This window comes from Procambarus clarkii, chromosome 51, assembly GCF_040958095.1.
Source record: "Procambarus clarkii isolate CNS0578487 chromosome 51, FALCON_Pclarkii_2.0, whole genome shotgun sequence".
Taxonomy (NCBI): domain Eukaryota; kingdom Metazoa; phylum Arthropoda; class Malacostraca; order Decapoda; family Cambaridae; genus Procambarus; species Procambarus clarkii.
In genome coordinates, this window is record NC_091200.1 from 3,188,869 (window position 1) to 3,256,339 (window position 67,471).

Sequence of the window (67,471 nt, forward strand, 5' to 3'; positions counted from 1 at the left end):
TTAAGTGGTCCTTTTTTCCGCGTTTCATTGTTAACTGCAGCAGCTTTTTAGGGCTGTTCGAAAAGTGTAAATATTAATTTAAAAAAGTGTGAGGAACGTGACAGATTTGACTTAAAGGTTATTATGTAATAGTCGACTTAAACAACATAATATTGCATATCAATTCTTGTTACGTATGATCTAGGACAAAGACTTTATCATTCATGACCAAACAGAATTATATATAATAAACTATTTAATACACACACACACACACACACACACACACACACACACACACACACACACACACACACACACACACAGGGGGCCCTGGTAGCCTGGTGAATAGCGCACAGAACTCGTAATTCTGTGGCGCGGGTTCGACTCCCGCACTAGGCAGAAACAAATGGGCAAAGTTTCTTTCACCCTGAATGCCCCCTGTTACATAGCAGTAAATAGGTACCTTGGAGTCAGTCAGTTGTCGCGGGCTGCTTCCTGGGGTGTGTGTGTGTGTGGTGTGGTGAAAAAAAAAGTAGTTAGTAAAACAGTTAATTGACAGTTGAGAGGCGGGCCGAAAGAGCAAAGCTCAACCCCCGCAAACACAACTAGGTGAATACACACACACGCATTATATATATATATATATATATATATATATATATATATATATATATATATATATATATATATATATGTGTGTAATGTGTGTGTGTGTGTGTGTGTGTGTGTGTGTGTGTGTGTGTGTGTGTGTGTGCATGTAATACACATACATAACGTCATATATGACCAGCTTAGTAATACAATAACATTGTATTGTAACATTAACATTGTATTACTAAACCGTTCTTCAAGAATGTTATTTAATTTTTACTGATTATGTAATGTTTTACTTAATTTATATTATATTTGACTCAAACAAAATTATATATACATTCAACCGTGTTATATATGAAATGAAAGGAGGAAGATAATTGCAGTAACCTCTTTTGCTTCTAAACAATGAAGGTATTTCCGCCGACAAAGAGGAGGAGCAGTTAGAAAATAATTAAGAAGAGCAGGATGAAATAATTAGCGGTATAATGAGACGTACAAGAATAAGGAGAAGAGTTGTGAGAACGAAGAGAAGGAGAAGGTAGAGGAAAATACTGAACAAAAGTATTGGCAAGGTGTCTAACTTTTAACTCCAACACCCGACAGCACTTGTAAATATTTTGGGCACAGATATTTCATCAATTCACTTCAGCATTCACTTGACGCACAAATGATATTCATGCGGCCCCAGCATTTGATGAAATATCTGTGCCCAAAGTAGTCACGAGCGCTGCCGGGTATTGGAGTTAAAAGTAACACGACTTTCCAATACTTCTATACTGTCGGTAGCTATAGAACTGGGTGTGCTAATATTTGAAATATTATTATATTATTTTAAGAAAATTATTGTCTAAGTTATGTTACTTTAGGATAGGTTAAGGTAGGTTAGGTTAGGTTAGGTAGGTAGGATAGGTTAGGTTAGGTAGGTAGGATAGGTTAGGTTAGGTAGGATAGGTTAGGTCACATATCTACGTTAGTTTTAACTCAAATTAAAACAAATTAACTCATACATAATGAAATGGATAGTGATATCATTTCATAAGAAAAAATTACAAAAAATATATAAATTCAGGAAAACTTGGCTAATTAGGCAAATCGTGCCTTGCATATATATATATATATATACAAATATATATATATATATATATATATATATATATATATATATATATATATATATATATATATATATATATATATATAGTAAAATACTAGTTCTAATAATCGTTTAAGATACTATGATGGTGAAGGAATGCACAGGCAGACGGGCTTGGACACTGTGACAACTGTGTATATATCCCCAACACATTACTGCGGTGACAGCGACAACCTTCCCCTCCCCATCACCGCCCTTCCCGGCCTCCCTAACACACTCCAACCATTTGTATGCATAGGCTGGCATGTATTGTTCCCTCTGATTAATTGCTGGCCACCAGTAGCTGTGAGCTGCCAAGTACTGCCTCGGGAAGTCTCCTAAAGCCGCCACCTCTAGTCTTCCCCACTCCTTCCTCTGCTTCCTCCTCCTTCCTTCTCTTTCCCAAGCTGCTGCTTCTTTATGCTTCCCTATTGCCCTTCTCCTTCTCTGCCTTCTCTTCATGGTTCTTCTTGCTATCCTCCCTCTCTCGGCCGCCCTACATGAAGCACGTCATCCTCCTTAGGAGAGGTTTTAATGTTAGTTGCCAGTCGACTGAAAGGTTCATTGAAGCTGCGTTCAACCTACGCTTCAGAAGTTTAAGTACACGTTAATCCTGAATATATTTCAGGTTTAAATAAAATTTAGTGGGTCATATGCAGTGAGGTATACTCCTCTCTGTGTATACTATATACATATCACTCTCATACTGGTCCAAGGTGCGGTTGACTCCATAGACGCAGCCGACAGTTTTACTACACTGTGAAAATATTTTTTAGAATATAAGTTAATATAAACGTATATTGGGACTTGAATAGGACAGGTTAGGTTCGTATTTCAGCCTATTCTCAGGCCGTGCCCTCCCAGGCCGTGCCCTCCCAGGCCGTGCCCGCCAAGGCCGTGCCCTCCCAGGCCGTGCCCACCCAGGCCGTGCCCGCCCAGGCCGTGCCCGCCCAGGCCGTGCCCGCCCAGGCCGTGCCCGCCCAGGCCGTGCCCAACCCCAAGGACATATTCGTCAGTTTTAGTTTAATGTGTAACCAAAAACATTATTTTTTTAATATAAATTAACGATAATGCAACATTACAATTTATGTATAGTTTGGGTTAGGCTGGGTTAGATTATTACTGTATGTGGGTAGGTGGATGAAGCATTTAGAGCGGTGGTGTTAAGACACTGAGAGAGTGATGTTCACTAAAGGTTTCAACATATTCAGCGTTGTAAAGGATTTTCACTCATCAAAGGAACATGTCGGTTGGATTGACAAGCATTTTGCCAGTGTTTATGAGGACGCGATGCACACAGGTGGACTAAACAAGTTTAGAGACCAAGAATTAAAATACAAAATACGGCCGAAGCACAAACTAACGAATACACGCATACAAAAACTTAAAACGCTAATGGTGGTTGAAACATTTAAGACACATTGATTTACAAAAGTGGGCCAAAGGTCATTAAAGTTCATGTTACAGTGTTAAATTAAGCAGACGGAACAAGGGGGATTATCACAGAAGCCGTCTCCTAATCTCGGACTTTTTTACGAATCTTGCAAATCCTGAACTCTTGAAAATCTGTTTTAGATCCGATTTTCAACTAGGCGGTGACTGTCTCTCAGTTACGACTGGCCTTGGTAAATCCCGCTACCTTTAACCACCTCCCCGCACTCCACTTGTCCTGGAGGAAGAGGGGGAAGGTTAGTTCCCCACTCGTCCAGGGGGACGCCGCTCCCGACTCGTCCAGGGGGGCACCGCTCCCCACTCGTCAAGGGAGCGCCGCTCCCCACTCATCCAAGGGGACTCCGCTAACCACTCATCCAGGAGGGCACCGCTCTCCACTCATCCAAAGAGGCTCCGCTCCCCACTCATCCAGGGGGGGCACCACTCCCCACTCGTTCAGGGGGGCGCCGTTCCTGGCAATCATCCTCCGTCACGACTTGATCCCAGCCGCCACCACCTCATCCCAGAAAGTTTTACCGCCACTGTCCTTCACTTGGGTGTATATCTCTCTAAACCTTCGCCGCAGCTAATTTTCCACTCTCTCTCTGTGAAAGAAATTAAAAATATTTGATGTACACACACACACACACACACACACACACACACACACACACACACACACACACACACACACACACACACACACACACACATTGGCAAAAAAGAAACTATGAAAATGTTACTGCCTTCAAAGCAAAGAGACAACCGAAACTAATACATAGGCATATCAGAAATAAAATGACAGTGAATGACCAAGTGAGCAGGATACGAAAAATGGGCGGCCAGTATACAGAAAATGATAAAGATATTTGTGAGGAGTTCAATGCCAGCTTCCATTAATTAAGTGTTCACTATTGACCCAGAACAGCTCCCAGAGCTAGATGAGGAAGTAGCCCGTGATGAGAAAATAGTAAATATTGAAGTATTGTATTAAGTATTAAAATATTGAAAGTATTAATATGAAGTAAATATGAATAAAATATGTAGTATTAAAATATTGAAAGCTAAGGAAATAATACAACTAACATCACTGAATGTATCTAAATCTACTGGGCCAGATAGAGTATCACCATGGATGTTAAAAGAAGTAGCACAGGCCCTCAGCATACCTCTAGCACGAATTGATCTATAATAAGTCACTTACACAGGGGGAATTGCCAAACAGTTGGAAAAAGGCAAATGTGGTACCAAGCTTCAAGAAAGGAGATAGAGTCGAGGCACTTAACTACAGACCAGTGTCGCTCACAAGCATCCAATGCAAAGTACTTGAAGGAAATATAAAGGTAGACTAGTTGCACACCTAGAGAGAATTAAATTTGTAAGTAAACAACAACACGGCTTTAGAGAAGGGAAATCATGCCTAACGAACCTCCTGGAGTTTTATGATAAGGTCACGAAAATAAGGCAAGACAGAGAAGGATGGGCAGATTACATATTTCTGGACTGCCAAAAAGCCTTTGATACAGTACCACACAGAAGGTTATTATACAAACTTGAGAGGCAGGCGGGAGTTCACGGAAACGCACTGTCATGGATAAGGAATTACCTGACAGACAGGTGTCAGAGAGTGACAGTGAGGGGTGCGAGGAGTCGTATTAGCGAATAGTAACAAACTGAGTGCCTCAAGAATCGGTGCTGGGTCCCATACTATTCCTCAGTCATGTCAATGACATGACTGCAGGAGTCGAGTCATTTATATTAATGTTTTCAGATGATGCAAAACACACTTTATGCTCTATTGTTTAAATATGTCACTTCGTACATTTTTATCTTCTAAACTTTAACCTAGACCTCATATGAATGTTTTTAATATACAGAATTAGTTTATGGTTTAGCCTAAACCTCCCCATCCAGGAGACTACTGGAAAACACCATCCAGGTGTTTGCTGGAAAAGGAGAGATTACCTGGCTCACCAAACTGGTGCTTTACCCCCAACGTACCTAAAGATTTACACTAATCTTCAGAGCCAAACAAAAATACGATTATGACCTTAAATCACCTAAAATAATTCAGCTTTAAGGCCGGTGTCAGCTTAACCCTTCAGAGTGCCCCTGAGAGTGCGCAACGCGGCATTCTATTTATTTACGAGGGAAAACTTGGCCAAGTTAATCGCACGTGAGTGTGCATCTTGCTTTGTTTACTTTGACACAGTCTGCCCGAGATAATAAAACAAACATAAATTGCGATATTGTCCCATTGTTTGAGAAGCGCGTTTGCTAGCGAACTCTCAACCGTTTCAGCAGGAGAGGAAGCAGGCCAACCAACTTGCAGCTGATTCAGCAGTAGAGGAAGCAGGCCAACCAACTTGCAGCTGATTCAGCAGTAGAGGAAGCAGGCCAACCAACTTGCAGCAGTTTCAGAAGTAGACGAAGCAGGCCAATCAACTTGAAGCAGTTTCAGCAGTAGACGATGCAGGCCAGCCATCTTGTCGCAGTTTTAGCAGTAGACGAAGCAGACCAGTCAACTTGCAGCAGTTTCAGCAGTAGAGAAAGCATGCCAGTCATCTCGCAGCAGTTTCAGCAGTAGATGAAGCAGGCCAGCCCCACCTAAAGAGGTTTCAGCAGCAAAGGACAGTTACACTGCGTTGTCATCTCGACACAAGTCTTCCTATAAACATCTGTCACGTGTGAACATCTGCAACATTCATCTTCACATTTATTTCAGAACATGACAAATATTTTCTCCCAAACTGCTTATAACATTAAAATTAAGAGAAACTCAAGTGAAAAACATTTAATTTACAAATTGTTGCAAATTGTTAAGTATAATTACTTCGTCGTAAACTAAGTCATAGCAAAAAGTCTTGAACGATGACCAAGAACGTCGTCAGTCTGAGCAACAATTTTGCAACATCCTAACAAAAATTGACACCTGTAAAACACCTGCTAAACACCAGAAAGATGTATACCCCCGGAGATATATTCACATAGCTATGTACTCGAGTTATATATACGCCAAAGATATATATATATATATATATATATATATATATATATATACACACAAAAGATATGTACTAGAGATATATATACTTCAGATATGTATATTTTGAACACCAGAGTTATATGCACCAGGGATATATATACCAGATATATGTATATATATACACAAGACAAATATACACAAAAGGTATATACACCGAGGGCTGTACCCCCATATATATTGGTTTATATACAGTGAGAGCCTAATTCTAGACAATGTTAAGGTTCGGTTAGACGTAATTTAGGTTTAGTTAGATGTTTAGGATCTCTTGGCAATTATCTGTATTTGTAGTACATAGGTGAAACCTTTACAGTGTTACGGTTAAAAAAACGGGTCGTCAGTACGAGAAATTTTCGAACGTCGTAAGTTATGAGTCGTGTATAACCTATCTGTCTTTAGGCCAGGTTCATTAAATCGATAGCCGTTCCCCAAGACGCAATTGTTCATTTTTAACGAACTGCATATTAAAAATAGGTTTGTTCTCATATATAAATCAAAATTGTTGTATATTAATGTTCAATGTATTGTTAGGTTAGGGTTAGGCGTTTAGGTTCTATTGACGATTATTTGTATTTGTAGTACGTTTGCGAAGCATTTGTAGCATTGTGGTTCGAATAAAAGTCGTCAGTGAAGCACTTGTTCGAGAAGTGTTCGAACGTCATCAGTCGTGTATAAATCATTTTTCATTCATAAACCGGGGGTTTGGCAGAGGCATGGAATTGACTTTGTCCTTTGTTTATGAGGAAGGGCTGAGCATCTGCTCTTTGTTGATATAGCCGGCTGGTGTTACAGCTGCACGGATTGAACACTTTGACTTTACTGATGAGGACGGGTTGTCTAGGAGATATAACTCTGTATTCCAGAATAAGTTCAAGCCCCCGAGATATGAAGCATTACAGTTCGAACATTATTGGAATAAATGAGATTGGAAAGCAGAGGAAAGTGTTCATAAGTTTAATATATGAGACAATACTATTGGAATGTGTGCCAATATATATAAAATCAAATTATTGATAATATTGTTGAAATAATTTTCTCAAATGGTTTCTGAAAGAAAAGACAATAATGTTAACCTGTTACTAAAAAGATGAACTGCTGCCTCAAACAAACTTTACGTGTTTTATTAATTTATAAAGTGCAGGAGATAGAAGGCAACAACCAAGCCTAAACTTTTCTAGGCCTATTGTTGTACCGATACATGTACTTCACTAGTCTTAAGCCTAAATTAGGCCTACGAATGGCTATTTAGGCCGACTACATATTGGGATGTAAAGTTACGGTTACATTTTTAAGTCTGTCATTTAGAGTATTCTATTAGAATAAAAAATGAACTTCTCTGTTTGCACCAGTCCATTATTGAGTGCACCAGTCCATTATTGAGTGCACCAGTCCATTATTAAGTGCACCAGTCATTATTGAGTGCACCAGTCATTATTGAGTGCACCAGTCATTATTGAGTGCACCAGTCATTATTGAGTGCACCAGTCATTATTGTGTGCACCAGTCATTATTGAGTGCACCAGTCATTATTGAGTGCACCAGTCCATTATTGAGTGCACCAGTCCATTATTGAGTGCACCAGTCATTATTGAGTGCACCAGTCATTATTGTGTGCACCAGTCATTATTGAGTGCACCAGTCATTATTGAGTGCACCAGTCATTATTGTGTGCACCAGTCATTAGTGTGTGCACCAGTCCATTATTGAGTGCACCAGTCATTATTGAGTGCACCAGTCATTATTGTGTGCACCAGTCATTAGTGTGTGCACCAGTCCATTATTGAGTGCACCAGTCATTATTGAGTGCACCAGTCATTATTGAGTGCACCAGTCCATTATTGAGTGCACCAGTCATTATTGAGTGCACCAGTCATTATTGTGTGCACCAGTCATTATTGTGTGCACCAGTCCATTATTGAGTGCACCAGTCATTATTGAGTGCACCAGTCATTATTGTGTGCACCAGTCATTATTGAGTGCACCAGTCATTATTGAGTGCACCAGTCATTATTGAGTGCACCAGTCATTATTGTGTGCACCAGTCATTATTGTGTGCACCAGTCATTATTGAGTGCACCAGTCATTATTGTGTGCACCAGTCCATTAGTGTGTGCACCAGTCCATTAGTGTGTGCACCAGTCATTATTGTGTGCACCAGTCATTATTGTGTGCACCAGTCATTATTGAGTGCACCAGTCATTATTGTGTGCACCAGTCATTATTGAGTGCACCAGTCATTATTGAGTGCACCAGTCATTATAGAGTGCACCAGTCATTATTGAGTGCACCAGTCATTATTGTGTGCACCAGTCATTATTGAGTGCACCAGTCCATTATTGAGTGCACCAGTCATTATTGAGTGCACCAGTCATTATTGAGTGCACCAGTCATTATTGAGTGCACCAGTCATTATTGAGTGCACCAGTCATTATTGTGTGCACCAGTCATTATTGAGTGCACCAGTCATTATTGAGTGCACCAGTCCATTATTGAGTGCACCAGTCCATTATTGAGTGCACCAGTCATTATTGAGTGCACCAGTCATTATTGTGTGCACCAGTCATTATTGAGTGCACCAGTCATTATTGAGTGCACCAGTCATTATTGAGTGCACCAGTCCATTATTGAGTGCACCAGTCATTATTGAGTGCACCAGTCATTATTGAGTGCACCAGTCATTATTGTGTGCACCAGTCATTATTGAGTGCACCAGTCATTATTGAGTGCACCAGTCATTATTGAGTGCACCAGTCCATTATTGAGTGCACCAGTCCATTATTGAGTGCACCAGTCATTATTGAGTGCACCAGTCATTATTGTGTGCACCAGTCATTATTGAGTGCACCAGTCATTATTGAGTGCACCAGTCATTATTGAGTGCACCAGTCCATTATTGAGTGCACCAGTCATTATTGAGTGCACCAGTCATTATTGTGTGCACCAGTCATTAGTGTGTGCACCAGTCAATTAGTGTGTGCACCAGACCATTAGTGTGTGCACCAGACCATTATTGTGTGCACCAGTCCATTAGTGTGCGTTTCAGCCAGAGTTACCATAAATCCTATGCTGAGTGGAGAATAGGTTGAATAATGCATACCAAGTATTCCCAAAATCTTTAATGGTTACTGCAATTTAAAGATTTACAATTACTTGAGTAAGTAACTTTTTAAAAAGCTTAGTAATAGATGGGAGAGCCATTAAGTGTGGAACAAGTTAAACAAGTATTTCTCAACCAATGGAGATTCCCGTTATCTTTTTCAGAGCTCTTTAATGTTATTTATATATGAAAGTTTGGCCGTCTTCTCAAAATAATGATACTGAAAATATTAGATACTTTAATTGAATGGTAATATTTATGAAGTGATTTGTTTATTAAATATAAAACGTCTGTGAAATAAACATCTTCTTTTCAATTGAAATTTCAGCGATAATGTTATGTCTTTCAAGCTGGATAACACTGTATATATGATCAGAATACGACATCAAACCCTTTCAACACCCACGTGTCTGACCTGTGTATGCCTTTAACCACTATAAAACACAGCATATAAAATCAGCATAGGCCTTACAACCACATATAAATACACATAATCATTCTTCGACTTCCAACTCTATCCACGAAATATTCAATCATGTCCGAGTGGATTGATGGTGATATTTACTTCCCAGGCCAGTGCACTCGACACAATTTACATGTAGAAGCATCTACATGACGGTATAAACACAATGATGATTGTGACAACACGAGGTCGTCAGTCAGCAAAGAATGTACGACCCCCACAATTGGGAAAATAGTGTACTTGGTCAGTAAACACTTGGGGCTAGATTCACGAAAGCACTTACGCAAGCACTTACGAACGTGTACATCTTTCCTCAATCTTTGACGGCTTTGTTTACATTTATTAAACAGTTTACAAGCATGAAAACTTGCCAATCAACTGTTGTTATTGTTATAAACAGCCTCCTGGTGCTTCGGAGCTCATTAACTGTTTAGTAATTGAAAACAAAGCCCCAAAAGATTGAGAAAAGATGTACAGGTTCGTAACCCGCCAAACACACAGCGAAACTTCGACGTTGCTACAACGTTCGAACAAGATATAACACCTCCTAACCAGTTATAAGAACCAATATAACAAGTTGTAACAACGTTCTAATACGTCAAAAACACGTTAAGCCAAGATGTAACAACTTTATTACAAGTTGTAACAAGCGGAAAATAGGGTCATTTACGGTTTGTGTTTCCAGGGAAGTGCTGGCGTAAGTGCTTTCGTGAATCTGGTCCTTGGGGACCAAGTACACAGCAAAACATACTGTCATTATTGGTGAGAAGGATCTTGGTGGAGCTGGTTGAGGGGCTGGTTGCTCGTTGTTATCATAGCTGAGAGGTGCTGGTGGAGATGTGGTCAGCATTGGTGGTAGTCTTGGGTGAGCAGGAGGTGTGCAACTAATGAATATATTAGAGTTGTAAAATCATTATTTATGTATGTATTTAGTAGCGAGAGGGAGATATAATTAACGAGTGAAAATACGAGCAACGTGATAAAAACACCAAAAGGAGGTTTAAGTAACGAGGGGAAGATACAAGCTACGAGGAGAGATGCAGGTAACGAAGGGAGTTGCAGGTAACAAAGGGAGATGCAGGTAACGAAGGGAGATGCAGGTAACGAAGGGAGTTGCAGGTAACAAAGGGAGATGCAGGTAACGAAGGGAGAAGCAGGTAACGAAGATAAAGGCAAGATGCAGGTAACGAAGGGAGATGCAGGTAACGAAGGGAGTTGCAGGTAACAAAGGGAGATGCAAGTAACGAAGGGAGAAGCAGGTAACGAAGATAAAGGCAAGATGCAGGTAACGAAGGGAGATGCAGGTAACGAAGGGAGTTGCAGGTAACAAAGGGAGATGCAAGTAACGAAGAGAGATGCAAGTAACTAGAAAAAAACCCACAAGTCACAGTGTTCCTGTACAGTGACGCGGCTAACGGAGAGCGTAGAGTGAGGCGAGGAACAACACGGGTAAAACAGCACGGACAAACTCTCTCACACAGCCGCGGACTGCGAGAAATAACAGGCGGGAAAGAAAGGAAGATATTTGCATGTAAATGTTCCAAGATGAGCGAGTTTTTTTCCTCCTATCTCTGTTGCAGCTTTATAAGACACTTGGGAGAGTGCAAGTGCTGCTTAGGCACTCTGCTGAGAGGCTGTTCGAGCAGCAATGGGCAGAGGAATGACCTTGAAGGCCGTTTAGATCGTTTTCTTCTCCACATGTGCCTTAATAATGTCTTGAGTAACGAGCAAAATGATTAAGTAAACTTAAGTGTTGTAAAAAAGTTCCTCTTATGCAGATATGTTTTGTTGAGTATGTATCATCATGTGTATCATGCCTGTATCATCGGCCATGACACAGGCAACATAATAGTAATGGCGAGTATTCTTAGATTAATGCAAGAGGATAAGCGGGGCGAGTAAGCGGGGTCTTAGTATGAACTTATCTCCTGAAAATACTTATGGGAATTGGAAAGAGTTTATATCTTAGCAATAGTGAGTCTTGGAGGAGAATATGTCTTATGTTTTCAAGCCAGATAAGAAGTGGAAGCCGGGAATAATGTTACCGTAAGTGAATATTGGTCTCTAGAATGTTTGATTTAAGTTTTCAAATTGCCTTGCTTTACGACTGGCATCAATACTTCAATCTAACCTAACCTAACATAACTTAACCTAACTTTACCTTATCTTACATTACCTTATCTATGGTAATCTAACCAAAGTCTAAACTAACCTAACTTAACATCATCATCAATGACATGAATTAGCTAGTCTAAACGAGATAGAAGACTAATAGGTGATTTAATTACTTTTAATGACACGAACTGGTATCAGAGGCTAGAGGCTCGTAACAAGACGGAGACTTTTACCTCTACAAAAGACAGTGAAACCTAGCGAAGAGCATCGCTTGAACTAGTCCTTAATCAGCAGCAAGCACTCAGTGTCAGGTACTGGCAAGAATATGTCATCAACACACAACAGACGTTAGACTTCAGATCCGTATCAACAAGGACATTCAGTTGAACAGTACCCCCTATGTAACATTGTCACATAGAACACCAATTAGTGAACCCATAGGAACGCCATATTGTTCAATCTGCCTCACGAATTAAACTATTTTACATGAACGTCATTTGTACGGCTCACTTGATAGAGGAAACTGTCTTGAAAGACATTATTCATAGAAACTTGACCTCACTTATCACGGAGCAAAACATAGAGATGAGAGTCTACTACAAGAGCAAGAAGACCCGCACACTTGTTCATGAAAAACTCTCTCGAGACTAGTCGAAACACCTATAAGGAAATGAATGTCATCTGTGCCTTCACATGCCCATTTGGTAACTGTCAGCATCAAATATCTAAATATATGGGCACGACAACAACATCTCTTTCAAGGCACTTGAAAATGCACACACACACACACACACCATGGCTCCATCAAGGAACGTATTATATCTACCTACAACCACAGCATCAACAGAGATATCGTTATCTTCAGGTTATCTTGAGATGATTTCGGGTCTTTTTAGTGTCCCCGCGGCCCGGTCCTCGACCAGGCCTCCACCCCCAAGAAGCAGCCCGTGACAGCTGACTAACACCCAGGTGCCTATTTAACTGCTAGGTAAGAGGGGCATAGGGTGAAAGAAACTCTGCCCATTGTTTCTCGCCGGCGCCTGGGATCGAACCCAGGACCACAGGATCACAAGTCCAACGTGCTGTCCGCTCGGCCGACCGGCTCCCGACAATCGTGTCAACAACACCGAATTAATTCATCGACAAATACAACGACAATAGACTCACCATCTGCGACGCACTGTATATCATACAGTCTCAACCATCTATTGACCACCAGCTCACACACTGGTACATTTGGCCATGCTCAACACCATGGTAGAATATCCAGCACATTGTCTCCCAGCCATCACCAGAACATGGGAAGGACCCTGCAGAAAGCCTATTAGCCTGTGCGACACCTTACTTAACCTGATTGATGGATGAAGATTAAGCCACCCAAGAGGTGGCACGGGCATGAATATAGCCCGTACTTAATCTAATCTTTCTTGGTTATATTCGGTTGTTCAAGATAACGTGTATACACTTCACCTCTGCCTTTGAAAATGATTAAACATTCAGTGAAGCATATCTCTTTGTGTCTGGGCCACGTATCATGAAATAAACTTAATCCTGGAGAGGTAATTTTTCAAATTGTGTTTCATGCAAAAAACATATAAACATTTTTAGTATTATATATATATATATATATATATATATATATATATATATATATATATATATATATATATATATATATATATATATATATATAAAAGGTCCAGTGATTGAGCAGTGTCGGGTCCTAATAGAGTGGGGGCATATTGTACATTAATATTGAACACTAGTGCTATGCAATACCAAGAAAAATCCCAACCTTGCAGGCTGGTTAGTCATCCAGGGTCATCTGACCATTATCCTGCACTAGCAAACATTGGGGGGCATTTACCAGCCAGACATTAAGACAATTCATAAAATCAAAAGGTAAAAAATCATGTAATCTATTTTTGGACAGCCTAAAAGATACCTATTATAATAAGATTTTGCTGTGTATTTTGGCGTGATTAGTCACTATTGTTTATGATACACGAAAAACAAAAAATTCAAGTTGTTTTATTATTACTAATATAAGTCAAATTATGGTATTGAGAGAGATTTCCTGCTAGATGAGGTTGACATAGTATCATAGTAGTTACTATTTATATCATAGTATCATAGTAGTAGTCACTATTGTTTATGATACACGAAAAACAAAAAATTCAAGTTGTCTTATTATTACTAATATAAGTCAAATTATGGTATTGAGAGAGATTTCCTGCTAGATGAGGTTGACATAGTATCATAGTAGTTATCATACATAGTATTGACATTGCTATAGCTACAAGCTCAAGGGTTACCATGAGCCCCCCTCCTCTCCTCCTTCCCCAAGGAATCTTGGGGCAGTTTATTTCACAATCTCATAATGTAGAGGCTTCGCTGTCGGGAAAATGTAAGAGCCTGATATCATGCGAAATGAGGAATTTTAGCTTCAGATAGCATGCTCGTGATGAACTATGTAATCCTTCGTAAATGAGGAATTTTAGCTTCAGATAGCAAGCTCGTGATGAACTATGTAATCCTTCGTATAGTCTAGGAAAGTTGAATAAAATCTGTTGTATCTAAATAATATAATACAAAATAAATAAAGGGAGAGCGGTAGTGATGGAAGGGAAGGTGACTGGCATACGGTATCAGAGACTAACAGACACACATACACTTAGACACACCCACAAATACAGATATTTCAAGACGGACAGATACACAGACAGCGTTATATACATACAAATACGTACAAGCGGACCCAGACACCGACAAACAGCTTACTGCCACAGACACAGACAATAGGTGAGGTGAGCATGTGTCAAGTACAAGTGCTTCTCAGACAAACGAGGCTGGCAGACAAGAGTACAATGCCCTCACAGTGCTGACTGTATTATTACCAACGCCGGCGGGTTATGTGAGAGCTGCGAGAGAAGACAAGAGGCACAGTTCAAGCAGTTATAACCTCAGCACTCGGCATCACCGCTAAGTTGTGGCTCTCATAAGACAAGAGACTGCCACATCTCCACCATATTGCCTTTCTTCTCTCGTCGTGCATAACACTCTCTCAGAAATTATAGGCAGTTGTCAGGATATTAACACATTTTCTTGCATTTTGTGACTCGGATTTTCTACGAATTTTCAAGTCCATTTTTTGGATATTTTATTCGTGCTCTAAAACATGGGGAAAAGTGTGTGTGTACTCGTCTAGTTGAGCTCGCCTAGTTGTGTTTGCGGGGGTTGAGCTTTGTCTCTTTGGACCCGGCTCTCAACTGTCTTATCAACCGGAGTGTAGATTTCTGAGCAATGTGTTTGTGTATTCACCTAGTTGTGCTTGAGGGGGTTGAGCTCTGGCTTTTTCGGCCCATTTCTGAACTGTCAATCAATCAACGGACACAGACACTGACACACACACACACACACACACACACACACACACACACACACACACACACACACACATGGGGGCCTCGTAGCCTGGTGGATAGTGCGCAGGACTCGCAATTCTGTGGCGCTGATTCGATTCCCGCACGAGGCAGAAACAAATGGGCAAAGTTTCTTTCACCCTAAATGCCCCTGTTACCTAGCAGTAAATAGGTACCTGGGAGTTAGTCAGCTGTCACGGGCTGCTTCCTGGGGTGTGTGTGGTGTGGGAAAAAATTAGTTAGTAAACAGTTGATTGACAGTTGAGAGGCGGGCCGAAAGAGCAAAGCTCAACCCCCGCAAACACAACTAGGTGAATACACACACACACACACACACACACAGGAGGCAGTAAACAGGTTCATCCCGGCCCAAAGGGAAAAATCCGAGAAGCAACAAAAGAATCCATGGTATAATAGGGCATGTATGGAAGCGAAGAAACTGAACAAGAAGGCGTGGAGGAACTTCCGGAATAACAGAACACCAGAAAGCAGGGAGAGATACCAGAGAACCAGGAATGAGTACGTCAGGGTGAGAAGAGAAGCAGAGAAAATTTTTGAAAATGATATAGCAAACAAAGCCAAGACCGAACCAAAGCTACTCCACAGTCACATCAGAAGGAAATCAACAGTGAAAGAACAGGTATTGAAACTTAGAACAGGCGAGGACAGGTATACAGAGAATGACAGAGAGGTGTGTGAGGAACTCAACAAGAGGTTCCAGGAGGTCTTCACAATAGAACAGGGTGAGGTCACTGTGCTAGGAGAAAGGGAGGTAAACCAGGCGGCCTTGGAGGAGTTCGAAATTACGAGAGAGGAGGTCAAGAGACACCTGCTGGATCTGGATGTTAGAAAGGCGGTTGGTCCAGATGGGATCTCACCATGGGTACTGAAAGAGTGTGCAGAGGCACTTTGCTTGCCACTCTCCATAGTGTATAGTAAATCACTAGAGACGGGAGACCTACCAGAAATATGGAAGACGGCGAATGTGGTCCCAATATACAAAAAGGGCGACAGACAAGAGGCACTGAACTACAGGCCAGTGTCCTTGACTTGTATACCATGCAAGGTGATGGAGAAGATCGTGAGAAAAAACCTGGTAACACATCTGGAGAGAAGGGACTTCGTGACAAATCGCCAACATGGATTCAGGGAGGGTAAATCTTGCCTTACAGGCTTGATAGAATTCTACGATCAGGTGACACAGATTAAGCAAGAAAGAGAGGGCTGGGCGGACTGCATTTTCTTGGATTGTCGGAAAGCCTTTGACACAGTACCGCATAAGAGGCTGGTACATAAGCTGGAGAGACAGGCAGGTGTAGCTGGTAAGGTGCTCCAGTGGATAAGGGAGTATCTAAGCAATAGGAAGCAGAGAGTTACGGTGAGGGGTGAGACCTCTGATTGGCGTGAAGTCACCAGTGGAGTCCCACAGGGCTCTGTTCTCGGTCCTATCTTGTTTCTGATATATGTAAATGATCTCCCGGAGGGTATCGATTCATTTCTCTCAATGTTTGCGGACGATGCTAAAATTATGAGAAGGATTAAAACAGAAGAGGACTGTTTGAGGCTTCAAGAAGACCTAGACAAGCTGAAGGAATGGTCGAACAAATGGTTGTTAGAGTTTAACCCAACCAAATGTAATGTAATGAAGATAGGTGTAGGGAGCAGGAGGCCAGATACAAGGTATCATCTGGGAGCGGAAATTCTTCAGGAGTCAGAGAAGGAAAAAGACTTGGGGGTTGATATCACGCCAGACCTGTCTCCTGCAGCACATATCAAGCGGATAACATCAGCGGCATATGCCAGGCTGGCCAACATACGAACGGCATTCAGAAACTTGTGTAAAGAATCATTCAGAACTTTGTATACCACATATGTCAGGCCAATCCTGGAGTATGCAGCCCCAGCATGGAGTCCATATCTAGTCAAGGATAAGACTAAACTGGAAAAGGTTCAAAGGTTTGCCACCAGACTAGTACCCGAGCTGAGAGGTATGAGCTACGAGGAGAGACTACGGGAATTAAACCTCACTTCGCTGGAAGACAGAAGAGTTAGGGGGGACATGATCACCACATTCAAGATTCTGAAGGGGATTGATAGGGTAGATAAAGACAGTCTATTTAACACAAGGGGAACACGCACAAGGGGACACAGGTGGAAACTGAGTGCCCAAATGAGCCACAGAGATATTAGAAAGAACTTTTTTAGTGTCAGAGTGGTTGACAAATGGAATGCATTAGGGGGTGATGTGGTGGAGGCTGACTCCATACACAGTTTCAAGTGTAGATATGACAGAGCCCGATAGGCTCAGGAATCTGTACACCTGTTGATTGACGGTTGAGAGGCGGGACCAAAGAGCCAGAGCTCAACCCCCGCAAACACAACTAGGTGAGTACAACTAGGTGAGTACACACACACACACACACACACACACACACACACACACACACACACACACACACACACACACACACACACACACACACACACTCATGCCTACAGGCATGACTTACGAGGAAAGGCTGCGGGAAATGTACCTCACGACACTGGAAGACAGAAGAGTAAGAGGAGACATGAGCACTACCTACAAAATTCTCAGAGAAATTAACAGGGTAGATAAAGATAAACTGTTTAACACGGGTGGTACGCGATCAAGGGGACACAGGTGGAAACTGGGTACCCAAATGAGCCACAGGAACGTTAGAAAGAACTTTTTCAGTGTCAGAGTAGTTAACAGTTCGAATGCATTAGGCAGTGATGTAGTGGAGGCTGACTCCATACACAGTTTCAAATGTAGATATGATAGAGCCCAGTAGGCTCAGGAATCTGTACATGAGTTGATTGACAATCGAGAAGCGGGTTGAAAGAGCCTGAGCTCAACCCTCTTAAACACAACCAGGTGAATACAGTCACATGATACAGCTTCACTGACTCGTACATCAGTCGTGAAGGTTAGGTTAGGTTAGGTTAGGTAATACGCGTCAGGACTGACCAATCCATATAGACGATCAATGGTGGGATGGTCACGGTTCTGTGTACGTTTAGGGGTAATCCTAGACGTCATGGGTTCGAATCCCGATCGGAGGGGAAGGTCATTTTGAATTCTTAGTGATATATTACTCCACAATAATTTCAAAACTATGACTTTACTTTTTCTGGAGACAGAGAAATATATGTAAAAGAGAAAGAGGTGTTTTAAAAAAAAGACAGATGCAGCTTCTAAATTGTGTGATTGGTATTGGGAGCTTCACCCACACACCTGGCCGCACTCCAGGTGTGTGACCAATCATTATATAACTCTTTGCACTCGGGCGCATGATGTGATCGTCTCTAATCAGTCGAGTATTACATGCACTCAGGCGCATGATCCTCATGTGGTCTTCTTTCGTCAGTAAAGAACACTAATAAAAGCCGTTCAGCAACGGGGAACGGAACAGTGTTCTTATTAACAGGAAGGCACCAATATAACAGTAGTTCCACCGACTCTCTAACAGACAAGAACAACTGATGAACGTGATTCAGTAGCAGGGCTCAACAAAGGGCAAGAACAAGTAACAGGGCTCAACAACGCGCAAGATTGTCAAGCAAGGAGGAGCTCAACAACAGTCAAGAACAGGAGGTAACAGGGGGGCTCAGGGATGAACGAGAGCAGCAAGTAACAGAGGGTAAGAACGAGCGAGAGTGACAGGTAACAGGAGCTCAACAATGGGCAAAAACAGGAAGTAACAGGGGGTTCAACAACGGGAGAGAACAAAATGCAACGAAGCTTCAACAACGGGAGAGAACAACATGTAACAAAGCTTCAACAACGTTAGAGAACAACATGTAACGAAGCTTCAACAACGGGAGAGAACAACACGCAACGAAGCTTCAACAACGGGAGAGAACAACATACAACAAAGCCTCAACAACGGGAGAGAACAACATACAACAAAGCTTCAACAACGGAAGAGAACAACATGCAACAAAGCTTCAACAACGGGAGAGAACAACATACAACAAAGCTTCAACAACGGGAGAGAACAACATACAACAAAGCCTCAACAACGAGAGAGAACAACATGTAACAAAGCTTCAACAACGGGAGAGAACAACATACAACAAAGCTTCAACAACGGGAGAGAACAACATACAACAAAGCTTCAACAACGGGAGAGAACAACATACAACAAAGCCTCAACAACGAGAGAGAACAACATGTAACAAAGCTTCAACAACGGGAGAGAACAACATACAACGAAGCCTCAACAACGGGAGAGAACAACATGTAACAAAGCCTCAACAACGGGAGAGAACAACATGTAACAAAGCCTCAACAACGAGAGAGAACAACATGTAACAAAGCTTCAACAACGGGAGAGAACAACATACAACAAAGCTTCAACAACGGGAGAGAACAACATGTAACAAAGCCTCAACAACGGGAGAGAACAACATGTAACAAAGCCTCAACAACGGGAGAGAACAACATGTAACAAAGCTTCAACAACGAGAGAGAACAACATACAACAAAGCCTTAACAACGGGAGAGAACACCAACCAATATCGACGATGCCGACCATGTAACTCCCCAGACGCCAGTTTCAAACGTATAACAACGTTAAATTTCCTCGGGAAGAGATATCTCCGGGAGTATGTAAAAAAATAAAATTGGGAAAAAAAACTGACCGTGTCTGCATTTCTCGCCACGGCCCCAAAATGGGGAAACGGAAAAATAGCGAGGGAAAATGTGATTTAAAATTCTAGGGTCATATTTTCCGGCACTGTCAGTAACGCCAGAGACGAGGTCAGGAACTTTGACCACGCGTATAGGTCAGAAATCTTGACCACTTTATACGCCTTAGTAAAGAATCTCTTCTTGTTTGACCGCGAGAAGGATGTTATCTTGAGGTTATCTTGAGATGATTTCGGGGATTTTTAGTGTCCCCGCGGCCCGGTCCTCGACCAGGCCTCTATTCATAAAATGGGATAACATATTTTTAACTCTCGTATTTATCTATACAGACCTATGGATAAACACGAAAGTAAGGTTATCTTTATACAGTTGCTTTTTAGGATATTGTAAGATTATATTTGTATTTTTTGGTATAGACGATACGAAAAAGAGAGAATTATTTTCAATAAGTTTTGAATGCTTGAAATATTAATTAGAATTACTGGTTCATAACATTTGGTAATGAGGAACGTTATACTTGGAGATACAAATCATAATGCTCATAGGATGGTTCACTAACGATTTTTTTTTTGCACTAATACTTAATCTAAACTAATGGAACCTTACCCAACCTCACTTGATACGTGCTCACCTTAACCCAGCCTCACCTGACACATGCTCACCTTAACCCAGTCTCACCTTACTTTACCCAGTCTCACCTTACTTAACCCAGTCTCACCTTACTTAACCCAGTCTCACCTTACTTAACCCAGTCTCACCTTACTTAACCCAGCCTCACCTGACACATGCTCATCTCACCAAACCCAGCCTCGCCTGACATAACCTCACCAGACACAACCTAACCTCAACAACCCTGCCTAACATAACACAAACTTAACCTCATCTAACTCCACATAACTTGACACGACGAAGCCTCATCTAATCCAGTCTAACCTAACATAACTAATGTAACGATAAGCTACACATGTTTTAACAATTATATAACCCATCATAGAGGCGATCCTCTATATCATATAACAACAGGACGTCATTGTCAGTACTCGGTGCTTCCTCAGGACACTTGGGTACTCATCCCCTGTACTTGTTGACCAGACCACACTAGAAGGTGATGGGACGACGACGTTTCGGTCCGTCCTGGACCATTCTCAAGTCGATTCAGAATGATCGACTTGAGAAAGGTCCAGGACGGACCGAAACGTCGTCGTCCCTTCATTTTCTACACTTTCTAGTGTGTGGTCTGGTCAATATACACTACCCACGTTATTGTGACCCATCGCCTGCATCTACTGTACCTGTCCTGTCAACTATTGTACTGACCTGTCAACTGATGTATTGACCTTTCAACTATAGAGTTCAACCCCTTAACCCGGCACTTTTTTTATTTTTGATCGGTTGTATGCTACTCAGCATCTACTGAACTGGTAAATATTTCAACCCATCTTCCAAAACTGACAGTACATATAGCAACTATATAACTTGAAGGCTCACAAGTGGACTGTTCCACCCGAAAAAAAACACGCTTTATTCCATTAATTTTTTTAATGGGAACAAGAAATAAAGCCAGAAACAAACCTAATCCATCCTAAGTTTAGTAAAACACATATATGTATTAAGTTAGGTCTACTAACTTAGGTTAGGGGAGCCGGTCGGCCGAGCGGGGGAGCCGGTCGGCCGAGCGGACAGCACGCTGGACTTGTGATCCTGTGGTCCTGGGTTCGATCCCAGGCGCCGGCGAGAAACAATGGGCAGAGTTTCTTTCACCCTATGCCCCTGTTACCTAGCAGTAAAATAGGTACCTGGGTGTTAGTCAGCTGTCACGGGCTGCTTCCTGGGGGTGGAGGCCTGGTCGAGGACCGGGCCGCGGGGACACTAAACAGCCCCGAAATCATCTCAAGATAACCTCAAGATAACCTACTATAACACATATCTATATTCATAAACATGAATGTCCAAGGTTGAACGCCTGACGTTTGGGGGTAGCGTCAAACAACATAGCAGAGTGACTGGCAGACTACAGTATGGGTAGCATCATAGGGGGGTTGGGGTAGGCCCCTTGTGCCCCTCCTTAAAGAGGAGTCGGCCCTTATGTATTCTCTTCACGATGTCGGTCGATATGAAATGTTATGCCCCAAATCCATAGATTTTATCGATTGTTAAAAAGTGGGTTTATTCACGTATAGACATGTGAAACTTGTGTTTATATGACAGATTTACATTCTAAGTACAATGTTCTGATTACAGTAATAGAGATAACATATAGTGAAGATCGTTACAGTGATAGAGATAGTGTATAGTGTAGATATAATAATGCAGACTTGTGTTTAAATAATAAGGTTGCAGTGATGAGGGAGACAGGGAGGGGGAGTGAGTAGGAGAGACCTGGATAGGTGTATGTAGGGAGAGATTGGATAGGTGATAAAATGTTTAAAGTGATGAAAATTAGTGTGTATTGAAGCCAACTGGTCCCCAGCAAACACACTTTCTAAACACAACGTAATAACGGGTTTAGAAGGGTTGTGAGGGCGCTGTGTGTGCTTGGGAGGTGATGATGGGGGGAGGGGGCACTGGGGCTGGTCAGAAAGAGAGAAGTTCAGGAGCTCTGAGAGGCAGACAAAATACCGTTTATGTGATGAAGCTCTCGGAGGTTACCTCTCGCATGGGTCGGAGGTTACCTCTCACATGGGTCGGAGGTTACCTCTCACATGGGTCGGAGGTTACCTCTCACATGGGTCGGAGGTTACCTCTTACATGGGTCAGATGTGTCGCAAAGGCCAATCCAGGTAACAAAGGTCAGCCGAGGTCACGGAAGTAAAGCAATTCGTCCTCAAGCATAATTCACTTCAGTTTGGACGCTATAGCATTCAGCGTCCAAACTAAGATGCATTAGTGAAATTAAAACACCTGAATTTGGACGCTTCGTCGGACTTAATATGCGTCGGCCACGATTGGCCTGGTGGGTTGGTCTTAGTTTATATGCTAAGTTCACATAACTCAGTGCAAAAAACACTTAAGATTAGACGTTTGAGAAATCGTTGGAGGACAAGACGGTGTGAAGTACAGCAAGTCAGACGAGCCATCGCAGGTGATTCGGCGCAACACAAGTCAATTTTAACACCGTTGCTCACTTGAGACTACAATGATGAACTAAGGCAAGCTTTGTTGAATATCATATACTGGGATAGGTACCCGGTGGTGCCCGGGATAGTCTGTCTTCTCCCCAACCATAACCCATTCCACTCCTCTTCTTCCCCCCCCCCCTTCACATCCCTCCTCTTCCCCAACACGTCACCATATCTCCCCCTTGACCCCACCCCCCTCGTTCCTGTCCCTTTGGTCCTCATTCTTCATCCATCCCCTCTTCCTTCCCCTCTTCCCCCCTTTGACGCCTGTTTACCCCCCACTCCACCTTCTCTCTCAGAAAATATATTATTATTATCACTAAAATCTCTTGGGAAGTCACACCAAATATTTCACACTCGTGAAAATCGCACGAGGGTCTCTATAATAACTAATCTTAATTCAAGTATTAAACTTAGTCTTACACCGACCAGCCTTTGTCCGTCCCGTACCCAAGGCCATCCCCCATGCAAAACTGGGTGAGACTAGCCCCAAGCATCTGTCCTCCAACTTTGGACAGACAGACAAACAGATATTCTCTCTTATAGCATAGAATTGTTGGACAACACAGGTCCTTTGGACTTGACGGGCCAGCCGGACAATGTAGATCCGCTGGACTAAAAGGATCAGCTGGACAGTACAGCATAAAGAATCCTCAAATTAGTAAGAGTAAATTATAGGAAAGAGTTAGATACTCCTCCTTCGCCTCCTGCTCCTCTGCTTCCTTCTCCTCCTCCTCCTCTGCTTCCTTCTCCTGCTCCTCCTCTGCTTCCTTCTCCTGCTCCTCCTCTGCTTCCTTCTCCTGCTCCTCCTCCGCCTGCCCCTCCGCCTGCCCCTCCTCACACAGAAGGTTACCCAAACATCTCTCCACTACAAGTTTCCTCCCCTTAAGCCAACACAAAAGCTCCGTCTCGCGAACTGAAAACCTTCCATAAAACTCCTAAAGCTTCTTGCGAGAAGTGTTAACCTGGGCTGTCACGCGTCTGTCACGGGTCTGTCCCCCGGGCTTGTCACCCTGGCTTGTCACCGGGGCCTGTCTCACACCTGTCACCCAGGCTTGTCTTGCACCTGTCACCCGAGCCTGTGCTGCTTTTACTAATTTCGTGACTGACAGGATCATTAATATTGGAACCACCTCTAGTTTTTTTTCTTAGGAGCGAGAAGTTGCTGAAATCTAGATAGATAGGCAGAAATAAACCCATCAATCACTGGGGAAGTTATACACACGTCAATCACAGGATAAATTATACACACACATCAATTCCTGGACAAGTATGTACCCATCAATCATTGAACAATTAGACAAATTAGAATATACTTCACTAATTCACTTTAGTGACATCGTTTACGTCACCAATAACTGACGTCTTCAAGTGTGCGCAGATAATATAATTTCCTAAAGTTTGTGAGCACGATTTACCTTCCTCGAATTCATGGTGGTGGTGGTTATCTTGTGGTTATCTTGAGGTTATCTTGAGATGATTTCGGGGCTTTTTAGTGTCCCCGCGGCCCGGTCCTCGACCAGACCTCCACCCCCAGGAAGCAGCCCGTGACAGCTGACTAACACCCAGGTACCTATTTTACTGCTAGGTAACAGGGGCATAGGGTGAAAGAAACTCTGCCCATTGTTTCTCGCCGGCGCCTGGGATCGAACCCAGGACCACAGGATCACAAGTCCAGCGTGCTGTCCGCTCGGCCGACCGGCTCCATCGACTGGTGTTCGATGTTGTCTTCTATCTAGGAGTATAGTCTCTTACGATCATTTCCCTCACCTTGTGTGGTTTGCAAGGTAAGGGTAAAGGACACTCCATTGTAGTAGCTCGGCATCATTAGTAATTTGTGTATATTGGCATTGCATTTGCTGCCTTCCGATTTTCTGGTAGTTCTCTTGTTTCCAGTGTCTTGTTATCATAAGCGGCCAATACAGGGATTCAGTCCACTCTCTCAGTATCCACGGTGATATATTGTCTGGTTCTACAACGTTGTTCTAGCAGGTGTACCCTTACTCCATCTCTCATAGCCTCAAGTCGTCCTGGATTGCTTCTTGGGTTGACACCACTCCTCTCATTACATGCACTTCCTCTTACTCTATTGTGAAGATCTACGGAAATATCCTCTTGAATTCCACCGGACGTTTTCTATCATTCTCTTTAACTGTCTCCTCTTTTATTTTCAGTTGCAGCACGTGCTTCTTTACCGTTATTTTGTCCCTCTGATGTTGCTATGTAGTAGCCTGAGATGGATTTTTTTCTCTACCTGTCATATCATTTTCTAACTTTCTGTCTGCTTCTCTTCACACTCTGTTGTACTTATTTCTGGCTCTATGGGACCTATCTGTGATCACGGGAGCTGCGTTGTTAATGTAGTATTTTATGTCCTAGTGCTTTTATAACTTTGCTTCCTTTCACCTTAGGTTAAACCATGGCTAAACTATGTCATTCAGAATCCTCCCTTTGGAATTGGATAAACTAGCCAACTGCATCCCAACATCCTAGCTTGTGTGGTCTTTTCTGATAAGATAGAATGATTTCTTTGCATCATAATTTCCGCTTCGGTATACAAGCATTCTACTTTTATTCATGAACAGGTTATTCTTTCTTCGACCTGATACTCAAATAATAATAATCAATGATCATGTATTCAAAATACGGCATTGAAAATATATATTCTTTTGTGCAATGCACTCAAAGCTAATGTTAGGTTCAGGCTAGCGAGTTCATTAATACTCATTCTTGTGGGCTGGTAGTTATAGACGGTAGAGCGACGGTCTTGCTTCATGCAGGTCAGCGTTCAATCCCCGACCGTCCAAGAGCTTAGGCACCATTCCTTCCCCCTCGTCCCATTCTTATCCTGATCCCTTCCAAGTGCTATATAGTCGTAATGACTTGGCGCTTTCCCCGTGATAGTTCCCTTCCCTTCTGTTTCCCTCTTTATCACATATTACTGAGTTTTATATATATATATATATATATATATATATATATATATATATATATATATATATATATATATATATATATATATATATATATATATATGTCGTACCTAGTAGCCAGAACGCACTTCTCAGCCTACTATGCAAGGCCCGATTTGCCTAATAAGCCAAGTTTTCATGAATTGTTTTTCGACTACTTAACCTACCTAACCTAACCTAACCTAACCTAACCTAACTTTTTCGGCTACCTAACCTAACCTAACCTATAAAGATAGTTTAGGTTAGGTAGGGTTGGTTAGGTTAGGTCATGTATCTTCGTTAATTTTAACTCCAATAAAAAAACTTTGACCTCATACATAATGAAATGGGTAGCTTTATCATTTCATTGGAAAAAAATTAGAGAAAATATAATATTTCAGGAAAACTTGGCTTATTAGGCAAATCGGGCCTTGCATAGTAGGCCGAGAAGTGCGTTCTGGCTACTAGGTACGACATATATATATATATATATATATATATATATATATATATATATATATATATATATATATATATATATATATATATATATATATATATATGTCGTACCTAGTAGCCAGAACGCACTTCTCGGCCTACTATGCAAGGCCCGATTTGCCTAATAAGCCAAGTTTTCCTGAATTATTATATTTTCTCAATTTTTTTTCTTATGAGATGATAAAGCTACCCATTTCATTATGTATGAGGTCAATATTTTTTTATTGGAGTTAAAATTAACGTAGATATATGACCAAACCTAACCAACCCTACCTAACCTAACCTAACCTATCTTTTTAGGTTAGGTTAGGTTAGGTAGCCAAAACAGTTTGGTTAGGTTTGGTTAGGTAGGTTAGGTAGTCGAAAAACAATTAATTCATGAAAACTTGGCTTATTAGGCAAATCGGGCCTTGCATAGTAGGCAGAGAAGTGCGTTCTGGCTATTAGGTACGACATATATATATATATATATATATATATATATATATAATATATATATATATATATTAGTATATTTTGGTAGCAGTCTTTCCTGTAGACATATATTATTAAATATGACCGAAAAAGTACTTTTTCGGTCATATTTAATAATATATATATATATATATATATATATATATATATATATATATATATATATATATATATATATATATATATATATATATATATGTCGTACCTAGTAGCCAGAACTCACTTCTCAGCCTACTATGCAAGGCCCGATTTGCCTAATAAGCCAAGTTTTCCTGAATTAATATATTTTCTCTAATTTTTTTCTTATGAAATGATAAAGCTACCCATTTCATTATGTATGAGGTAAATTTTTTTTTATTGGATTTAAAATTAACGTAGATATACGATCGAACCTAACCAACCCTACCTAACCTAACCTAACCTATCTTTATAGGTAATGTTAGGTTAGGTAGCCAAAAAAAGCTAGGTTAGGTTAGGTTAGGTAGGTTAGGTAGACGAAAAAACATTAATTCATGAAAACTTGGCTTATTAGTCAAATCGGGCCTTGCATAGTAGGCTGAGAAGTGAGTTCTGGCTACTAGGTACGACATATATATATATATATATATATATATATATATATATATATATATATATATATATATATATATATATATATATATATATATATATATATATATATAATCATTCTTGTGGGTCCTTTGACATTTTAGCTTTGGAAAAGGTGCTATTAATGCTTACAATAGTTTTTCTTGCCATGTATATGTGTGACTTCACGAGGATCTCCATTCGCCCTATCTACTTTTCTACATAGACACATATCTTAAATCTTCCTTAATAAGAAACCGATATTCATTCCTACTAGCAAATGCAACGGTTATTTTTAACAAATTTACAGGTGAACTATTGTTTCTATAGTGCACGTCTCGTGAGCACTACACTGTGACGGGGGCACCAAAACACCACACTTATAAAGTTTGTGTTATGTTATAAAATGCTATTTGGGTATTTCAATTTATTTTTTAAAGACTGTAGACTTAGACATGGATATAGAAATTTCTTGTCTATATTTCTTTAAACTCCATACAAGTGGAGGAGAGAGTGTGGTGGCTGTGGCGGGTTGAGGTGATGCATACTTCCCCAGTATATCCTCCCACCAGATAGTTACTGTCATACTCCATCTCTCGCCGGGCCCCCTGCTCCTCGCCCCCACTCTCTCACCCCTCTCACACCAGCCCACTCATACCAGCCCACTCATACCAGCCCTCTCACCTCAGCCCTCTCACACCAGCCCACTCACCTCAGCCCACTCACCTCAGCCCTCTCACACCAGCCCACTCACCTCAGCCCTCTCACACCAGCCCTCTCACACCAGCCCACTCACCTCAGCCCACTCACCTCAGCCCTCTCACACCAGCCCACTCACACCAGCCCTCTCACCTCAGCCCTCTCACACCAGCCCACTCACACCAGCCCTCTCACCTCAGCCCTCTCACACCAGCCCACTCACACCAGCCCTCTCACCTCAGCCCTCTCACACCAGCCCTCTCACACCAGCCCACTCACACCAGCCCACTCACCTCAGCCTACTCTCACCAGCCCATGTTCCCCACCATCTTCGCTCTCCCTTCATTCCCACCTTTCCCCCTGTTTTCCTTCCTTCCCCTTTCCATTTCTTCCCTCCTATCTCCTCCATTTTCTTCCCTTCTCTCCCCACTCCCCCCATCTTTCTCCTCTCCCTCCTCTCCCCTCCAACCTCGAACAGATAAACATTTCCATTTATATATAAAGTAAAAGCATGAAAATGTGTGAGTAAACGGCGGGAGTAACTTCAGTACTCTATGGACAATACCTCCCCGATTTCATCTTTGAATTCCTGGCAATAACACAGGAGGGTGTTGGATTATTGGCTATATTGCTTAAAGCGACTTACTTAGGCAGACCCTGACTAGCCTATGTCCGTTCCATACCTCAGACTATTTACCCTACAAATTTTAGTGAGGCTAACCTAAAACGTCGAGCTAAAAAGCTTTGGACAGATAGGCAGACAGAGAGACATTCACTTTTATGGGTATAATATACATTTGTAAATGTTCAAACACCCCAAAACCTTTCAGTGTTGCGAACCCTAGTAAAGCTTCAAGCTTAGTCTGTTACCAATTTGAACAAAGTAAAAAAAAATGTGATTTAGGCGAGCTATTCAAAATTTACACTTTAGCGAGAGAGGAATCTGGAACAATAGCCGATAGTGTAACTGAACTGGCTTGCCTGAGCCCCCCCTTTATACTAGACTACTGCTTGATTAAGTCATCAGCGATTATCAGATTGGGGAGCAGTTGCTGGCTTTCTCTCCCTGGCCCACGCCGGCTGCGCTCAACCCAAGCCTTTATTCAATTTGACATTAACAGAAACCCGAATGGAATACGAATGAAGAGTCACAGAAGGGTGGCAACATTCAATTCAAATTCCCTTCAAAGAATTTATTCAGAACCATCATTGTCGTTAGATAAAATTGGATTAAAAATCTAACGAGCATTAGTTTTATTCAGGGTAACGAAGGGTAAGCGCAACACTACAGTAATTTTTGTCGGGGCTCTCCCCCTTCCCCAGAGCGTGCAGACAAGTGAGCAGAGGGACGTGTACGCCGGAGGTGGCCGTACCCAGGACCAGCATACCGGTGCGTGAAGTTGGATCGTTCGTGTGCACGACTTGCCGGAGTAATACGATCATATACCTGTGTTCGAGATAAAACTATACTTTATAACATTATAATGCGGGGTATATTTCGTCTAGGAGTGTCCGGTTATCGCCCCATATTCCATCACAAAAAATGATTATATTTCCACCCTCCCTTCGTCGGTTAACCGGACCCCAGAGACCAATTTGATCCAGAGTTACGAGTGTAGAGTCAGTGATCGGTGCATATAACACAATACGAGCATCGTTTTCCCTGACAGTATATTACGACAAAATTTCTGGCTGTCTGTAATATGACACAGAAACAACACCGAATATATTTTTCTTTACAGCCTGTAATCAAGGGGTTACTGGGACATCTTATCCGAGCCTGGTCGTCAAATCTGCGTAGAGCAGTAATTACGAGAGCTTCAATACGAGTTTAATCTCGTTGATGCGGCGCCAAGCGGAGGGTGAGCAACCTTGGGGGATGGGGGCGGATCCCAAATTGGGATAAATGAACTAACATGGGGCGAGGGGAAATTCTTACTAGGGGAGGCTCTCCTTCTCAGGGGTAGGTTCTCCTCACCAGGGGAAGGTTCTCCTGTCTACGTGTACATGTGTGCACATCATGTGTACGCGTATGTATGTGTCCATGAGGGAGTTCATTGGACTGTTCATTTGTTAGCATTCATGTATTTAGGCTTAAACTGCATGCGTTTGTATGCCGTAAGGTGAACAAACACACACAGTAAATGAAACATTTGTTTGTTTTGCTTCTCCCGTCACTGTTATCAAGATCTCAGGTGGTGTCCGGCGAGCCTCGCGACCCCCGGCCCATACTTGGACATGTCTGGTACCGTGTCCACTCCTCTCATTGACGCCGTCTGTTGGGTGTCCCAATAGTTTGTGCCTTAGTTCTCAGCTTTTCCCAATCCAACTTTGTCGCGCACTCTGTCTCTCGTGGGATGTCTATTCCACCTGTCTACCGCAATGTATCTTCTCTCTCTCTGTTTTCTCTCTCTTTCTTTCACTCTATTATCTCTCTATTATCTCCCTCCCACTCTATTATCTCCCTCCCTCCCTCCCTCCCTCCCTCCTTCCTTCCTCTCTCTCTCTCTCTCTCTCTCTCTCTCTCTCTCTCTCTCTCTCTCTCTCTCTCTCTCTCTCTCTCTCTCTCTCTCTCTCTCTCTCTCTCTCTCTCTTTCGTGAACTCGAAATGCCCTTTTTGCAATATTTTCAAGCAAGAATTTGATATTCATTTCACCCCATTCTTGCCTCTATGCAGTTTTTAATGACTTCCACATACCTGTTTTTTTCATAAATTCTTGCACAAATTCATCTTTTCATCCCGTAGTTTTTAACATGTCTGTAATTTCGCAAATTCAGGGTTGCTCCTCAGCCGCGAGGGGGAGAGAGCAGGAAGCCTCTTGTTCCATTGTGTACATTAAAAAGAATGGTATGTGATGCACAAACACGTTCGCGGACAAACCCACAACGGGCGTGATGAGGGGTTCGAACCGACGCTATTGTGATTTCAATGTGTGTGTGTGTGTGTGTTCGTGTATATATCCTAAGCTATATTTCCCGTGATATTTTCTCGCGCTTCATTAAGTGTTGAAACGGCAGTAGGCTGGGATAGGGAAGGTGTAGTTTGTCTTTGGAACCTACTGCAGGCTAGCTGGGGCGAGGAGGGGGAGGAGAGCCTGTAGTTACAATGCTGCAGGCTTGAACGGATTGAATAAAATGAGTGCCACTGCTCGACCTGCTGCAGGCAGGTAGAGATAGGATGGGGAGCATCACTGGTCGACCAGCTTAATGCAGGTAGAGTTAGGGTGAGGAACATCACTGGTCGACCAGCTTAATGCAGGTAGAGTTAGGGTGAGGAACATCACTGGTCGACAAGCTTAATGCAGGTAGAGTTAGGGTGAGGAACATCACTGGTCGACCAGCTTAATGCAGGTAGAGTTAGGGTGAGGAACATCACTGGTCGACCAGCTTAATGCAGGTAGAGTTAGGGTGAGGAACATCACTGGTCGACCAGCTTAATGCAGGTAGAGATAGGGTGGGGAGCGTCACTGGTCGACCAGCTTAACGCAGGTAGAGTCAGGGTGAGGAACGTCACTGGTCGACCTGCTGCAGGCAGGCAGAGATAGCGTAGGGAGAGCTGGTAATTGGCGAGGCTGTTCACAGTGAAAGACCGGCGTAGTAATGAGCGCGAGAGGGGGACCACCCTCACCATGTTGATGGGGAGAGCAATACTAAAGCCATAAGGTTCGTGTAGCAGGCCACCACTCCAAGAGTTATCTATCAGCCTAACATATGTTTCTTTCCCACACCCTCGAAGGTAACTACGGTCGCATTTTTTTGTGTTAAAATCTGCATTTTTAAAGGGGAGGGCATTGCAGGTGTCGGATGTGTTAATCTAGGGTGACAGGGTTCTCCCTGTCCTTTGATCACCCCGACTCCCTCACCCGTCAACCCTCTACCCATCCCCCTAAACACCCATCCCTAACTTCCACTTTTGGCTTCTTTCCTCAAAGAGTTTGAAGACGGTTCGAAATGGAGAGGATGGAGGAGATCTCTTTTCTGCGTCTTATTGGATATCACGTCTTGGTGGATATAGGCTTCACATCAAAGGAACAGATGATAAAATTGTGAAAAATGTGACTCTCGGTATATATATAAAATTGAATTATATTTTTTCCTCGTGTGATAGGATGAAGACTTCTGGCGACTTTTATATCTAATCTTCACGGGATCTTTACTCACTTTACCTTCACTTAGCAAACATTGCTCACAGGACCTTACCTCACCTTCACGTACTAAACATACCTGACAGGATCTTAACTCACCTCACCTTCCAGTGATCGCCATCCAGATAAACAAAGCCTCACACCAACTCAACCACAGAATACGATCCTTCGTAACCAATCACTTCAGCATTTGCGTACGATACTCTCAGGTGCCTCCCCGATACCTAGTTTCTCTTCTACCTCAGACAGAACAAAGCACCATTAACAAATAACAAACTTTCATAACCCTCGTTCGCTTCCACCCTCGTTCGCTTCCACCCTCGCTGCTTTGATCCGGCAACAGCCCCCACTTCACCTCACTAACAATAGGTTCGCTTTTCCTGATATATTTTCCATTCAGAGAAGCCGCATACTGAAAATTATTGTTTCAACATATCCTCTCTCCGAGAGTGCTGTGGTACACACAAGGCCGGCTGAATGGTAGTAGATAATGGATTGTGATAGATATCGTTAGTGGTGTGTGAGGTTTGTGGGGAGAAATGGTAGTTTTATGGAAGTGAAGAGTCGTAATTATTTTCAATTGTTTGCATCTGATCCTTAATAGTGTGTGTTTACTTGTCTGGTAGCTACGTGCTAGTTTTGAGGAAACCATTGTTGAATATGTTTTGTTTATTAAAGACTGTTATAGCATTGCTTGTTCAGAGGTATGTTATGATACGTCAGTTTAGTGGTGGTAGTTCTATATTGTTTATGTTAAAGAGGTCTTTGTGTCAGACAAGGGAACGAAATTATCAGGGAAAGCGTCAAGTCATTGCGACTTTTTTTTTTGCAGGGATATTCCTGCGCGGGCCCTAAGCCTCTGGCTGGTCCACTAATTACGACTATATAGCACTCGGAAGGGTTCAGGATAAAGATTTGGGATGGGAAGGAGGAAAGGAATGGTGCCCAACCACTTGGACGGTTGAGGAATGAACGCCGACATGCAAGAAGCGAGACCGTCTCTCTACCGTCCACCCCAAGTGTGTCAGACTTGTCTGGCTTGTGTCAAACAAGTCCAGAGGTCAACCGAAACCCTAATCTAACCTAACCCTTCCCAATAATGGGTACCTCCCTATCGGTCTGTGTTACCAACTACTCCAGGTTAAACAACGGGCAGACACGTACGAGTGCTTCGGTCTCTACACTGTGAACGAGACATTTACCTGCGTATAAAGCAAACATTATCTCCATGATAGCAAGGGAGGTGAAAATCCACAGTTGCTTAAAACAGATCAACCGAAGCAGGACAATTATTGGAGATATTACGTATGCGAAGGCATCAAACCCTTAACAAGAACAACACTGAAACAGAAGCGGCTCATTTCAATTCTGGTTGAACATCTGTTGAAAAAAATTGATCTCGTGGGCCACATGGGAACGCTTACTACATTGTTTTTTTTTGCAACCTTTTTTTATTATTTTTTTTTAAATTGAAATTTTCACACGAGGTTCCAGTAATTACTCATGGCGCTATTTTTCTTCAAAACTTCATTCAGGAAACGTTGACTTTTCTTGGTGAAATGTTAAATAGTTGGTTTCGGAATATAGTTTGAAGATAAATTCTGGTTTTATTGTTGTTTCTAAAACTGTGAGTTTCATTATTGACATTTTATGTGGCTTGCTAACAGATGCTAATACATGCACACACACGCACTCTCACACGCGCGCACACGCACACACACAGGGGCTTTGCGGATGGGTGGACAGCGTCGGGGATCGTAGACCTAAGGGCCTGGGTTTGATTCCCGGACGAGGCAGAAACAAATTGACCGTTTCTTTCACCCTGATGCACCTGTTCACCTAGCAGTAAATAGGTACCTGGGAGTTAATAGACAAAATAAATGAAAAATAAATTAGTTAAAAAGGCGGAGTCCAAGAGCTAATAGCTCGATTCTGCAGATACAAATAGTAAATACAAATAGTAAATAAAACACACTCATTAACATTTTATTAGAAGAATTTTTAGAAATGATTTGTTCAGTGTCAGAGTAGTTAAGAAATGAAATGCACTGACAGTGATGTGGTGGAGGCAGACTCCTTACACAGTTTCAAGTGTAGATATGATAGAGCCCAGTAGGCTCAGGAACCTGTACACCAGTTGACTGACAGCCGAGAGGCGGGACAAAAAAGAGCCGAAATTTACCCCCGCAACCACAACTAGGTGAGTACACACACACACACACACACACACACACACACACACACACACACACACACACACACATACACACACACACACACACACACACACACACACATACGTATACACACACATGTTAAATTAATGAAGTTAATAAATGAAACAAATCTATTTTTAAATATTTTATCGCTATCGAGAAGAGAAATAAATAATAAATATTGAATGATGAATACGACATTTGTAATGAACAATACATTGTACTTTGACAGAAATAAAGCAGCAAAAAAAAGGTAAAAAGAGTAAAAGGAGAGCTTCCGTTGGTGGTGAGAATGGTCGCGGCGGAGCAGGAGAGCGGAGGGGGGAGTAATCACCGCTGCTTGTCACACCCAAACTTTTAAACATTATCAAAAGGATCCCAAATTGCGAAATACACTAAATTGGTAAAAGTACACCGGCGCCTCCGGCTTTAGACCAAACTTTCCGGTGAACTGTCACCCAAACCGAAAACATTTCTAGTTTTCCTTCTATCTAATTCTTCGTCTATCTCATGTGAGTAAGTAATTAACAAAAGGAGGCACCAAGCCGTGGAGGTTATGTACCACCATCCAATCTCGTGAATTCTTCTTGAATCTCATATCAGTTGTTCTTTATCGCCAGTCTTTATGTACCTATTATATATAATTTTTGTCTCGATGTATACAGTTGGACATCAGATGACACTGGCTAGCCAACTTAAACACTGCAAAATTAAAGGTGATTTAATGGGGGGGAGTGTGTTATAGGAGAGGAGGTAGAGGCTCCATGCCACCCTTGAAAGGGATCGGCCTTTTATCATTCCCCTTTCATGACGTCGGTAGATGTGAAATGTGAATCCCCGCGTCCGTAGACTGTCATTTATTTGTGTATTTTGACCTTTTAGCATCACCTAGTTAGCTTTTTGGACACACTGTACTCCACTTCATATAGTCTAGGGTAGCTGCACAAATGCAGATGTACCTCATGTATTAATAAAAAAAAAAGACTCTTCACATGACCCTGCATGACTAACCATCCTGAGAGATGGGGGGCATTTTAGTATCACTGCTGCCTTATATTCCCTTTTCTTCATGATGATATCCTCATTATACACCCAGAGTTTGCCAGTGCAGACTACTGATCACATTCCTCTATATGACTAATTTTAGCACCGCGAAGCTTGTTCTTGACATACTCTGTACTCACCTTCATATAGTTTAGGGTAGCTGCACAGATGCAGGTGTACCTAAATGTGTTGATAAACAAAATGTATTTAGAGGCTAACATGCCACCCTCGCATGTGGGTGGCACGATAATTTATAACACGATACGAGAGGTACCAGGCGGTGCCTGGGACAATCTATCTTTTTTCCCCCACACCCAGGGGGAAAATGGCCACACTAGAGGGGCCTCGTAGCCTGGTGGATAGCGCGCAGGACTCGTAATTCTGTGGCGCGGGTTCGATTCCCACACGAGGCAGAAACAAATGGGCAAAGTTTCTTTCACCCTGAATGCCCCTGTTACCTATCAGTAAATAGGTACCTGGGAGTTAGTCAGCTGTCACGGGCTGCTTCCTGGGGGTGGAGGCCTGGTCGAGGACCGGGCCGCGGGGACACTAAAAAAAAGCCCCGAAATCATCTCAAGATAACCTCAAGATAACCCACCATTCCACCCCCTATCCTTTCCTCTTTCACCACATTCCCCTCTTCCCTATCTTTCCTCTTACCCCAATTTTCCCGTCCCTCCTTCCCCCCCCCTCTTCCCTCCAAAATCCCCATCCTCTCCCCTTGAACATCTCATCCCCTCATCCTTCTCTATCCCCCTCGTCCTTCTCTTCTCTCTTATTTACCCCATTCTTCCACTCCTTCCCACCGAAAGTTTGAGAGAATTATTTACCATTGAAAGAGAAGGAGTTAGAGTCAGCAGAGTCTGATGAGTTGGAGTACTTATCAAGCTTGAACTCATCAGAATTTCAGTGGTAACTACTTTTCTCAGACTTTCGGTGTGGCTATGGGTTCACCTTCGCCAGGTAACCCATATAGTATCACAATATAAGATTCTTCGTCAGTCCCATATTGCGTTCAACGAGAAATAAAATATTTATTTCGCTGTTGAAATTTCGGTGTTGACTATATGACAGTGTGTGTTACGTGACTGACACGACGATCTCTGATGCGTGACTGACACGGTGATCTCTGATGCGTGACTGACACGGTGATCTCTGATGCGTGACTGACACGGCGATCTCTGATGCGTGACTGACACGGCGATCTCTGATGCGTGACTGACACGGTGATCTCTGATGCGTGACTGACACGGTGATCTCTGATGCGTGACTGACACGGTGATCTCTGATGCGTGACTGACACGGTGATCTTTGATGCGTGACTGACACAGTGATCTCTGATGCGTGACTGACACGGTGATCTCTGTTGCGTGACTAACACGGTGATCTCTGATGCGTGACTGACACGGCGATCTCTGATGCGTGACTGACACGGAGATCTCTGTTGCGTGACTGACACAGAGATCTATGATACGTGACACAAGCTTTGTGGATGGGGCGAGGAGAGACCACAGGGTCCGAAGCAGGTCCTCAGGAGAGTCCGGGAGCGTACTCGAGGCGCTGCTCAAGATTTCAGATTCGCTCTTTTGGGTTCAGAGTGCGCAACGAACCCAAAACAGTAAACGAGAAGAAGACCAAAGGAGTGCTTAAGAGAGTGCACGAAATGTCTTCTAAGTGAGTGCACGAGACGAGGCCCACGGAGAATATATTCTGTAAACATTAAATCACATGTTTGCAACATTACCGGTTGCTCTCTGATGCCCCCCCCCACCCGCAACAACCCCCCTTCCCCCCCTCCTTCCCCCCCCCTCTCCCCCCCCCCTCTCCCCCCCCCACCCCCCGCCTCTAACAACCCGGAACAAAAGATACTCTGCAACTTAACTTTTCAGGAACTGCGAAATTGTTTCAATTAAATTTTCACGCACATAAAATTCACATCGTTTCTCTCTCTTAGCTTCGTTAAAGAAAGATTTTCACTACTTTTTTTTTTAACCTAGACGAGCAGATTCACAAGTGGGGTCGTTTAGACGATATTGTATTATATGTAATGCAGTTAATGTAAATTAGAAAATATCGTGTATATATATATATATATATATATATATATATATATATATATATATATATATATATATATATATATATATATATATATATATATATATATATAATGGTTTGTGCATGTCTACTGACAAGAGCAGCCCCACTAAGGTTTGAGCCACACTCCTATTGTGCCCTTTGCTCTGCCAGAGAACACTGGATGACTTTTTGCGTTTTAGATAGGGCAGAGTTTTTGCCTTTGCTACTCCATGTTGTCTGTGTGGGGCGGGGCGGGGCGGGTGCTTGCCTCCCTGAGGGACTCCTGGGGCTCCCCAATCATCTGCCTATCGGTGAGTTTATTCGCCTCAAAGCACATTAGTTTCTGCCGATAGGCGACGCTCATTTAGCCATTAGACCGCGGTTAACCCTTCAATTGTGCGCCGGGGGCGCATCCGATCCCTCGACCGTCGTCTAAATCACACAACAAGTAACAGTAGCCGCGCCGTCACACGCTCCGTCGACACAACGCAACACGCCCGCCTAACAACAATGCCGTAAAAGCAACCGTAACTTGTGTGCGCGGCGTTACAAGGGGCCACTTGAGTCGGCCATTATGGCGGCGGAGCAGGTCACTTTATAGGTTTCCTGTAAGTTAGGAGCGGCAACACAGCCACATACACAGCCCCGGGAGAACACCGACATGAAAATGCTCTCACCGCTCCTCCTCCTTCTCTTCGTGCGCCGGGCCTCCGCTTCATGGATGGCTGCTGCTGCCTCAAGGATGGCTGCTGTTGCCTCAAGGATGGCTGCTGTTGCCTCAAGGATGGCTGCTGTTGCCTCAAGGATGGCAGCTGCTGCCTCAAGGATAGCAGCTTAAGTATAGGAGGTTCTTCTGCTATAATTATTGATCTGTCCGGAAGTTCAGCTTCCACGTATTCTGAGTGGGATTGGTGAAAAGAATTTAGGTACGTTTGCTCAGAATGGGATTAGTTAAGATTGGTTTATGTGATTAGGCAGTTTGACTTGTATAACTATACACAACCTGGTGATTAGCGCTTTATTATTGACCTGCATTAAGTAACATACTGATTTCTGTCTACTTATTTAGGTGTTTTTGTGTTGTCCGAAATTGATTGGTACAGACTGTGTTACACCGTTACAGTACGTTATTATGTAATTAAATTTCATAGCGTCTCATGGTTCTGTATTAAACTAACACACCACATCTTGCAGGGGTGAGCACTGACCTTGTATGGCCCCCATCGCCTCTACCATGTCAGCAGCAAAAGAGGAAGAGAAAGGGAGACTGAACGAAAGAGTAGCAGGATAAGGAAATGAATTTCACCATATTTATCCAACCTGTCCTCTTAAAAATAACGTCGCTTTTGGCCGTTTGTCCGTATGGCCGAAAGTGGACGTAATTTGAAAATGAAAAAAAAATTGAAAATAAATTTGGGATTTTTTTTTTCAACAACAGTAAGTTAAGGTTCCTCTTTTAGGTTAGGTGGGCAGGAAATTCTCATAAAGTTTCAAAACGTCATGAAAAACGTTAATTGAAAGTTTCCTCTCCTAACCTTTCCGAGTAGGCCGGAGGACTCAAACAGAAAACGGGGCAGTACGTCACTTTTGTGAGTCGATTTCATTTCAAATTACGTCTACTTTTTGTCTACTTTTTCGCATACGAGCGAAAAACGACGTTATTTTTAAGAGGACGAGTTGATTTATCACGCTTTGAGACAAAATCCAAAATAAATTCATCAGAGGCATTGCTGTTCGACAATTACAGAAAGCACTATGGCAGGAGGGAATAAGTGATTACCGAAAGAGGGCACCAAGCCGGGAAGGCTATGTTGCAGGCAGGAGGGAATGTGTTCACCAGAAGCCACACTGGTTAGGGCGAAGTCATGATGCTGTAAGGCTCGAGCTCGAAGAATAGAAGGTTGTTGCTTTATGGTTGCATGAATAATGACACTTAAATACTTGCAGGAAGGTGAATAAATGCAAACGAGGTTTGTGGGTGCATGGATTCAGGGAGGTGGGTGAATAAATGGATGCAAAGGGATGAGTGAGAGCAAACAATTAAGTAGGCGGTGTGTTCATGGATTCAAATACGAGGGTAGGAGCGTGGATGACTTGAAGTGGCTGGTTGCAAGAAAGTGGTGGATGATCGACTATGACTAAGCCAGAGGATGCAACAAATAGAGTGAATGCTGACATAGAGGACCGGAGATGAGTGGGATCATGCTAGGAGGTGGTGTTGGTGGCCACTCGTCCCTCGCCAGAAGACCTGCACCTTGTGAAGAGTACAGACTCCTTCAGTGAATAGTCGTCATCTACACAATGAGTCTAGCAAACTCGACCCCCTCGTTAAAGACACCAACACCTCAATGAGAACCAACTGCCCTAGTTATCGTCTTGACGGTCACGGGTAATTACCCTCCCCTTTGTCTGTCTCCTCTCCTTCCTCTTGGCTGGTGTTGGAGGAAAAACAAGAGAGGGACGAGCGTGGTGTCGAGGTTCGCGCCCCGTGCCAGACTTCGCCTCTGGACCATTACCCTCTCACTCTTAACCCGGCGCTGACCTAGGGTTAGATTCACGAAGAAGTTACGCAAGCACTTACGAACCTGTACATCTTTGCTCAATCTTTGGCGGCTTTGTTTACAATTATTAAACAGTTAATGAGCTCCCAAGCACCAGGAGGCTGTTTATAACAATGACAACAGTTGATTGGGAAGTTTTCATGCTTGTAAACTGTTTAATAAATGTAACTAAGGCCGTCAAAGATTGAGGAAAGATGTACACGTTCGTAAGTACTTGCGTAACTGCTTCGTGAATCTGGTCCCTGGTGTTTAGTATGGGTGTTTTGGGTGGCTTAGTGGCCGCACCTCTGAGATGGGTTTGTTATTGGTGTTTGGGAGAGTTCACGGCTGAACCTCTGAGACGTTGTATGTGTTAAGGGAGGTGTGGGAACTATCGGGAGAGAGCGCCAGGCCATTACGACTACATAGCACTGGGAAGGGGTCAGGATAAGGATTTGGGATGGGACGGAGGGAAGGAATGGTGTCCAGCCACTTGGACGGTCGGGGATTGAACGCCGACCTGCATGAAGCGAGACCGTCATGTGTTAAGGGAGTGTTAAGGAGCGTGTGCTGGGCATTATAACCATGTTACTTGAACTGTGATGGTTGGTAGTGCACTTTACGCTACTGATGCACTTTAAGATCCGGGATCTGAATAAGTGGAGCGTTTTAAAGGCCCTTCCTAAGACCGTAATTATCCGAATACATTTTTGTAATGGTTTATACGGATATGTCTGTCCTCAAAATATGTTTATCATACACGGAGGCTAAATGAAAGGCATATAAAAATTTATATTGTAATGACATGAATACCAAATGAGTTCGAGATAATTTTAATATTAGAGTCCGCTATTAACCGCCAACAGTACCAAACTTTTTTATGTAAATTTTAGTGCCGTTATATAAACGGAATTTAAATATATTATTAGTAGTATATTCACACACACACACACACACACACACACACACACACACACACACACACACACACACACACACACACACACACACACACACACACACAGAAGAGGACTGTTTGAGGCTTCAAGAAGACCTAGACAAGCTGAAGGAATGGTCGAACAAATGGTTGTTAGAGTTTAACCCAACCAAATGTAATGTAATGAAGATAGGTGTAGGGAGCAGGAGGCCAGATACAAGGTATCATCTGGGAGAGGAAATTCTTCAGGAGTCAGAGAAGGAAAAAGACTTGGGGGTTGATATCACGCCAGACCTGTCTCCTGCAGCACATATCAAGCGGATAACATCAGCGGCATATGCCAGGCTGGCCAACATACGAACGGCATTCAGAAACTTGTGTAAAGAATCATTCAGAACTTTGTATACCACATATGTCAGGCCAATCCTGGAGTATGCAGCCCCAGCATGGAGTCCATATCTAGTCAAGGATAAGACTAAACTGGAAAAGGTTCAAAGGTTTGCCACCAGACTAGTACCCGAGCTGAGAGGTATGAGCTACGAGGAGAGACTACGGGAATTAAACCTCACTTCGCTGGAAGACAGAAGAGTTAGGGGGGACATGATCACCACATTCAAGATTCTGAAGGGGATTGATAGGGTAGATAAAGACAGTCTATTTAACACAAGGGGAACACGCACAAAGGGACACAGGTGGAAACTGAGTGCCCAAATGAGCCACAGAGATATTAGAAAGAACTTTTTTAGTGTCAGAGTGGTTGACAAATGGAATGCACTAGGAAGTGATGTGGTGGAGGCTGACTCCATACACAGTTTCAAATGTAGATATGACAGAGCCCGATAGGCTCATGAATCTGTACACCTGTTGATTGACGGTTGAGAGGCGGGACCAAAGAGCCAGAGCTCAACCCCCGCAAACACAACTAGGTGAGTACAACTAGGTGAGTACACACACACACACACACACACACACACACACACACACACACACACACACACACACACATACACAAATAAACTATTCAACACTGGTGGGACGCGAACAAGGGGACACAGGTGGAAACTGAGTACTCACATGAGCCACAGAGACGTTAGAAGGAACTTTTTTAGTGTCAGAGTAGTTAACGGATGGAATGCATTAGGCAGTGATGTGGTGGAGGCTGACTCCATACACAGTTTTAAATGTAGATATGATAGAGCCCAGTAGGCTCAGGAATCTGTACACCAGTTGATTGACAGTTGAGAGGCGGGACCAAAGAGCCAAAGCTCAACCCCCGCAAGCACAAATAGGTGAGTACAAATAGGTGAGTACACACACACAAACACACACAAAATGTTTGATACTAAATTCACTAAAGTGATACGTTAGCCTAGTTTAGTCAAGTACTTTAGACTAAAGGGGTAATTTTGTGATACTAAGTTGACAAAATTGGAGAAGGTTTAGAGGCATGCCACCAGACTAGTACCCGAGCTGAGGGGGTATGAGCTATGAGGAGAGACTATGGGAATTAAATCTCACGTAGCTGGAAGACAGAAGAGTTAGGGGTGACATGATCACTGCATACATGATTCGCAGAGGAATTGATTAGGTAGATAAAACAGTTTATTTACACACGTGGTACACGCACAAGGGAACACAGGTGGAAACTGAGTACCCAAATGAGCCATAGAGACATTAGAAATAACATTTTTAGTTTCAAAGTAGTTAGCAAATATAATCCACTAGGCAGTGATGTGGTGGCGGTAGACTCCATGCACAGTCTCAAATCTAAATACAACAGAGCCCAATAGCCTCAGTAATCTGTACACCAGTTGATTGACAGTTGAGAGGCGGACCAGAGAGCTCAACCACCGCAAGAGCAACTAGGTGCATACACACACAAACACACATTAAAAATACCAGCGAAACCTCGCATTACACGACAGCTCCGCTACTTAACACTCATATCTGCTCAATTCCTAGGCTGATCCCAGTCACAATTACATAAGTAACAGCTTCGTATATCGGCTCTCTCAGCGGGACTCAATAAACATTAAATTTTACCTTTCGTTCGAATGCTTCATTTACAATCAAATCCTTTGTTATTTCTTTTACATGCAGTTATGAAGTCGTTCACCATAGTAAAGTTACTCATACACAACGGCCGGTCCTAAATAAAAAGTCGTTCACGTGTAGTTATTGGCCATTGTTTTCTACCTCATTTAATCTACTTAATTACCTTCCTAAAAATGGTACTTGGTATTTACACCTCGTGTAAAGTGTGTGTGCTCCTCTTTTTCCCTCCCACACTCTCTTTTCTCTGATTTTTTTTTTTTCCTTTTTTCCTGGCCTTTTCTTGGAAATTTCATATTCATGTTTCACGCGCACCGCTGTTAATTATTATTATTCTAGATCAGCAAGGAATGAAGTATTCGAATCAAAAGTGAATAACAATAAAAAGCAGTTTACTCGCACCACTTTTCCCGAATAATGTGCCTTTTCAGGCCAGTGTGGCGTGCCACACAGCAGCCTAAAACAGCGCCATTGGGTGCTGGCGCACGCAATTAATCGCATTAAGCTGCCATCGCTAATCTCCGTCATCAGATAGTGAACAATCGGCCGTTCGCTTTCTCAAAGTGCCTACGCTTAGTACATCCTCTTAGCGACACTTAGTGCCTTGAAGTACCTCCTATTAGCGCCACTTAGTGCCTTGAAGTACCTCCTCTTAGAGCCACTTAGTGGCTCTAAGCTCTATTCAAAGCCATCTTGCCGAGTCATCAAATTAGCTGGTTTTCCTTACGGGAGAGCCGGTCTGGGATTTCAACCCTCGGAGACACGTCGCCCCTCGCCGTCTCTCTTGGTCTGTGGTGGTCCCCTCGTCATGTCTCTTGTCCCATAGTGGTCCATCGTCGTCCATGTTGTTCCATAACTGTCCCTCGTCGTCTCTTCTGTTCCATGATGGTTCCTCGTCGCCTCTCTTGGTTCATGGTGGTTCAACGTGATCAATAATGGTCTTTTGTGGTCTCCTCAAGTCCCTAGTGGTCTCCTGTGATCTCCGGTCTCCTGAGGTCTCTTGGGGTATCTTTTTTTGTCTCCTGTTAAGTTCCCGTTTATGTTCCCCTGGAGCAAACCATTCCTATCAGTTGCTTCAAGCTCTGAGCATAGGACTGGCTCTTCACCTCGATCTGTCGGGATAGCCAGTGTAGTGAAGACAGCCTGGTGGTCTGAAGAACCAACATATCCCAGAGGTCTGCAGTGACCTATGCTTGTAGGAAGGTTAGTTATGACAGGGTCGAGGGACGAGCTCTCTCTCTCTCTCTCTCTCTCTCTCTCTCTCTCTCTCTCTCTCTCTCTCTCTCTCTCTCTCTCTCTCTCTCTCTCTCTCTCTCTCTCTCTCTATCTCTCTATCTCTCTCTCTCTCTCTCTCGTGAATTTAACCCCCCACTTCAAAAGGGAATGGGGAGCTCCCAATAGATTCTCCCGTCTTCCAAAGGGAAGAAGCCCACAAGGAATTTTCCCACTTTCGTCCCCTTACTCCCTACCTCCCTCTCCTCTCCTCTCCTCTCCTCTCCTCTCCATCTCTAACTTCTTCACTTACTCTTTCCTCGTTAGTTCTTCTCGTATTTTACCATGCCTCTAAACACATTTTTCAGCCCTTAGAAATAGCCATAAAATTGTTCCGTGAAATATTGCCTGCTATTAGGGGTAATATCGCGTTAGCATACATACGAGTGTCTGCTCTCTGGCTGAGAGGGAGGCGAAGGCGTCGTTAAACTGTTACTTAAGTTCCTTACTTTGCGGTGAGGTGACTTACATACTGGTATGCCGCTTCTCTGTGATGACGGTAAACTGGCTAACTAAAGTTTTCCTTTCCTAATGAAAAGTTATCTGGCTTACCCAAGTGGTATGAGGTTTCTTTTATGTAGACTAGCTTACCAAAGTAGTATATTGCTTTTCTAAGAAAAGCAAATTAGTTTACGGCGGTGAGTTGAATCATATAGAAACATGAGAACATAGTAAAGAAAACTGCAGAAGCTAATTGACCCATATGAGGTAGCTCCAATTTATACCTATTAAAACAATTTCATATACATGTCAAATCTTCGCTTGAAACACTCCAGAGATCCCGTGTCTATCATGTTAGCCAATAATACATTCCATAATCCAGCACTCCTATTTTCAAACCAATATTTACCCAAGAATTTTCTGAATATAAATCTACCTTACTTGTATCTCTTATTTCGTTTATATTCCGTTTTGATATATTTAACATGCTATTTGTATCACTTTTATAATACATTTGGTTTTGATATCTCATTATATGACAAGTCTATAATTCCTAGTTTTAACTTTGTAATTTTTTTTCAGTACACGTTCAAGTTAATTCATATCTATTGAGTAGTTCGGCGACCAAAACTGAACTGCATAGTCTTAGGGAGACCTAACAAGCGCAAGATAAAGTTGAAAAATAACCTTAGATGTCCTATTGCTAACACTTATAGATGCGAATCCCAAAATTTGATATTCTAATTATTCCTCATTTGTTGCGTGATTATTTGACACAAGTTCAACATTAAACATGATTCCCAGATCATTTTTATGTTTAGATTTGGCAATTTCAACATTATCTAACTGATGTCTGTAAACTCTTTTATCATTGCCAAACTCACAATTCTTACCAATTACCCACTACGCTTAGTCAGTATATAATAGTTAATATAATAATGATATTATTAATAAAGGAGAAACTACAATGCCTTATTATTTGAATGAAGATGAAAAAAGACCCAATACTTGCATAAGTATGTTATTAAACCGGAATTTTCGGATGAACCAACATCCGTTATTGAGATTTTTTACATCGCCTTGGTGTAAATTTCATAGTCACTGGCTATCAGTGACTATGAAGAAGTGAGTTCTAGCTCTTTGGGCCCCACCCACTAGACTTGTTGTACCCGATGCTTTAAACCTTCATCGTTCGAACGTTCAAAATCTTTGTCAAACCTTAAAGTTGTGCTCTCGGACGCCGGTTCGAATCCTCGTCACGGCCCTTGTGGATTTGTTCTTAAAGATGTGAATGGTTGTGTTCAACTTCTCTTAGTGTATTCTACTCGTTGATCACCCTTACAGGTTAGAGTTATAGGTAGAGGTTGACAGGCAGAGTTATATAAATGTCAGTATATTTATATAACTCTACATTTATATAATTATTGTTTTCCTTCACTATAGTGATATACCTTGATTAACTGGGCACCCATCTTTATTTTATGAGGTTTAATTATTATTATTATTATTATTATTATTATTATTATTATTATTATTATTAAAAGTATTATAATTATCATAATTACTATTATTAAAATTATTGTTATTATTATTAATAATAATAGCAAAATTATTATTTTTATTATTTTTAGTTTTAGTTACTTTCGTCTTATTATTATTATTAACTAAGTTTCTAATAATATTGTTATTATTAAATATAATAATTTGAAAGACAAAATTTAACTGTAAACAAAAATATTATAGAAATGGTTTGAGTTCTAATTGAATGTTGTTGGACTTTTTTTTATTTCTCGTAAGCTGAAGAATTTGTTCTGAAACCAAGAAAACGTGCCATTAATCAGAAGTCTTGAGAAGGATATTTTTACTGCTACAGTTTTGATCTTTATTTTCCCTCGTTCAGATCACCTTTCAGATCGTTCGACATTTTCATTTAACTCTAATTGTTTTAGAATATTTTTTTTAATTTTCAAATATATTTTTTTGGCAGCTGAGAAGTAGCACATATATTTATATTAATAATTATTATATCATTATTGTAAACTATATAAATTATTCTTGACTCTTACATCCTTATTTTTTTTTTAACTAATCAAATTTCCTAAGGCGAGATCTCCCCCCCACCCTAAAAAAAAAGCTATGTATTGGATGATATTTAATGTGTGCAAATACGAACTCAAGGAAATGTGGGAGAATCTATAAACTGTGTCACAACATTCTTAGGAAGGGAAATAAAGAAAATGTTCCAGAGGTAATCCAAAGTGACACTTTAACCCCAGGAAACTACGTCAACGCTGAAGTGTGTGTGTGTGTGTATATATATATATATATATATATATATATATATATATATATATATATATATATATATATATATATATATGTATATATATATATATATATATATATATATATATATATATATATATATATATATATATATATATATAACTGAAAACTCACACCCCAGAAGTTGCATATAGTCCTGGGGACCATTCAGGCTTGTTCGCATACATATATATATATATATATATATATATATATATATATATATATATATATGAATTGAGAAACGTTTAATATGCTCTGTATAACGTATATGAGACCTATAAGTAAATATGTAACTGTGTCATGGCGCCCGTACCTCTATGAATATATTAACAAAATAAAAAATAATAAAAAATGCAATACATAAAACTCGGTACTTTAGACATAAACAACGAGGATAGAACAGACTCCTAACGACACCAAATTACACGATATGATGACCATATGAACTTTTCCAGACATGCCTCATCCCCTCAGCTTGAGTTTGGGGCTTTTAAGTCTGTTTGGCCATGATTGAAGTCTCTCATTACCAGGAATTTTGCTTTCATTCTATGGGCTTCTGTCTACCATCGCATGGAGGATAATTAAGCCTACAGAGAATTAATGTATTCTCCCATCGGCCACCTGTGGTTACCTGGAGAGTTGTAGATTACAGTCACAACTTTTCTTAATCCTTTCTTATCATCCAACGAAAGGATTTCCACAATGCAGCTCATGTTGTTGTTTGCCACCTCCAAGGAAATCCTTTTAAGGATCAAGTTCTTATTTAGCAACAGTGCCATAATTCCTCTTCCTTCTTTCTGAAATCCTTCAGTTCTCATTATCTAGTATTCTCTTAGGAATATCACTTTGCTAATCATACCACTTAGTTTGGTCTCTACTAATGCTATTACATCTGGGTTTGCTTCCTCAGTTCATTCTTTGATTTCGACTGCTATATTTGCCAATCCATCATTAATGTTCTACCAGATTTTCAGTCTTCATTATTGTCCTGACCTCTGAATGGCTAGTTTCCGCCCTAGGTATGGGGTAAAGATTAGATTCGGGATGGATTTGGGATGTGGAATAAAGCAGGGAGTGAATGTATTCAAGGCGTCGACCAGGAGATCTGGTCGACGACCGGGCCGCGGGGACGCCAAGGCCCGAAAACACCTCAAAGTAACCCTCAAGGTAAGGCATTGGGTTGGAGTGGAGTGTGTGATGGAGTGGGTCTTTTGAGACTGTGGGGCTGTGGAGACGTCGTGGTGGAGAGTAGTGGTGGAGTTCCAAGGGGGAAGTGTGGGAGGAAGTATGGCTGGAGATGGAGGCTGGGTTTCTGGCATGTTTGGTCTGGGGGGCGAAGGAGCTGGAAGAACCATCAGGGGAAAGCGCCAGGCCATTAAGACTATATATAGCACTTGGAAGGGGGTCAGGATAAGGATTTGGAATAGGAGTGAAGGAATGGTGCCCAACCACTTGGGGACGGTCGGAGATTGAACGCCGACCTGCATGATGCGAGACCGTCGCTCTACCGTCCAGCCCAAGTGTCAGGCCTGGGAGCCGAATCCTTCTACCGGAGGTTCTAGCTGTTTGTTTGTTATGTTACCATTTATTTGTTCTCGCACTCATTTGTTTCTATGTGGTCATTGGGCTGTTATTTCCCTGACGGAGTGATTGTTTCCTGTCTCAGTACTTCCTCTTCCTGCCTACTGCCCACTCTCCTCCCTTCACTCCTTCTCTCTGCCTCTCTCCCTTCTTTGCTCAGTCTTTGCTTTTATTTCCTCCTTCTTCATGCCGTTTTCCAAGTAAACCCTTTCAAATACCTTTATTGTTCTGGGGTCTCTCTTTCGTTGTGTGTACTCACCTATTTGTGCCTGCAGGATCCAGCATTGACTCTTGGATCCCGCCTTTCGAGCCATCGGTTGTTTACAGCAATGACTCCTGTCCCATTTCCCTATCATATCTAGTTTTAAAATTATGAACAGAGTTTGCTTCCACAACCTGCTCCTTAAGTGCATTCCATTTTTCCACTACTCTCACGCTGAAAGAAAATTTCCTACCATCTCTGTAACTCATCTGAGTTTCCAGCTTCCATCCATGTCCCCTCGTTCTGTTACTATTCTGTGTGAACATTTCATCTATTTCCACTTTGTCAATTCCCCTGAGTATTTTATACGTTCCTATCATATCCCCCCTCTCCCTTCTTTTTTCTAGTGTCGTGAGGTTCAGTTCCTTCAGGCGTTCTTCATATCCCATCCCTCGTAACGCTGGGATGAGTCTAATCGCAAACTTCTGAACCCTCTCCAGTTTCCTTATGTGTCTCTTCAGGTGGGGACTCCATGATGGCGTGGCATACTCAAAGACTGGTCTCACGTAGGCAGTGTAAAGCGCCCTAAAAGCCTCCTCACTTAGGTTTCTGAATGATGTGTGTGTGTGTGTGTGTGTGTGTGTGTGTGTGTGTGTGTGTGTGTGTGTGTGTGTGTGTGTGTGTGCGTGTGCGTGCGTGTTTGTGTGCGTACGTGCGTGCATGTGCGTGCGTGTACGTACGTGCTTCTGTCTGTTTTCGGATCTGACGCGCATTTAATCTCAGCGTGCCCATCCCTTCTCCAGCACCGGCCACACCAATGACTTTTACAGCGTCTTTCAGCTCTCATGTCGGGCATTAGTCAAATTACCCTCGTTAATTTCCTTGGCAAGGATAAGGTTCAATATTTGCCTGAAGTCATGAGGCGTAATTAATCCTGTAAATGGAGAAGACATCTCCGGGTGACTGTACCTGATGCGGTTATAAAAATTATAATTCTCCCTTATCCACGTAATCCTAGGTCTTCGTTTCGTGGGTATTTTTAATGCCTTGGCAAAGTTTCCACAAAATTATAATAAATTCGTTGATTATCATTGAGTTAACAGGTAAAAATGTTCGCTTGCTACCGAAGAAATGGAAACGATGCCGTGGTTACTAGTTCATGAGAGATTAAAGTGCAAATAACATTGTTGAAATATACAGTATATCAGAGCGCGTAGTGGAAGTGGTGCTTGGCACTTAAAGTGGGTGAATAAGTGGGTGAGTAAGCTTCACCTCATTCAGGAATATGCTCCAACGTCGTCATTCTCGAGAGGGGGGGGGGCGGGGGAAGAAGAAGTTACTTGTAAGGAGCACTAACGAGGGCGCCAGGAACGGGGTGTCACGGCCACAGTTCAGTGAGATCTGTGTGTGTGTGTGTGTGTGTGTGTGTGTGTGTGTGTGTGTGTGTGTGTGTGTGTGTGTGTGTGTGTGTGTGTGTGTGTGTGGTGTTACAGCTGTCTGCAGGCAGCGGTTCAAGTCTCATATTGCTTGCTCACCTTAAAAACACAATCATTATTATTACCATAATTTTTTATTTTTATGTATTATTATTATTATTATTATTATTATTATTATTATTATTATTATTATTATTATTATTATTATTGGATAAAAAATCCCACTTGTGTGCAGGCGATGAGTCACAATAACGTGGCTGAAGTATGTTGACCAGACCACACACTAGAAATTGAAGGGACGACGACGTTTCGGTCCGTCCTGGACCATTCTCAAGTCTCACAATCGACTTGAGAATGGTCCAGGACGGATCGAAACGTCGTCGTCCCTTCAATTTCTAGTGTGTGGTCTGGTCAAAATCCCACTTGTGTATTTGTGAAAGTTATGTAAGGTATTTACACCAAGTCTTTCACACTCTCCTGAGTGCTTCGTCAAGGTCTGAGTGTGTGATTAACACGAGACTTACATCTCAACGTCTAATCACACGAGACGTTGAGGTGTCAGTCTCGTCCTAATCACACACTCAGACCTTGATAAGCCACTCAGAAGAGTGTGAAAGACTTGGAGTAAATTCCTTTACATAAATTTGAAAAATACACTAGTGTGGTTTTTTATCCCATGTTATTTTGTCTGTGAAAAGACATTAAATATTATTGTTATTAATATTATTATTATTTTTTATTGAACAAATCTGTATGAGCCGTGGTGAGGGCTCTACGGATTATATTATTGATGCATCACGATAGTGTGATTACTCTCTGTGTATTATTATTAGTAGTAGTAGTAGGAGTCGTAGAAGTAGTCATAAAGTTCACCAGTATGTAGCTATAAATCAACTTTACATGTCAAGCTATTTTGAGGTGCGCGCCTCTACAGTAAAGGAATGGTAATGCAATGGTAATGCAATAGTAGACTCACTTTGATCAATCGAATTTTGCTTTTTAATAGGATAATTCACCGTAAATAAGAATGTTGAAATATAAATAAATATATTAATAGTCCATTATACAATTACAATATACAGGTGTCATACCCCTAACATAACAAATTAATAAATTATTTATATTTTAACATTCTCAAATGCTGTGATTTATTCTAGTTAAAGCAAAATTAGACTGATCGAAAAAAGTCTAGTATACCATAAACATTTCCATGACTCGCAGTAAAGTGTAGAGGAGCGTTGGTCTCAGCTTCACTCAATAAAATACTACGGGAAACGTAGATAAGTTAACGCATCCTAAACCTCCCGGTTTGGTAACGTTCTTCAGTAACATATCCGCTCTGATGAGAGATGGTAATTTAACACCAGGTGTGTGTTACCCCGTCTGGCGTGTTGGAGGCCGTGACGCTCACTGTAGTGGTGTGACACGACCTGTCATTGTCGCTGCTGCTTGTAAACATTGTGGTTGTGGTTGTTGTGGTTGTGAGGATATATTATGCTTTAAATATTATTTTATGGAAACTGTGGAAACACTTTATGTACTGGACTATGACAAGGTTTTATATTCCAGAGTTCCTGTCTACCCTCTCTCTCTCTCTCTCTCTCTCTCTCTCTCTCTCTCTCTCTCGCTCTCTCTCTCTCTCTCTCTCTCTCTCTCTCTCTCTATCTATCTCTCTCTCTCTCTCTCTCTCTTTCCCTCTCTTTCTCTCTCTCTCTCTCTCTTTCCCTCTCTCTCTCTCTCTCTCTCTCTCTCTCTCTCTCTCTCTCTCTCTCTCTCTCTCTCTCTCTCTCTCTCTCTCTCTCTCTTTCCCTCTCTTTCTCTCTCTCTCTCTCTTTCCCTCTCTCTCTCTCTCTCTCTCTCTCTCTCTCTCTCTCTCTCTCTCTCTCTCTCTCTCTCTCTCTCTCTCTCTCTCTCTCTCTCTCTCTCTCCCTCTTTCTCTTTTTCCCCTCTGCCTCCCCCTCTCCCTGTCACAAACAGGCATTATCTTACATGGTCTCCTGACTCTTTCCTAACAAAAGTCAACTAAAGAATCTCGTAGGAACGCGACCATAATTTTGTGGAGAGCGGATAAGTCTTCCGTTAACATTAGGTACAACGTCGTCGAGTTGTTGAAAAAGTCCAAAACTGTCTTGCAAGACACCATTCAATTCCAGGCTTTTATGGGAGGCACAACACAATATCTTAGGAAGAGTAAGACCTCTCTAATATATGCGGGGAATGGGGTAATTGGTGTGCCTTAAACTCGAACACGTGTCTGCCGATTTTAAAAAAAATTCTGTAGTATTGAGAAGACCCTCATAACTCTTAGCCCCTCGACATCCCCGAGGTAAACAACGTTGTCTATATATTCCTCCCCGTCTTTCCTACTTCAATAATTTCCATTACATCCCGGTCTACTTGCCGACATAAAGTCTGGAAAAGAATTCATTGACGGATTAAAAAACACCAAATCCTTCGGAATTCTTACCTATCTTAATCTGGAAATTTACTCAAAGTCCATTTTGAGAGTGAAGTTAATTAATATCATAGATTACGTACATTAACAATGGCAGCATAACATCGTTCTTAAGTACCTTAAACATTTGTTGACGATCTGGTTAGGGTGAGATTTGTAGAGCTCCCCTTAAGGAATTCTGAATGTAAACTCTACTTGTAGGTTAATGGTATGAAAGTGGGGTCCCCCCCACTGGAAGGAGACGTAATTATCAGGGAGAAAGCGCCAGGCCAGTATGGTTATATAGCTCATGGATGGGACACAACCTGTCCAAACTGAACGTCGCTGTTTGACGTATACTCTTTCTAAGGCCAAAAATTGTCGCACTAGAAAATGGTAGCAGATCTCGAAATTGACACACTGTCTCATTTTCTGTTTTGAGTTCTTATTTAAGATGTATATATGATGGTTCACCACCATCTCTGGTAAGTTCACCACCATCTCTGGTAGGGAGCCGGTCGGCCGAGCGGACAGCACACTGGATTTGTGATCCTGTGGTCCCGGGTTCGATCCCGGGCGCCGGCGAGAAACAATGGGCAGAGTTTCTTTCACCCTGATGCCCCTGTTACCTAGCAGTAAAATAGGTACCTGGGTGTTAGTCAGCTGTCACGGGCTGCTTCCTGGGGGTGGAGGCCTGGTCGAGGACCGGGCCGCGGGGACACTAAAAAGCCCCGAAATCATCTCAAGATAACCTCAAGATAACCTCAAGATAACCTCAAGAAGTTAGGATAAGCACACATTATTACGACACTTTATTGACGTTGTGAAACCTTAGGAGAATGGACTGAGGGATATGAGGACGAGGATTTGAGATAGGACGGAGGGAAGGAATGGTGCCCTACCTCATAGACCATAGGAGATCGAACCCATACCAAGAAGAAAAGAGGTGGTGGGTCTACACCTGGACACTGCTGTACTTGTGATGCAAGAACTGTAACCTAGCATACAAGAGCGAAGGCTTTATATCCTCCCACAGTAAGCTCTCACGAGTCCCAGGCTTCTGGTCGGCAGATGAGAGGAGTGAGGCTGGCAACATTCCTCTCTTTGTGTCTCCTGGCGGATGCTCCATCTGGTGGAATTTCTATACTGTATCCCAGAATCCTTCTGATGTGGATAAGTGTATGAATGTTACAGGAAAATCCCTAGTCATATGATGTGTGTTTGTGGATAACGTCAGCCACGGCAGCAGCTACTGCAGCACAGGAGGGAAGCACAAGAATCATCAACAGCTACAGCAACACCAGCAGCAAAATCATCAGCAACATCATCAACCCCAGCAGCACCAATAGTCTGGTCACCCGTCCAACCGGTGGAAAGGCAGCAGGAAGAGCATGTTGAGGGAGGACTTGCTGCTGCGAGTGGACGCTGATATTAAAGTTGTTTTGTGTTCCGTCGGCCGCTCTCTTACAAATTGCTGGTAATTGTTATCGTCGTGCTAGAGGATACGGCGCTTCGTTACCCCGATCCAGAGCCTGGCGGCGTGTGACGGCAGCGAGTGGCGCTCTGCCTACCGCTGCCGTCTGGTGAACAATCTAGGACTGTGGTAGACAATATGGGGTGTTGTATGCTCTGGAGCCTCGTCCAAGGCTCTGGAGCCTCGTCCAAGTCTCTGGAGTCTCGTCCAAGTCTCTGGGGCGTCGTCCAAGTCTCCGGAGTCTCGTCCAAGTCTCTGGGGCGTCGTCCAAGTCTCTGGAGCCTCGTCCAAGTCTCTGGAGCCTCGTCCAAGTCTCTGGAGCCTCGTCTAAGTCTGTGGAACCTCGTCCAAGTCTCTAGAGCAGCGTCCAAGTCTCTAGAACCTCGTCTAAGTCTCTAGAGCCTCGTCCAACTCTCTGGATCCTCGTCCAAGACTCTGGAGCCTCTTCCAAGTCTCTAGAGCATCACGACAAAGAGAAAAGCGTGCGTGACCATTATACAGCCCGAACTCCTAAAATGAAAGTACTTACAATAACTATTTGGTGGAAAGTACCAATAAGTAGAGATTGCCCACCGTAATGTTGACTGTTGTATTACTGAATTTGAACAAATCGGAAGCTTTTTTTAACCGGAACATAAGTGAGCCCCCTAACCTAAGCTCATTATATGTCGTTGTGACGGACTCAACCACTGTGTGAAGACAGAAGCAGACATACACAAGTTGTCAGTCGTGCTTATAAACACACAAGTATTCACTCTTGGTCGGTTTTGGTGTTTGTGTAAATAAGCAGAAAATGTACTATTTTTTACATTTTCTAATGAAAATGTAAGTACTATTATTTACATCGCGAATATTCTGGTATGCCTGAAAAACCTTACGTGGAAAAGGGTCTTGAGTAAATAAAAAACAAAATTTAGAACACTGATAAAAATGTAATATACTTGAGCGAGCCATTTTTTCTCCTGTGATGAAGGTACTTCCTGAATAAACTGGCCTCGATGGAAGTCTTTCCTCACGGTGCCTGGAGCACAAAGGCCCAGGCTGGCCCGGGGCCGCACATCCCTCGCAGGCAGTAATGCCATTAGCAGGCTGCAGCCGTGACCAGGCGCCTCTAATGTGGGTGTTGTTACAGCAGGTGAGAAGACTGAGGCTCTTCCCTCCTCTCGTGTTGCTGGTTGTGTTGCAGTTGTTGTACGGGAGGAAAGAATCAGGAGAAGATATGTCTTCGTCTTCACGTTAAATAATGATGTCATTTTAATTTTTAATAATATATAATAAGGGTAATAATGGTTTCAATAATGGGTTTTGTGGTGCTGTCTTGTCTCGTGTTGGAGTGTGGAGGGTTGTGGACGGGGCTTATGGCCTCCAGGGGCACCTCCAGGGTGTGGTCCATGTTGTTATTCCACAATGTTCACCATCCTGCCACAGTGTTCACCATCCTGCCACAGTGTTCACCATCCTGCCACAGTGTTCACCACCATCCTGCCACAGTGTTCACCACCATCCTGCCACAGTCTTCACCATCCTGCCACAGTGTTCACCACCATCCTGCCACAGTGTTCACCACCTTCCTGCCACAGTGTTGACCACCATCCTGCCACAGTCTTCACCATCATCCTGCCACAGTGTTCACCACCATCCTGCCACAGTGTTCACCATCCTGCCACAGTGTTCACCACCATCCTGCCACAGTGTTCACCACCATCCTGCCACAGTCTTCACCATCCTGCCACAGTGTTCACCACCATCCTGCCACAGTGTTCACCATCCTGCCACAGTGTTCACCACCATCCTGCCACAGTGTTCACCATCATCCTGCCACAGTCTTCACCATCCTGCCACAGTGTTCACCATCATCCTGCCACAGTGTTGACCACCATCCTGCCACAGTGTTCACCATCATCCTGCCACAGTCTTCACCATCCTGCCACAGTGTTCACCACCATCCTGCCACAGTCTTCACCATCCTGCCACAGTGTTCACCACCATCCTGCCACAGTCTTCACCATCCTGCCACAGTGTTCACCACCATCCTGCCACAGTGTTCACCATCCTGCCACAGTGTTCACCATCATCCTGCCACAGTGTTCACCATCCTGCCACAGTGTTCACCATCATCCTGCCACAGTCTTCACCATCCTGCCACAGTGTTCACCATCATCCTGCCACAGTGTTCACCACCATCCTGCCACAGTCTTCACCATCATCCTGCCACAGTGTTCACCATCCTGCCACAGTATTCACCACCATCCTGCCACAGTGTTCACCATCATCCTGCCACAGTGTTCACCATCCTGCCACAGTATTCACCACCATCCTGCCACAGTGTTCACCACCATCCTGCCACAGTATCCACCACCATCCTGCCACGGGGGCAATAAAAACAACTTGAGTGCTTCGGTTACTAAAGTAGTTTTCATGGAATAGCATAAAATGTTTATGTTCTCCAGTCTTTTAGTCTTGCACACCAGACCATTGAGCCGGATACATGACCCCAGCAGTATCCAAGGTAATAACATTGTTGCATTCAGCGATCAGATGTAGCAACTGGCCCGATGGGCTGTCATTATTTCTGCAACTAAATTGATTGTTTCTTAGTAGTCAATTTTCTTAGTAGTACTTGAGAAAGTACTTTGCTTTACAGCTTTCTGATGATATCTTGCTTTTCCTTACGTGGACCGTTACAACTCTTGGCCGTCTTCACGGGAAGCTGCTAAGATTGTTAATCAATGCAGGCGCGGAGTGGGACTGCAGGGAGGACGTGATGATCAATGCAGACGCGGAGTGGGACTGCAGGGAGGACGTGATGATCAATGCAGACGTGGAGAGGGGATGCAGGGAGGATGTGATGATCAATGCAGACGTGGAGAGGGGCTGCAGAGGGACGTGATCAATGTATATGTGGAAAAAGGACTGCATAGGATCGTGATCAATGCAGGTGTGGAGAGAGGTTGTAGGGAGACGGTCAATGCAGGTGTGGAGAAGGGATGCAGTGACGTGATCAGTGCAGGTGTGGAGAGAGGTTGTAGGGAGACGGTCAATGCAGGTGTGGAGAAGGGATGCAGTGACGTGATCAATGCAGGTGTGGAGAGAGATTGTAGGGAGACAGTCACTGCAGGTGTGGAGAAGGGTTGCAGTGACGTGATCAATGCAGGTGTGGAGAGAGGTTGTAGGTAGACGGTCAATGCAGGTGTGGAGAGAGGTTGTAGGTAGACGGTCAATGCAGGTGTGGAGAAGGGTTGCAGTGACGTAATCAATGCAGGTGTTCAGGGGGTTGTAGGGGAACGCGAAGCCAGCACCACGTGACAGTCCGACGTGTAACTCATTCGAAGATGTCTCCGAATTCGTAAATAACATGATTAATAATTTAACGTGGTGAACCCGACTAGTAATTTATTATCAGCATGAATACTGATTTAGCGTGATAATCATATTAACTTGTTTAGCATGAGGAACATGATCCCTCTCGAACTGACTTATCTGCAGCCTCTATGAAGGTCATCACGGTTTTAGGACACAAGGGTTTTTATTTGAAGTAGCTGACATTTTCTTCAAAACTTCCCCACCAACGTACTCTCTACACAAGCTAACAGCTCCTGGAAAACTTCCCCACCAACGTACTCTCTACACAAGCTAACAGCTCCTGGAAAACTTCCCCACCAACGTACTCTCTACACAAGCTAACAGCTCCTGGAAAACTTCCCCACCAACGTACTCTACACAAGCTAACAGCTCCTGGAAAACTTCCCCACCAACGTACTCTCTACACAAGCTAACAGCTCCTGGAAAACTTCCCCACCAACGTACTCTCTACACAAGCTAACAGTTCCTGTAGAATTTCCCCACCAATCTTGCATTGCCTGCCACAACGCTCTTATGGAATCTTTGCTTCACCCGCAGGAGAGTTAACGAGCCAGTTGGACAGTTAAGGCAATACTGTTAGCGAGGGCGGGGCGGACACTCACGCCACACACGGCAGACAAACATCAAACTGGCTCTCTAGAAATAAAAACACATTCCATTCCTCGTTACATGGAATATATATAATTTTCCTCGTAAAACAATTTCATTGTTACAATTAATAACATTGGTATTATTATTAGTATTATTGTTACTGTCATTATTGTTGTTATTTAAGATGTTAATCACACGGATATAGAAGTTAACAACCCAAAATACACCCAGACTGCAGGCACGGGTTCTTCCATGGTTTAAGACTGAGACACAAGACAAGTCTTCACTGGTTGTTGATTCATCTCCATCTCGGCTCCTCACATTGTCAGACGCTCTTCTCGTCTCGCTAAGAATTCTTTTGTGGCAACATGCTGTCTTTAGAGCATTAATGCTCTTGGTCCGTGGTGTCAGCTCTCCTCAAGATTTCAAAGGACTGTCTCATTATCTCTCTCTCTCTCTCTCTCTCTCTCTCTCTCTCTCTCTCTCTCTCTCTCTCTCTCTCTCTCTCTCTCTCTCTCTCTCTCTCCCTCTCTCTCTCTCTCTCTCTCTCTCTCTCTCTCTCTCTCTCTCTCTCTCTCTCTCTCTCTCTCTCTCTCTCTCTCTCTCTCTCTCTCTCTCTCTCTCTCTCTCTCTCTCTCTCTCTCTCTCTCTCTCTCTCTCTCTCTCTCTCTCTCTCTCTCTCTCTCTCTCTCTCTCTCTCTCTCTCTCCCTCTCTCTCTCTCTCTCTCTCTCTCTCTCTCTCCTCTCCTCTCTCTCTCTCTCTCTCTCTCTCTCTCTCTCTCTCTCTCTCTCTCTCTCTCTCCCTCTCTCTCTCTCCCTCTCTCTCTCTCTCTCTCTCTCTCTCTCTCTCTCTCTCTCTCCCTCTCTCTCTCTCTCTCTCTCTCTCTCCCTCTCTCTCTCTCTCTCTCTCTCTCTCTCTCTCTCTCCCTCTCTCTCTCTCTCTCTCTCTCTCTCTCTCTCTCTCTCTCTCTCTCTCTCTCTCTCTCTCTCTCTCTCTCTCTCTCTCTCAAGTGGAAATATTTTAATGCTGGATGAATACTTAAAAGATATGGAAATTAAATTTTCCAAATGAGTTCTCAAGTTTTTTACAGGTTTTCATCCGTCATCTTCTCATGCAATTTTCATCATCGGCTGGAGAGCCGCCAACCTTCATCTTGTCACCACGAGCATGACTCGTCCTTGTTTACTTTTTATCACGAATATGACTCTTCGTCACCAGGATTATGACTCCTTCTCAGGGACCATGACTCGCCCACTTACACACTACAACACAGTGGTTACCACAGCCAGGTCACACCCGAGAGGTCCCTAGTTCAATTCTCGAGGCGTCACACACTTAGGCACTATGCAGTTTGTATCTCCCAAAATAAAATTGTACTCAGCAGCTAAGATTCATATGGAAGAGTCTCACGTTATGGGAAGATTCTTAGCGCCGCTCACTCGTAACAATGTGGGACATGCTGAGGGTTAAATTAGCACGAGAAAAAGCGTATAACTTCTGTGATTCAAAACTTATGTGTTTAATGAAGTGTTTGAGAAAAAAATATATAATTTCGTAATCTAACAACTTGACAAATTTTCGTTTAAAATTATCTCCAATTTTAACAGTATGTGTAGAAACAACTCATAATTCTATATATCATCACTTTTTCCCCAACCACCCAATGTCTCTGGGGCAATGGGGGACAAATAAATAAATATATATATATATATATATATATATATATATATATATATATATATATATATATATATATATATATTATACAGCTTAGTTGGAAGGACGACGGCCTTTTATGTATCCAGGACCGCTTCTCCTATTTATAGCACTCACCCGATGACCCAGTTAGGATTTGAACCTGTGTCACCAGATTGGCCTTCCAACGCTATATCCCTTGAGCCGCTGTTAGAGTATAAGTAATAGAAGGCCCCAAAGCCTCCATGAATGCATTACTCCCATACTCGCCGGTGTAGTGAATGCAGTTACTGCCAGCAATTCCTGAGGGAAGCCATGAAGTGTATGCTGTCAATATGTGACCTGGAAGGGGGGCGTTTTGCTACTAGGGATCCTACAACAAACACATAACGTAACTTTTTGTTTGCGTCTTTTGCTTTATTAAAACGTTGAATCGACGTAATAGCATTAAAAAAAAAAAACGTTGTGGCTGCTTGGGATGTCAATGGGTAATCGTGGCTTAACGAAACAATTGTATACATTTTCCTCTCTCTGTATACATGTATACATGTATACATGTATACAATACATGTATACATGTATACATGTATACAATACATGTATACATGTATACATGTATACATGTATACATGTATACATGTATACATGTATACATGTATACATGTATACAACTGTATACATTTCAACCCTCTCGTGTGTGTGCATGTGTGCACTCTATGCTTTGGAGGCAATATCATTTTCGTTGTGTTTTTTTCTGTCAATCTTCATATATATCTTTATGTGGTCAGTCCTAGCCCTGTTGCATCTATTCCGGTTTTCCTCTATCCTTTGCTCTCTGTATTTCCTCCACTCCCTCCTGCTTTTTCTGCTTTCGCTTCCTGGCACTGACTATTAGACCACGGGTTATTAATTGCTCTCCTATTTTTTTCCTTTATGGTGGTATGAATCTTTTTTTCTGCCTCTTTGCACCTCAGTTTGACTTGGTCCATCATTTCCTGGACCGTGTTCCATTTAAGTTACTCCTTCCATTGCTCACGTGCCAGATACTCTCTTACTTTCAAGTAGTCTCCTTTTTTATAGTCTGGTCTTTCTTCCCAGACACATTGTCTTATGGGTACTTTTGTGTGTGTGTGTGTGTGTGTGTGTGTGTGTGTGTGTGTGTGTGTGTGTGTGTGTGTGTGTGTGTGTGTTCACCTAGTTGTATTCACCTAGTTGTGCTTGCGAGGGTTAGCTTTGCTCTTTCGGCCCGCCTCTCAACTGTCAATCAACTGTTACCAACTACTAACTAACTAATTTTTTCCACACCTACACACACCCCAGGAAACAGCTCCGTAACAGCTATCTAACTCCCAGGTACGTATTTACTGCTAGGTAAAAGGGGCATTCAGGGTGAAAGAAACTTTGCCCATTTGTTTCTGCCTGGTCCGGGAATCGAACCCGGGCCACAGAATTACGAGTCCTGCGCGCTGTCCACTCAGCTACCAGACCCCCAGTGTGTGTGTGTGTGTTGGTGATTCAGAAAGAGAGAGAGAATGTATATCTCCAAATTTTAGAGACTGATGGGAGGAAGACAGAGATATGGGGGAAACAGAGAGAGAGAGAGAGAGGGAGAGAGAGAGAGAGAGGGAGGGAGAGAGAGGGAGAAAGAGGGAGAGACAGAGAGAGAGAGAGAGAGAGAGAGAGAGAGAGAGAGAGAGAGAGAGAGAGAGAGAGAGAGGGAGAGAGAGAGAGGGAGAGAGAGGGAGAGAGAGGGAGAGAGAGGGAGAGAGAGAGAGAGAGAGAGAGAGAGAGAGGGAGAGAGAGGGAGAGAGAGAGAGAGAGAGAGAGAGAGAGAGAGAGAGAGAGAGAGAGAGAGAGAGGGAGAGAGAGAGAGAGAGAGAGAGAGAGAGAGAGAGAGAGAGAGAGGGAGAGAGAGAGAGAGAGAGAGAGAGAGAGAGAGAGAGAGAGAGAGAGAGAGAGAGGACCATAATATTACCAATTCCACAATCAAGCGAAATGTTATTGAGGTCCGTGGAAATATAAAATTATCTCCACATTCATATGAATTTTTAATTCGTGAATAAATTAGGTAATATATTAGGCAATAAGCAGCCGAAAGGTTTCGGATTTTTTCCCACTACAGGACAGAAGCGTTTGGGCAATATTTCCTTTCACCAGATGCACCTATTCACCTGACAATAAATATGTACTTGGGAGTTAGACGACTGTTGTGGGTTTCATCATGGGAAAGGTCAGTAGATGGTCACATGGGGACCTATAACATCGTTATAGGCTTCGTTTCCCAGACTATGGCAAACTGCCCGAGTCGAACTTACGCTTGAGTCGTCTGCAATATATATTGATATATATTTATATCAGTATACGAAAATGTCTGTCTGTCTGTCTGTCAGTTCGAGGGATTTAAAGCTATCCTCACCCAACTTTGCACCCTGATTCCAGTGGGGTATGTGCCAAACATTGTACGGTCGTTTCACTAGAATTCTAAATGGAACGGTCCGTGGTCCACACCGTCGCCGGGTCCTAAATCGAGCGTTTACACCTGCGACGTGGTGACACCCATTCCCCTCAGCCGCCCCCAGGGTCAGTCCTCTACACCCCTTCCCTCCACCCTCAGCCGCCCCCAGGGTCAGTCCTCTACACCCCTTCCCTCCACCCTCAGCCTCCCCCAGGGTCAGTCCTCTACACCCCTTCCCTCCACCCTCAGCCGCCCCCAGGGTCAGTCCTCTATACCCCCACAGCCGCCCCCCAGGGTCAGTCCCCTCCCTACACCCACGCTGCCTCGCGTAACTATACACCCGCAGCATCAAGTAACACGAGAAGAGAGAGTGAACACAGGTGGACGTAGAGTATCTCTACTGCTACCACAACACTGGACCGTTGAGGAAGTAAGAGAATAAGAGTAAACCGATCAGCAAGTATACATTCAAGAGTTGATGGCAGAAAGATTGTGGTAGCAGTGATTTGCAATCTCCCACCAAACAATAGAAGACCTATGGAAGCATATGATAAATACAGCAAGACTTGCCTAAAGATAAGGCTTGGTGCCTTCCTTTGATACTTACTGGCTTAAAGATAACGGAAAAAGTGGCCACAGTGTCAAGGGTAACAAAGGCTAAGATCCTAATACTTCTGGATTTAATCAGAGAGAAATAGACCGGATAGATAAGGGGCTCTCAACGGGGATGCTGAGACATGGAGAGTAAAGCTGGTAGACAGACAGACAGACAGACAGACAGACAGACAGACAGACAGACAGACAGACAGAGACCGAGATATGAACACACACCAATACTTTCAATGCTTTCTCATTCCCAGTTCCTGGACTAGTCTTGATCACACACACCGGATTGCTCAACAGTAATCCATCTCTTAGCTAGAAAAATACCTTAAAAATAAATAAATAAATAAAATTATGCAAAAGTCCCCAACTAAGATTGACCAAACCACACACTAGAAATTGAAGAGACGACGACGTTTCGGTCCAGGACGGATCGAAACGTCGTCGCCTCTTCACTTTCTAGTGTGTGGTTTGGTCAACATTTTTTCAGCCACGTTATTGTGACTTTTCATCTCTAACTTAAATTATCTTACATCTTATCTAAGATTATCTGGTCTTTGGCTCTGTTTATCGTGATGATGAGCATGTTCCTTGCAAAGGTCAGTATTGGCCTGGGATGAACTAGTACTTAAAACCAATAGAACTAGATAACACCAATAGTGGTGTTATCTAGATTAGTAATTCCCTTCTAACGAAACGATAGCTCTCAACAGGATTAATGCTTGCAGCGAGGGTGCGGGGAGGTTATCTTGAGGTTATCTTGAGATGATTTCGGGGCTTTAGTGTCCCCGCGGCCCGGTCCTCGACCAGGCCTCCACCCCCAGGAATCAGCCCGTGACAGCTGACTAACTCTCAGGTACCTATTTACTGCTAGGTAAGAGGGGCATTCAGGGTGAAAGAAACTTTGCCCATTTGTTTCTGCCTCGTGCGGGAATCGAACCCGTGCCACAGAATTACGAGTCCTGCGCGCTATCCACCAGGCTACGAGGCCCCTTAGGGAGATCAGTGCCAATGAACCAGATGGTAACGAGTGAGAAACAACGGTTAGGCGTCTACAATGTAAAATACAATTGTCGTTTCTTGAGTTCCAGACAAATTACAATTAATAGGTTTCAACAATTTAAGCAAAATAACGTAAGTAGTTATGTCTCCGATCGTTTTTGTTTAATAACTTGAGGTCATGACAGTCGTACACACAGTCAGTAGACGAGGACGTACACACAACCAGCAGACGAGGACGTACACACAGCCAGCAGACGAGGACGGACACACAGTCAGCAGACGAGGACGTACACACAGCCAGCAGACGAGGACGTACACACAACCAGCAGACGAGGACGAACACACAACCAGCAGACGAGGACGGACACACAGTCAGCAGACGAGGACGTACACACAACCAGCAGACGAGGACGTACACACAGCCAGCAGACGAGGACGTACACACAACCAGCAGACGAGGACGAACACACAACCAGCAGACGAGGACGGACACACAGTCAGCAGACGAGGATGGACACACAACCAGCAGACGAGGACGGACACACATTCAGCAGACGAGGACGTACACACAGCCAGCAGACGAGGACGTACACACAGCCAGCAGACGAGGACGTACACACAACCAGCAGACGAGGACGTACACACAGCCAGCAGACGAGGACGTACACACAGCCAGCAGACGAGGACGTACACACAGCCAGCAGACGAGGACGAACACACAACCAGCAGACGAGGACGTACACACAGCCAGCAGACGAGGACGTACACACAACCAGCAGACGAGGACGAACACACAACCAGCAGACGAGGACGGACACACAGTCAGCAGACGAGGACGTACACACAACCAGCAGACGAGGACGTACACACAGCCAGCAGACGAGGACGTACACACAACCAGCAGACGAGGACGAACACACAACCAGCAGACGAGGACGGACACACAGTCAGCAGACGAGGATGGACACACAACCAGCAGACGAGGACGGACACACATTCAGCAGACGAGGACGTACACACAGCCAGCAGACGAGGACGTACACACAGCCAGCAGACGAGGACGTACACACAACCAGCAGACGAGGACGTACACACAGCCAGCAGACGAGGACGTACACACAGCCAGCAGACGAGGACGAACACACAACCAGCAGACGAGGACGGACACACAGTCAGCAGACGAGGACGTACACACAGCCAGCAGACGAGGACGAACACACAACCAGCAGACGAGGACGGACACACAGTCAGCAGACGAGGACGTACACACAACCAGCAGACGAGGACGGACACACAGCCAGCAGACGAGGACGTACACACAGCCAGCAGACGAGAGCGTACACACAGCCAGCAGACGAGGACGTACACACAGCCAGCAGACGAGGACGTACACACAGCCAGCAGACGAGGACGTACACACAACCAGCAGACGAGAGCGTACACACAGTCAGCAGACGAGGGCGACCTGCTTGGCTTCCCCAACACCTAAAGTATATAGAACCATGAAACACAAATTATATATAGTATTCCTAACCTCATTTTTTTGCATAAACTAACATTCGCGGTCTGGCGCTTCAGTAAAATCACAAAACCGCCAATTAAAGGTCCAGCAAACTGGCCACAGCAAGTGATAACACGCTCCTTGAATGTCTTGAATTTTTAATATCATAAACAACTAGTGTGAGAGAAGCAGCTCACTTCCAGGAGAAATGGCGAGTAGATGGAATCAGCGAAGCATCCCGCACCCCACAACAGCATCCTCAAGATTCATCTCAGAGAGGCAGCGTCTCTCATCCCGGCTCAGGGATGGTTGAGAAGCGGAGATTGTGCGAGCCGGTTGGCTCCAGTATTCGCAGTCCTTTCTCGCCTTTCTGGGAAATAATATTAAGAATATCAACTACAATAAGAATAGAAACTTAGTGAGCTATGCAGGCGATGAGTCACAATAACGTGGCTGAAGTATGTTGACCAGACCACACACTAGAAATTGAAGGGACGACGACGTTTCGGTCCGTCCTGGACCATTCTCAAGTTAGTGAGCTATCTTATCCTTGGGATGACAGTGGAATGATGATGTGGCAGTTGACACCTACCTGACGACTGTCTCATGGAGGTTGCTGTTGTTAAAGATTCGCTACCTGGAACAAAGTTCCAAGTAGCACGGGCTATGGTGAGCCCGTAACTTGATTGTGTGTCTCATGGAGAGGCTGAACATACCATACTGTCGTAAGACTACACAAAGAAATCCTGATATTCACCCAACAATTACTTTCGCGTGGATATATATACAAAATTACTCTATAAATTTGAAATATAATTCAAATTTTAATACACCCAAATGAGCAAGAAAACTAGTTGCTCTCGAGTTGCTAGACACAATTAAAGAGAGAATTGCGCATCTATTGAAACGTCTATGAAACTTGGAGGATTGTGCATCTATTCTCCAAGTCGGAAGATATGTGGCTGATTGACCAGACCACACACTAGAAGTTGAAGGGACGACGACGTTTCGGTCCGTCCTGGACCATTCTCAAGTCGATTCGGTCCAGGACGGACCGAAACGTCGTCGTTCCTTCAACTTCTAGTGTGTGGTCTGGTCAACATACTTCAGCCACGTTATTGTGACTCATCGCCTGCATATGTGGCTGATTTGAGTGTATTCTCCGAGGCTAAAAACTACAATACTACTCCCCTTCAGCTTGTCATGAAGTTCCTGCCTTATAAACAAACTACTCTACAAGAGTTGCGATGTTTGCAGCCCATCCTCCTCGTAAGATAGGTTAGATTAGGTTAGGTTAGGTCCATCCTCCTCGTAAGATAGGTTAGGTTAGGTTAGGTTAGGTCAATCCTCCTCGTAAGATAGAACATTTCGTAACTAAGTGGACGATCGTACAAATGTTGACGTAATGCACAAATGGAAAGTAGAATTTGGTACTATTCTATATATAGGGTCCGAAAAAAAACAAAGCTAAAATCCAAACTTATGTATTCCTAGGCCTAATATAGCCCATCAGCAGGGCCCTTATACCTGCCCTTATGCCCTTATACCTGCCCCATCAGCCCTTATACCTGATCAACCAGGCTGTGACTCATACGTCAGGCTGCGAGCAGCCGCGTCCAACAGCCTGGTTGATCAGTCCGGCAACCAGGAGGCCTGGTCGACGACCGGGCCGCGGGGACGCTAAGCCCCGGAAGCACCTCAAGGTAACCTCAAGGTAACCATATGTGTACTATCTTAGGCCTTGGATAGTTAGGTTGGGTCTCCTTAAGTTTCATTAGCAACATAAACACTTTTTTTTT

General features: G+C 43.2%; 1 protein-coding gene across 1 annotated transcript; it reads right to left on the bottom strand.

Annotated features, from left to right (window-relative positions):
- Positions 1 to 23,723: 23,723 nt before the first annotated feature.
- On the bottom strand, positions 23,724 to 38,988 carry LOC138351942 (uncharacterized). Its single transcript, XM_069304111.1, has 5 exons — positions 38,973 to 38,988; positions 38,442 to 38,662; positions 36,831 to 37,268; positions 29,669 to 29,727; positions 23,724 to 23,994 (listed from the first exon to the last, which is right to left on the bottom strand). Exons 1-5 carry the CDS (start codon positions 38,986 to 38,988, stop codon positions 23,724 to 23,726), a joined length of 1,005 nt encoding a protein of 334 aa, XP_069160212.1.
- Positions 38,989 to 67,471: the final 28,483 nt, after the last annotated feature.

Bases quoted from the DNA above. Each gene is read 5' to 3' on its own strand.
- LOC138351942 (XM_069304111.1), bottom strand. The intron at 37,269-38,441 runs GTGAGAGCATTT...TGAACCCAAAAG, and splicing joins GAAGAGAAGGAGGAGGAGCG to AGCGAATCTGAAATCTTGAG. The intron at 23,995-29,668 runs GTATGCTGGTCC...GTTTTATGGAAG, and splicing joins CGATCCAACTTCACGCACCG to GTTTTCAGTTCGCGAGACGG.